We start from the raw sequence: 72,089 nt of genomic DNA on the forward strand, positions 1-72,089 counted from the left end.
TAAGAAACCCAGAAATACGTTTTCACAAGCTGTCGACCCCAAAAAACGAGCGTTTGAGGACATAAAAGTGGATACAGGCTGGAACGAATGGGTAAATTGTGGGATCCTGACACTCAGTATGCACTAAAAATACACCACATGTGCAGTAAGTTAAACATTTGGTCACTGGTGAATCAAATATCCAAATGTCAGTTTTATATATTATATTTCTGTAAGATAAACTATCCTGTGGTGCCGATAACGGTCTCCTCCAGCGGGCGTACGTTAGTTCTCAGAGTAATGAGACACGTTACGCTCTGTCTCAACTGCCTGTATCCACTTTTATGTCCTCAAACGCTCGTTTTTTGGGGTCGACAGCTTATGAAAACTTATTTCTGTTTTTTTTTTAGCTTGTTTGCTGTACACCTTGTAACACAGCAGCTTTTAGGCATTTTTCTGTCTTTTGTTAGAAGCAAGAAATGACAAGGAGGCAGCCTCTCGCAATGCAAAGTCAATGGAGACGTTTTGATTGTTTTCACCCCGGGTGTGGGCGTGGCCTAAATACTCTCTGTCTCTATCTGAATTTCGCGCGTCATCACAATCACTGCAAACGTACTCGGTTACTAATGTAACCTCGGTTCTTTCTAGAAGAGGGAACGAGTATTGCGTAAGTAGCTTACGCATCGGGAAAGTCTTCTTTCTTCGAGATCTGAAGCCAAAAAATTATCCTTAATTTTGTATTCATTGTCAACGCAGTGCAGCAGCCGGCAGACCTAGGCAGGCTGTATAAGCGTGCTCATTGGCTGCTCGGCGACAACTGCTTAAGCCTATCAGTGAGCGCTCTGAAACGCGGCAACCTATGAGGGCGCTTCGCGCCCTCCACACCCTTCTAACCGTCAGAATGGGTGTGGCCAGCGTGTATATATTCAGTGCTCACAGGCTAAAATTCTGGTTTTCGCAGTCTGAAGCGCAAAGCTCGTGGCGCGACACGGCAGGTTACGCAATACTCGTTCCCTCTTCTAGAGAGAACCGAGGTTACATTAGTAACCGAGTACGTTCTCTTACGAGAGGTTCTCTCGTATTGCGTAAGTAGCTTATGCATCGGGAACCCCTTGTCAACGCCGTGTGCGCCGAGCATCCAGCCCATGAATCCCAAGGAAACCGGGGAAAACATTCTGCTGGGATATGTGGCCGGTCGGAGAGACGGGCCAGCACAGTACAAGCACTTCATGCAGCATATGAAATAGAGCGGCGCGGCTGGTCTATAAGCATATAACAGTACAAAACAGTAGGGCCGGCAGAGCGAGCCCATACAGTACATAAGCACTCATAAGGGTAGGAGAAGAACGACATAGTCGGTCTCACATGAAGAGAAAAATCCCCGCGCCACAGAGAGGAATACAGGCGGCCAGCAGCGCGGGCCAGCACCGATAACAGCGCGTAACGGGAAATAGGAAACAGAGCGGATCAGCCGGTCTGAGTCAAACACTTCACCCTTAGTATAGTACCAGAATAGTGCCAGCATATGAACGTAGTCTGCACACAAGAGCTGGGCAGAGCATACATGTCACTTATACTGACAATATTCTTGCCTGTAGGGCAGGAACTTCCAGGTTATAAAACCTCACGACTGTTGACGGGGAGGCCCAGCCTGCTGCCATACAAATATCGTGGATAGAAATTCCGCTGGACCAGGCCCACGACGAGGCCATGCCTCTAGTGGAGTGGGCTCTGATGCCCAGAGGGCACTGCAGGTGTTTGGAGGCATAAGCTGCTGCGATCGCGTCCACTATCCACCTGGACAAGCTCTGCTTCGAGGCGGCAAGACCCTTGGTGCGTCCGCCGAAGGAAACAAAGAGCTGCTCTGAACGCCTGAAAGCGGCGGAGCGCGTGATGTAAACTCTCAGCGCCCGGACAGGGCATAGGAGGTTATCACTGTCCCCATTATCGGATGCTGGCAGAGCCGAAAGGGAAATAACTTGTGCCCTAAACGGGGTTCCAATCGTAATGTAACCGTGTCTCGGTCTGAGAATGACTTTCGAGTCATTCGGCCCGAACTCAAGACATGCAGGGCTAACAGATAGCGCGTGCAAATCCCCCACTCGTTTGACTGAAGACAGAGCTATCAGAAAAACGGTTTTAAGCGACAGGTACTTTAGATCCACGGATTCGAGCGGTTCAAAGGGAAAAGCCTTCAGGGCCGCCAGGACCAAGGACAGATCCCAAGAAGGAACCGAGGGGGGCCGCGGGGGATTCATCCGTCTAGCTCCTCTGAGGAAGCGGATAATGAGCTCATTCCTTCCCATTGCCCGGCCGCGCGTCGTCTCAGCGAACGCTGCAATAGCGGCCACATATACTTTGAGCGTGGAAGGGGATCTGCCCTTTTCCAACAGCTCTTGTAAGAAGGAGAGCACCCGCGGGACCCCGCATGTGCGCGGATCCAAGCTTTTAGTAGCGCACCATTTAGAAAACACCGACCATTTAGACGCGTAGAGCCGTCTCATGGAGGGGGCTCTAGACTGTGTGATCGTGTTCACGACCCCTTCTGACAGGTCAACGGGCATCCGTTGATCACCCATGCATGCAGCGACCAACGCTCTGGATGGGGATGCCAGATCGATCCACCGGCTTGGGAGAGGAGATCCTTTCTCACCGGGATCGGCCACGGGGGTGAGTGCGACAGCCTCACTAGCTCTGGGTACCAAGTTTGGTTTTCCCATCGCGGGGCTATAAGAAGCACTGAGTGGTGCGTTTCTCTGATCCTCGAAATGACCTGTGGCAACAGGGAGATCGGAGGAAAAGCATACAGCGGGAGGCTGGGCCATGTCTGGGACAGCGCGTCCTCGCTCTTCGAGTAAAACTTCGGGCATTGAGCATTGTCTTTCGACGCAAGAGGTCGATCTCCGCTCTGCCGAATAGGCGCCAGAGAAACTGGACTGTCTGGGGGTGCAGGGACCATTCTCCCGGGGGAATGTTGTCCCTGGACAGTCTGTCTGGACCGACATTCAGGTGGCCCGGCACGTGCGCGGCTCTCAGCGAGCGCAGCGAGCGGTAAGCCCACACGAGAAGGCGTTCTGTCAGCCTGCACAGATTCCTGGATCTGACACCGGCCTGTCGGTTCACATAGGATACCACGGACATGTTGTCCAAGCGGACTAGCACATGGTGATCCCGTAAGAATGGGAGGAAGCGCTTGAGCGCGTTCTCGACCGCTATCATCTCCAAACAGTTTATGTGGAGGCATTTTTCCTGGTCTGACCATAGGCCAAAAACCAGTTTGCCCTCAAACGGAGCGCCCCAGCCTGAGGTGGGAGCGTCTGTCGAGATAACTTTGCGGTGTGAGATAGCTCCCATTGTCACTCCCCGCTGGTACCAGTCGGCTGCTAACCAGGGCTTCAGTGCTGAAACGCAGCTCTGAGTCACTCTGATGCAGATACCGCCGGAAGCCCATGCTCTGTGAGGCACTCGGGCATTCAGCCAGCGTTGTAGCGGGCGCATTCGTAAAGGGCCCAGCCGAAGCACTGCTGCGGCTGAGGCCATACAACCCAGTAACCTCTGAAATGTTTTGAGAGGTACGGTGCTGCCTGGCCGGAAGGACGCGGCCAGGCGTCGAATGCAGCGCGCGCTGTGTAGACAGGCGGGCCGTCATCGCTACAGTGTCCAGATCCAAACCCAGAAAAGAGGTTGATTGACTGGGCACCAGCGAGCTCTTGGTCCAAAGACAGGCCGAACGGCAGGACAGTGTACTGATATACCTGACCGTCGAAGGCGAATCTCAAGAATGGCCTGTGACGGGGTATTATCTGGATCTGAAAGTACGCGAACCAGTCCCTCGGGCGAATTTGTGCGAGAATTTGTCTGGTTGTGAGCATTTTGAACGGTCTTCTCATAAGAGCCTTGTTCAAACGTCTCAGATCCAAAATTGGTCTGAGAGCTCCGTCCTTCTTGGGAACGAGGAAATAACGGCTGTAAAAGCCCAACTCGCTCATGGAAGGGGAAACCGGTTCTATAGCCCTTTTGCACAGAAGTGTAGCTATTTCTGCTCGAAGTAGATGTGCTACTTCCCCATTCACTCTGGTCTCGATACGCGCTTGAAAGCGCGGAGGGCGGCGAGCGAACTGCAGAGTATAGCCCTGTTTTACTGTGCTTAGCACAAGTTCTTATGCGCCTGGAATAGCTTCCCACGCTTTTGCGTGTGCAGCCAGGGGCAGAATGGCCTCCGGGCTCCGATCGCCGCGAATCGCGGGCTCGAGAGCTAGAACGAATAAACGAATAAAGGCGCGCGCTCTTGGTGCTTAGATACGGCGGATCGCACGCAGCAATAGCTGGCCGTTTTACACACAGTGTCCCGGTGGCTTTGGACGGGGAACATATAGTGTGAGGCGCGACGCGCGATGGCGGCGTCGGGGCGAAAATGTTCGTTAGTATGTGTGAGCGCTCGAGGGCGGGCACAGGACTTACATTCAAAACATGACCGGTCGTGCGAGGCCGTGTGACAGAGCGGGCAGTGAGTAGGTGTGGGCACGGAGAAGTGGACACGTGACCTACTTTTAACACTAAAGCGGCTTTTGCCTGCTTCATGAGAGTGGGCTCTGTGAGAGACACGGGATGTATAGTGCTTGTGTACAGGGGTGAGCACAGAAACATGGGCACATTCACTGTACTAGAAACACATACGGCGTCAGCCGTGCAACCAGACATTATGCTCTTTTGAAATTTCTCTGGGTTGCCGTGAGAACGGCGGATGCGCGCAGGGGAGCGGGTAGATATACCGGCTCGTTGACTGCGAGGTAAACAGCTGCAGTAGCCGTGGCAACGGGGACTGACAGCGCGTTAAGCTTCGACGGTGGTCCAGCCGCAGCGCTGCGGGACTTAACCGTCTTTTCTTCTCTCGTGTTTAGACGCTCATAAATACTCGAGCACACAGAAACAGTAATAATGTAAAGGATATGTCGCCGGATAGCGTAGCAGGCACGGATGGCTGAAGGCGGCGAAGACGGCCGGCTTCCTCAGGCGCTGTCCTAAGCTTGCTGGTCGCTGGTTTCAACGGCGGCGGCTCTCAAGATCCAGCGATGCGAAGAGCGTCCCTGAAGACAAGAAAATCAGAATTTTAGCCTGTGAGCACTGAATATACACGCTGGCCACACCCATTCTGACAGTTAGAAGGGTGTGGAGGGTGCAAAGCGCCCTCATAGGTTGCCGCGTTTCAGAGCGCTCACTGATAGGCTTAAGCAGTTGCCGCCGAGCAGCCAATGAGCACGCTTATACAGCCTGCCTAGGTCTGCCGGCTGCTGCACTGCGTTGACAATGAATACAATATTAAGGATAATTTTTTGGCTTCAGATCTCGAAGAAAGAAGACTTTCCCGATGCGTAAGCTACTTACGCAATACGAGAGAACCTCTCGTAAGAGAACCACCTATACAGGCTTAGGCCTTAGTTCAATTAGGATATTTAAGTAGCTTTTATTAACGCCTTGAAGGAAAAAAAAAAACATTACTGGGGTGCATCTTGAGCCAAAACTATGGCAACTATGGCTGACATATTTTAAGATATGTCAGTGCAAGTTACTTTCAGTTAAAACAGCTCAAACATGCATTTTAGGCATTTTAGGCTTAAGCCTTGTCTGTGAAACCAGGGATAGTTGCATAAACAGCCACTAATTTAAGACTGTGTCTTAAGAACTCGTCGGACGAACTAGCCATTAGTTAGAGTCTTATACGTTTCAGATTCAAATTAGACCAATCTACCTTTTCATGTAACTGACTTAAAAAAAGTTATTACCAGCCTTAAAGAAAAAAAGATGACTAGTCTAATCTGTTTATGCAGCTGTATGTGCAACTTTAAATGTGTAACTTTAATATATGACTAACTAATGCACAATTATGTCAATAGGATATGGCAAATTTTACTTCACATATTAGTTTTTTTTCCTCTCATTTTTGTTGACAGGAGTAATTTTTGTTTGGATACCTCAAAATTAATTAGTTTTCCTCACCTTACCAAATGTAGATGTTTTAATGTCTTGATGCAGTCACTGAGTGAAAATGCAAACAGTTACAACTTGATGTCAATAGGATATAGCAAATTATGGCAATTCATGCAGGCTTTTATTATTTTTATTTTTTTATTATTATATGTCCTCATCACCTTACCAAATTTAGATGTTTTAATGTCTTGATACAATCACTGAGTGAAAACGCAAACAAGCTACATTACATTTTTGTGACCCAAAGCAGAAATGAACCCTGTCTCCCAAAATGTAGCCTACTGTGATGAACTAGTATATCACCCTCACGTCCTCGCCCTCTTTCCTGTCAAAATATTGCTTGTAATCAACAATGTCAGGATGATGATGATGCTTATGCAGTCTCACATATTTATTTATATTTATTTGTTGTTTTTGATCAGTTAAATGTTCTCAGTAAAATCGTCTTTTTCATGCATTTCTTTAAACGCAAGGGGTCTCCGTAACTCTATCAAAAGAAAAGCTTTCTTTCTTTTTTGCAAAAGCAAAAACTCACACTTAAATTACCAACCATGATGACGTTAAGTTCTGGACCAGTAAATGGGGGGACAAAATCATCTTCAGCCATGCTTCTACACATTCTGCAGGAGCAGGAGTGGCAATACTGTTCAACAACCTACAAGGCAAAATCATAAAGGTAAAAGACAGATTCAAATTGCCACTGGATTTCAGTTGTTATAAACATTAACAATGTTTTGGTTATTTTATTTAATGTTACAATAATGTTCCCCTAAACAACAAATTACTCTCTGAAATTTCTGATTCTCTGTTTGAATTTAAACTTGTGTATCCTACTAATATTATTATAGGAGGAGATTTCAACATGGTTATGGATGGCTTTCCGTGCAAGATTCGGGAATTTTCTATACAATTTAGTAAAAATGTAGCTATTAACAAGAGAATTAAACTATGTAATAAAAGTGAAATGGACAATGAAACTAAATTACAAATTCTATCCTTGCAATCCAAAATTGACGATTTATATACTCAAAAAACTAAAGGAGCATATGTAAGGTCCAGAGCAAGATGGATAGAAAAGGGGGAAAAAAGTAATAATTATTTTTGTAGACTTGAAAAAAGGCGACAGGAGAAAAATGACATAAATTCTCTTTATGTGAATGGAGTTATAAATACCTGCCCTAAAATGATTTCCTCAAAGATTTTTCAATTCTATAGTTCCTTGTATAGCTCATCCTTCTCTGCATCTGACTGTAAGACTCTCTTTGATAATATACACTGGCATACCGCAGCTAGACCAGTCAGCTAGACCTCTATATAAGACCATAGAGACTTAAGCGAGGCTGACATTAAAATAGAGGAATTAGATAAAGCAATTGATAAATTATCTTCAGGGAAATCTCCAGGCCCCAATTGCCTTAATTCTGAATTTTATAAATTCTTTAGGAAGGATTTGATTTTGAGAGAACTATTGTTTCAAGCCTTTCTCGAATGTATCTAAAATAATTCACTATCTTTGACTATGAAACAAGGTTTAATTACTCTCATCCTCAAAGGTAAAGGCGCACGACATATAGATAACCTTTGCCTATCACTCTATTCAACTGTGATTATAAAATTATAGCTCATATATTTTCCAATAGACTCAAGAAAAACTCAAATCAAACAATTAGTGAATCACAGTCTGGATTCATAAAAGGCAGATCAATACATAATAACATCAGATTAATCCTAGACATTTTAGATTACCAAGAATGGATTGAGGATGACGGTTATATTATTTTTTTTAAATGCTAGAAAAGCATTTGACATGATCGAACACAATTTCATTTTTAACTCCCTCGAAAAATTTGGTTTTGGCAGTAAATTTATTTCTTTTATAAAAATGTTATATAAAGACATCAATAGCTCTATCTCACTTTCATTTGGAACATCCCAAAGACTCAACATTTCACGAGGAATATGACAAGGATGTACCATTTCCCCATTTCTATTTATCTTAGCGGTAGAAATGCTTGCTATCTTGATAGATAAAAACAGCTACTACTGATAAACTGAATGTATTTGTAAAACAGATTGGTATTAGTCAATTAGCTGATGATACGGTGATCTTTTTAAAGGACCAATATCAAATTGATAAAGCCATCCAACTAATTAATCTCTTCTCCAAAGAATCAGGCTTATACTTAAACATAAATAAATGTGAGTTCTTTGCAATTCATGTCAGCGAAATAATTATAGGTGTAACAACTGAGACAAGTCAGACACGAATATTTGTTATAGTTTAACAACTGATATTTAGAACTCACTCGGGGAATCTGTGTCCCAGCCCCCAAAACAGGGCAAGAAGATCTCAGTTACCCTGGTTGCCATGGCTGCGATCAGATAGGATGGTTTTTATGGCTCTTAGGAATGCTAACAAGTAACTAACTCAGCCACAGATATCAGAACAGAGTCTCCTGCGTTCATTTAATCGTAGACAAACTGATCTATAAATGAACATGCATCCCAGAAACTGTGTGAATGATTTACTGACCTATGTACCATTATGTATATACTTTGATATATATTTGATTATACAACCAAAACGGGACTCTCACTTAATTCTCGCTGAGAAGGAGAGATAAACCCTATCATATGTCTAATCATAATCATACGTATTCTATGTATAACCTCTTGAGAAATGTGTAGACATGTATCCAATCTTTCCACCTCATGACTTTCAGACCTTGTTGCATACTATGGTTTACCAAAATCAGATGTGTGGCGTGTTTGGTCTCTGCAAACTCCAATCTGCATTCCCAATTTGTTCATTTACATTACATTTTGCTAACTTTGTGATGCATTAGAATTATAAGGATCTTGAAGATTATTTTCTTAAACACCCAATGAAAGTACACATTGCAAATGAGCATGCTTGAACAAAGGTCATAAAAAGACATTTTCCCTCCAAAGGAAGACACTTCTTATTGGCTCTTAGAGCTCCAAATGGGTGTGCCATCCTCACGCTTTAAAAGTCACTGACCACAAGATCCGCTCTCTTAGCTCTTGTCCTCGGACCTAAACTGCAGCTCCAAGTGAATCCTGTGGGGGGGAGGGGACCCCCTTTCCCTCCCACTGGGCCCTGCAGGCCGAGTGCAGACTGCCTTTCTTAAATCCAACCAAGAAGGAAACGGACAACTCTTGCCTTAAGGATGCCGTGTGTTCCAGCATGGCCTCAACAGGCCCAGGGCAGGAGGCTTCGAAGCATCCAGGACATGTGCTCACTCCAGCATCAAGGACAACTTCAGAAGTTCAGTGACGTCATTCAACACGGACGGAGTCCCTCGCAACTCTCACCATGTGCTCTTCGTGTCCTGCCGGCCCAGAGCGTGCAGGCCACAATCTGCATTCCAGCCATGAGAGCAGCGACAATACAATCTCCTTCATCCAACGGAGAAGAAATGATTGCAACTCATAAAGTGACATTTGACACTCAAGGACCCAGCGACGAATTCAATCTTCAACCACTTCAAGAATTGACCATGCAAGGTATACATTTAATGAGGTGCTCTGAAATAAGCTGATGGTTCTTCTTCATACTAAAATAGATCTTGCTCCATAGTTCTATTTCCTGTTTCCGGTTCCACATCACTCACCCCTTTACCTATGCATGTATGTATGGATGTATGAATGTATTTATTTTTGTTTAGTGTTATTTATGTTTGTGATTTAGTTAATAAAACTTGTGCACAATTATGAATTTGATTTCTGATCCTCTGTTTGCATACAAAGTCCCTTTTACGATTTTGATTTTGTTACAGTATGCTCTAATTTCTGTACATGCTAAGGAATAATTTTTTTTCAGTGACGATGAAAGATACACTTTTCTTAGAATAAATGAATAATCAAAGAGTTCATTGGAACTGATTAATTGATTGTAATATTAATTATCTTACCTCAAAGTTAATCTAATCAACTGACCCAAATATTAATAATTAATCATAATTGGTAATTATGGATTATTATTAATATTTCCCCTTTGAGTTAATGTCCTTACATAGGAATAATTATTACTTGAGATAATAATCAAAGCGTCCAAGAAAATTTAGCAAAAAATCTTTCAAAAGCAAAAAGTATTCTTAATAACTGGATACAAAGAGATATCTCAATTTTTGGAACAGTTTTGTTAACTAAAATGGAATTACTGTTTATCCAGCCTCCTCTCTAGCTATCCCACCTCACTTACTAAAAGAATGTAACACTGCAATATTTAACTTTATTTGGAAAAATAAGCATCACTATATTAACAAAAATTATTTAGTTCACAATTACGAATAAGGGGGGTTAAATCTTATTGACTAGAAACAATGAATAGTGTTTTAAAAACTCAATGGTTAAGATAATTTCTTTGTTATACAAACAGTGTATGGTTTACGGTCTCTTCTTCAATGTTTGGGAAAGTAGGTGGCCTGGAATTTTTGATTAGATGTGACTTTGAGTTGTCCAAATGACCTTTTAAATGGTCTGCATTCCATTCTCTTATGTTGGAAATTAGCACTTTTTCACAATTTTAATCCACACAAAGCTTGTATTTGGAACAATCCTTTTATTCTTCACCACAACAAATCTTTATTTTATGAAAACTGGGTTCAATATAACATTTTTTTCCCTATTAGACATGATGGACAACTATGGTATTGTTCTCAATTACAATAATTTTTGTTTAAAACATGGATTTGTATGTCATCCTAAAGAGTTTTATAGGTATATTAATAAAAGGGATTCTTTCACACTACTGTGACATTCTCTCTCCCATGTCCTTGTCTGGGTGAATTATCTATTAGAGATCATAAATGCAACAACAAATATATGAGAAGTGTCTTCATTGATAGAATTTATCCAAATATAATTAAAAGTTACTATATTTTCAAAGATTGTAACCCGAAAGAGGTGAAGGAAATGAGAATGAGTTATCTTGCCTTTCCAAGTCTCCCTAAAGCGAAAGAACTTCATTTTAAAATAATAAATGACATATGCCCATCTAAATAATTCCTTAATTCAAAATTTGATATAGAAGATAACTCTTGTCAATTTTGTGAAACTGATATTGAAACCACTGAGCATATTTTCTTTTATTATAATTTTTCAAAGTTGTTTTGGTCTCAATTGTACAGTAAAATGTCAAGTGTGAATCCCCTTGAATACAAACAAATTAAGTTTGGTGTACTGAAGGAAGATTGTTAACAACACTACATGATCAATAACCTTTTTCAATTTGCTAAATACTTAATTCATAAATGCAGATTTTTGAAAACCCCTCCGTCCTTTCCTCATTTTACAAAGCTTTTGCTACTTCTCTTTGTACCCTTTTAAATGAAAAAGCTACTTCAGGAGCCAGCTTCTTCAATGATCTATATGTAGCCTACCCTATAGCTCCTCGCTACCCCTTGCAATAACTTACTTTGAATGTTGTTCTTTCAATAATTTGAACATTATTATTTTATTTATTTTTTTACTTTTTTTATATTAATTAATTTATTTTCTCTTCCTTGCCTTCATGATTGTAAATTTGATTTGAAACTTCATTGCTGTTACTAATTGTAATTTGCAACTACGTTTGCCTTGAGAATTGTAAATTGTTAATATTGTTTGTACAATGCCTATTAGGTATGTAAATTTGTCTATTTCTCCAAAAAAAAAAAAAAAAAAAAAGCTTATGCAGGCCTTCATTCTGGTCCAGTTTTTACTCCGGTAAACCTAGCGCAAATGTGCGATAATTAAATAATTGAAGTAACTTGACTTAATTAATTTCATCCTAAATATTGCATATGTTTACCATATAATATTGAAATATATAGGCTACATTGGATCATGTGCATGATCTAACCAGTATCTCTTGTTTTCTTTACATGTTCACCACTTATGAGATTCATAAATTTCCATATTATATGAACCTCTCTTATTGTCAGCTGATTCTTTTTGCACCAGTCTTGAATACAGGGTCATGCTGCATGCACTGTATATACCAAACCAAACAAAGACTTTATTTACTTAAAGGGACTTTGTACCAAACCCTTTCAGTCACAAATGGAATTCTATATTGTTTTATTTTAAAATATTAGTCTGTTAATTTCTCATGTTACAGTTCAGTAACTCCTGGCATGCAAAACTAAAAAGCCTGTATGCACATCTTGATCATAGATACTAACAGACATCTGAAACAGAAATAAGCTCATTACAATCATAAGTATTGCTAAGGCATTTCAGACCAGTCTATTATTAAACTGAGTATACATTTTGTGCAAGTGAACCGATAACTCTTGTGACCCTGGACCACAAAACCAGCCACATGGGTAAAAAAAATGTTTTTGAAAGCTGGATAAATAAGCTTTCCATTGATGTATGGTTTGTTAGGATAGGACACTATTTGGCCGAGATACAACTATTTGAACATCTGGAACCTGAGGGTGCAAAAAAATCGAAACATTGAGAAAATCGCCTTTAAAGTTGTCCATTTATGTTTGCGATTGTGCTGCATTCACTCACAAAAATGAATGTTTTATATTACGGTACGAAATTTACAAAATATCTTCATGGAACATGATCTTTACTTAATATCCTAATGATTTTTGGCATAAAAGAAAAATCTATCATTTTGACCCATACAATGTATTGTTGGCTTTTGCCACAAATATACCCCTGCTACTTGTGACTGGTTTTGTGATTTAGGGTCACCTTTCTGGATTAAAGTGTGTGTGTGTGTGTGTGTGTGTGTGTGTGTGTGTTTCTATTCAGCATGTTGTGACATCATGAGTCATTGACCCAGTCTGCCGTCTCACAAAGCAAACCTAATACTGCCTTTTTTCCAGCACCTCGTTTATAAATATAAAGAGAATGAAAAATAATCAGATAGTAGTTATGGTTTCCACACCTAAAGGATTTACAAAATAAAGTTAGAGATAATGTAAAAGCAATGAGTGGCACAGAGTAAAAATCTGTTTGTTTGTTTTTTACATAATTTACAAGTTGCTAAAATCCCACACACAGCAAGTATAAAGTGAAATGTAGCTTAGTAATTATTTAATGTGTGACTGAACAAAAAAAAAAAAAAAAAAAAAATAGGTCTACTAGTGAGTGAAAAGGGAGACATGATGAGAAAATGTGTACAATAACATTTTCAGGATTGCATAATATACCCAAAAATGTAGGCCTAGATCAACACTTAATATTACCCATCGCATTTGCGGATTATAGAAAATTATGAGATGACGCATCAGATCATCTCATGATGCATTATCAGGTACATCTGAAATTATTAAATATTTTAGTTTGGAAGAACAAGTGCAAGTTCCTTTTAAGGCCATTAAGAACATAATTCAGCTGATGAACAGACAGGTCTTAAACTATTATGCTAAAGCCTGTAAATAACCTGAAATACTACTTGTTTGGTACATTCATTCACATTGATAGTTTACATTCATCCTCCTGCATTTTGACTCCTTTTTGAAGCACATACAGCTTAATGTCAGAATAAACATCTCAAACTTACATTGCAAACACAGACTAGAGCATTCCCCTCGTCCAAAATGGATTTCTTGTACAACAGGCAGTGTTATCAAGTTCCAGTTCCAGCTCCAATTACCTCTCCTTTATTCTTCTCATTTGTCTCTCCTTACCTTTCCTTCACACGCCATACAACAAAATCCTTACATGTGCACCTACAGAAATCTCTTTCCTCTCATCATATATCACAACTCTGAATGGACAAGCTCTGATGGCCATCAAATGTTTTCTTTTTCATCAATAGCCCTCTCTCATCACATTCCAGTGCAAACTCAGCAAGCATCAATCATCCATATAACGCAATACACTGCGTGAACACCCAGTGCTAAAATATTCACATATTAGTTGGTGCATATCAGTACCCATAATGCCATTCCAGTGAAAACTCCCTTGTGTCGTACTGAGCAGCAAAAATGCCTTTAAATGTGCATGAATATTTCACCAGTATATTTTAGATTTTTGTAACATTAGATAGGTGCACAAAACACCAGCACATTGTAGTTACTGTGCATTCAGAGGCACACGTCATATGAGGTTCAGTGCGACCTCAGGGGGAGCTCTAGGTCCTCTGTTAAGTTTCTAAACAGCTTATGACAGGCTTTTAGGTTTTGATTTCCAGAATAGATGGGTTGTTGTCCAGAATGGATAAAATGATCTTGTCCATGTATTGCCTGAGACGGAAGTTGATCTCCTCTTGTTCTTTTAGGGCTTCCATCAACTGTGGAAATCAAAAGTTATAGAATGATTTTTGACAGGTCATCAAAAACTGTCAATTAATTATAAACTTCAAATTAAATGAAACAGTTCACCAAAATTTTTTAAAGTTTGAAAAAAAAAAAAAAACAAATGTTGAAAAAACTGAGGAGGGCTTGTGTTCATCACACAAAAATAGGGTATGGTTAAAAAAAAAAAAAAAAAAAAAAAAAAAAATTTGTTCCACAAATTCTGCTTTATTTCTCCTTTTCTGTTCCTCGAAGTCATTCAGGTTTGGAATGACATGGGGGTGAGTAAATCACAATGTTCCTTTTAACACTAGAACTGCCATGGCGGTCATTTTGACCGTTTTGAATTTTATATCTGCAATAACTTTGTTGAAAAAATAAATACGATCCTGATGGTACCTGACTTTTCCTAAAAGTGTCTGTATTTTCATTTAAAATGTTTTTCATATAAAATACACATAAGGCAAAAAAACAAATTAACATATTTACCTATTTCGGCCATAGACGGTCATATTGACCGCACTGAATTTCGCGGTATTATATAGGCTATACTAATATACACAACAATAAAATGTGGTAAAAAATACACTAAACATATTCAAGAACAAATCATTAAAATGTAATGATATTCAGAACAGAACAAGAATGAAAAAATAACTATAAACAAGCCAAAATAAAATAGGCTACTTTATAAGCGAAAGTGAAAGTAAGCGGCGTTGGGCTCACGTAACAGGGTTGAGGTCGGGTTCTAGAATCAAAATGTTTCAACATTCGCGATGTATTTGAATGGTAAACTATTCTTTATTATAGGCTTTGTACTTCACTCACGTTCCAATATCGACGGAAAAAATCATCCTCTTCACATGCACAAAATGGTACGAATTGTACTAGGCTACTGACAAACAGAGCAGTGGAATTTTTATATTTTAGGTTGACTATTTTATTATTATATTTTATTATGGCCATAATGAACAGGCTGCAATGTCAAGATTGCAATGCTGGAATATGGTGGGTGTGTGTGTGTGTGTGTGTGTGTGTGTGTGTGTGTGTGTGTGTGTGTGTGTGTGTGTGTGTGTTGTGTCTGTCGGTGGGCGCGGGCGCGATCAAACAGAAACATGAAAACATAGGCTATACTCCGTCATTTTGTTCAGGACATATATGGATATTATTTATTTATAAATGTATAATTAAACTTGTTTAAATGTACAGTTTGGTTTTGTTTTGTTTTTAAAAGACATCCTAATACAATAAATGCATTAATCTCTCAATTGGGTATTTATCATTAAAGATATAGCCTAGTTTGGAATCTAGCGGTCAAAATGACCGCTTGCGGCAGTTCTAGTAGTTATGGAATTCTGGCACTTCTAGTGTTAAAGGGAACTATTCTCACAAAATTAATTTCAATTGTTCGCAGTATATTGGACTAAAGGTAATTTTTAGAGAATGATCCAGAAAACAACAATAACAAAAATGCTTCATATTGTTCTCTTGCTCAGACGTACACATTATCAGCAGATCAAGGTCAAGCACTTCTCTTACCTGGTCACGGGAGGCATGATCAATCTCCATGGCCAGAGACTGCGCTTTTGTCTGAGTGGCAAACAGGTTTTTGGCCTCATAGAGGCTCAGACTGAGAAGCTGACCATTTAGATCTTCATTCTGTTCTCGCAGTTTTTGGTTCTCCTGTGATAGAAAAGTAAAGAGGATGGAGTTACTATTACCCCAAAAAGATGGTCCAAGAGTCATCTTGCTTTTCCTTTTTATTGTGGCCTAGTTGTGACTGAAACAAGAGAAGTTGGTTAGACCAGCTGGCAAACAGAAAGCAGTAATCTGCAGATGAAGAATCTGGATTGAGATGATTATGCAATTAATGTAGATTGGAAGAATTTTCAGATCACATTCTTACAACAGACATACACCAAATGTAATACTACTAAATCTTTATTTTCACAATAACTATATTAGTTAATAGCACAATTAGTTCTAGCCCTCCATTTTGATTGGCCAAGCAGTGTCTAAGAGTGCTCATATTGAGTATAATAGCAGAGGGATGTTTCACTATTTATATCACTCCAGAATACCTATACAGAGATGTGTGATTTTGCATGGGTGATGAGTGTTTTTTTTTTTTTTTAAAGGTTGGAGCATCAATGGGGAGCTGGAAATGGAAAATTAGAGAGGTGTGAAAACAGAAAGCTTTGAGCAACATGCCCAGTGATTCCACTTTAGGCACAAGGTGATTTACTGATATTCAGTACAACAGAACTTTTGTGATATTGTCTAGTTATCCTCTTCTTTTGACAGCAACATGGAGCTACAAAATCTACAACCAAAAAAAAACCTATATTAGGTGTTAGGTGAGAAGAAACGGCAGCCTGGCAGATAATCTGAAAATACACTTCTTATGAATGAACATATTAGTGGTTAATTAGATGATATTAAGTCTGCACAGGAATTACAGTTTACCATCAGACTCGGAAAGAGTCGTGCCCGAGCAGACACAAGCTGCTGGAGGTCAAAGGGCATGTCCTTGGAAACACTCCTCTGCATATACACACAGTAAAAAAAGATGAAATAAGAGACAGAAAAAGACAAAAAGAATTCATTTTGGGATCAATGTTTTTTATGGAAGCTTGTTTCCACTAGCCTGGCAAGCCAGACCTACATCAAGATGTTAGGTCTGGCAACTCACCATAAACACAGCTCAATCTGAGGGGCGGGATAAACGGCTGTCTTTCAAATTCATTCTGCACGCAATAGGACAGCGCTTCAACCAACCAGAGCGTTTTCCCAACAGCGGAGCAAAGTTAGTTGATAGATTCAACTTTTGAATCTGGCCGGCAAAACTACGAACACATCTTCCTTTTTTAAGAATGACTTAAGTGCTGTTCTTTGCTCTTTTCTCAAAGAAAAACTTAACTCCAAGTCCTCCAGAGTCGCGGCCAAAGCCGATTCGAAAGACTGTTCGCCAGCAGCAGCAGCTCTTCTTTGTTTTCAAGTAGCAGGGAACCGTCGCAACTCTGTCGTCATTATGTTAAGCCCGCCCCGTCTACTCTATACACGATGTGATTGGCCTGACCCAATTTAGGTTTTTACAGCTCCGAAAGTCAACGGAGAGTTGCTAGACTACCCTGGCTGCAAAATAAATTTTGCTGCCGCTAGGGTGCGTCTAGATTTCTAGGCTATGTTTCCAACACAAAATGAAAAAAAAAAAAAAAAAAAAAAAAAAAAAAGGATACCTGCAACATTTATCTCACAATTTAGAAAAATTCTCACAATTGTGAGCTTATACTGTATCTCACAATTAGTGGTGCAACGGATCACAAAACTCACGGTTCAGATCATTTACAGTTTGAGTCACGGAGATATAGAGATATATATATATATATATATATATATATATATATATAAGATCACTTTAAGTGCTTCAGTACCCCAGCAAAAACTACCAGACTAACATATAAAGTAAATAAATTAAAGACAAATGACCAGTCAGTATTAAAATAAGAACAATTACAAGCATAGCTGAAAACTATATGCAAAGTCTAACTGTAGTATGCTGGTACAGAAATTTTATAATTAGGCCTAAATGTAAAATAACACTAATGTGTTCACTGTAGAAATAAAATATATATTAATCTTTGTTAAAGCTGCATTTTGTTGTTTTATTAACATTAATGACACAGACAGCAGCAGGAATATTAGGCTGAATGCACAGACCGAATACATACTGACACAAGATCCAGTATCTTTCTCAGCTGTTCATTTACAACATAACCGAGAGAATACAAAAAAATTGTCAAAATATCCGTCTCGGCAAGTATGTATCTGTTCAAGCGCAAGGAAACACGAAAAAGGAATCAATTCCATCTGAAACCTCTCTCTCTCTCTCTCTCTGGTGTGTATAAACTTGCAAATCTGACTTTCTTGCCAATATGAATTTATTACATGAAATTGCGACTATCACACGAATATATATATATATATATATATATATATATATATATTTTTTTTTTTTTTTTAAGTTCTGACTTTATAACACGCAATTGCGAGTTCTCGCAATTTAGAATTTCTCGCAATTCAGACTTTATAACACGCAATTGCAAGATTTCATGTAATTCTGACTTTTTTTCTAGCAATCATGAGTTTATATCTCACAAATTCTGACTTTTTTCCTAGCAATTGCAAGTTTAGCCTATATATTGCAGTTCAGATTTTTTCTCACAATTGCAAAAAGAAGATATAATCTCAAAATTGCGAGAAAAAAAGTCGCAATTCCCCTTTTTATTTTTTATTCTGTGGTGGAAACAAGCTTCCATTAGTTTATTTTTTATTATTATTAATTTTAAAACAAAAAGTGGAGACTGCCTAAAGGGAATGAAGTTCACAGCCTTTAATGGAGGAAACAAATAGTAAATAAAATAGTAAATAAAAGTAAATAATTCCTTAAATGTGTTTTTATAACGGTAGGCATATTTTTATGTGAAAACATTTGTACTCATTACATTTTATCAAAGATCTGACTATGTGGGACTACTGTAGTCAAGGCCATAGGAAATATACATGCTGAGAGATCGAGTTACCAGCTTTCCACCTCTCTCACCTGTTTTAGTCTCTTGACCTCCTGTTCCAACTCACTCTCACGTGTTCGAGTGCTGTATTCTGATAGGCTAATGGAAGATCTGCGAACACACCCCATTCGTTCTGCCTCCAGCTTGTATACTTGGAGGTGCTCCAGCTCTCGCCTAAGGTCTTCAATCAGCTGAACAGAAAATACACTTTTAAAAGCACTTCAAAAGCACTAAGCTACTGAACTGAGAACACTTCTGTTTGATATGTAGTCAAGGACAGGATTGCTATATAGTCTATGGACAGAATAAGACATGGTAATTCTGAACTAAATTAATCTATTAACTTCAATATACTAGCAATTCTCAATATAATATGCTCTGGAGTCTTCATACAGTTTGTGTAAATGTATCTCTGTGTTTGACTTGTATGTGTGCACATTTTTTAGGTAGGCTATGCAGCCTGTTTAAGCCTGAGGGCAACTAAAGCTGGACAAGGCTCTTGCCACTCTTTTTCCATCTGTAAATATATTTGAGCTACTATATATACACATGGCATAAAAGATTAGGAGAGCTTTTGTCAACTTGCTGTATAACGTGCTGAATAAACGATTGTTTAAATCACTGCCATTTTTACAGTGTTTACATTAAATTTACTTTAGTGACCAGTGGGCAGAATCACCAGTATCTCAATCTTTACATAAGTTTCTATGGGATTTTCTATAAATCAAAAGTTGCCAATTTGTACATGAAAAATATTCTTAAAAAATGCTAAATGATTGCACGGTATGGTCATAGTTCTCAAATCATTATAATAAAGACATTTCTGTCACTAATAGGTTATTTAGTATGTCTGTTTTAACTAGTGTCAAAAAATAAGCATATTTTAGAACATGGTCTTACCTCCTGCATGGTATCTTTTTCCTTCTTAAACTCATTTCTATTCTGTTGTAGCTTGTCCATCATCTTCTTGTACAGATCCATCTCATCCTTCAACCGCAGGCTCGTATCCTCCAGCTTATCTGTCATCCGCTGCCTCTCCTTCACAAACACAAACAGGACATTTAAGCAGGTGTACAGTCAATTTGGACAATTAGGCTACTTGTCATTTATTTAAGATCCCCATTATGTCATTTTTTGTGAGCTCTCTGAACAAAACAATTAAAAACAAATCTGATATAATAGTGAAGGGGGTGGATTGGAATCCACTGCTGCTTCAATGTATATGTAATGAGTGATTATAATCAAGGTATTATCAATATTTTTCCTTCAGAATATCACGAGTTGAATGACTTCTATAAGCTTGTGAGATTTTACTTTGTTATAGAAGTTACCAGTGTGATTACTGAAATGTTCTTTTCATGTATTCTCTAATGTCTGTATTTGATATGAATGCAGTAACAGTGCTTGCTTATTTAGCCCGGCATCCAGAAATGAAATATGGAAAGATGTTTTGTTAAGAAAGGTCTTCAACATGTGTCAGTACATACATCTGTTTTTCTAGGGTACTCTGACAACTATGGTCACAGGGGTCACTGAAGTCTATAGTTTAAGGGACCATCTCTTTGTTAAAACCTTACTTTCCAGTTAGACTGAAGTGTAGCTCTCTTTGAGAGAAAGAACGCATTATCTTGATGTTTTGAGAGGACTCTCCTGTTTATAGTTGTAGCATGGCCAAATCCAACCTTGGAAAAGGTGTGTGTCGGTGTGTGCGCTAGTCTTTTTGGTTGCAGGTTAAGGAACCACTGGCATTATTGGAGATTGACTGAGTTGTTGTTCTGGACATATTGGCGCCCAGCAACCCAAATCTGAGAACTGGAAGGTCATGACGTGCCTAACTTCAGGGTCCTAGTGTCAGCTGCATAATCGATGGAGATATGCTTCAGTCTATCTGTATATGAGTGGAAAATTACTATGTTTATCTATTTCATAGCCAATCAGAAACTGCAACTGGTCCTTGGGTCCTAAACTGTTTGCCCCTAACAATAGTAAGTTGGCATTTAGTTGGCAAACCCTTTTTGATCAAATTCTAACCAACATTCAAGAATGTTGTAAGAACTGCCAGATGGCTTTACGAGCCAGAACATGTGTTAGAAACAAATTTTGTTCTAAACATTTAAAGGTACACTATGTAACTTTTGGTCCTCTAGCGCAGGGTTCACCAATCTCGGTCCTGGAGGGCCGCTGTCCCTGCAGAGTTTAGCTCCAACCAGCTCCAACAAACCTGTTTGAAAGTATCTAGTATGCCTAGTGAGACCTTGATTAGCTGGTTCAGGTGTGTTTAATTGGGGTTGGAGCTAAACTCTGCAGGACAGCGGCCCTCCAGGACCGAGATTGGGGAACCCTGCTCTAGCGGATTAAAAATAAAAATAAATGGCTCCTACTTATATCTAAAAATCCTACTGCTCATAAAACGTTCACTACAAGGCTTATGAGTTATAACCAGTTTAGTTGGAAATTATTTTACTGTAGCTATACCCATTAACAGACACGGTACTTCCTTGAAAATAAATTCCAGCACAGTGCTACAACAACCCATAATGAAATGACCCTTAACAATAGATAATGCTTTACAATGAACTCTGTTAGAGCTACATATGGCAATTTATCCGTTCAATAAAATACCTTTCTCACCTGTTGAGTAATAAAAATGTCATCTCCGGGTAGTTTTTTTACAATATTTTAAATTCCTCAGTTCTCGCCATCTCCGAAAAGCCAAGTCAATGTTGATTCTCATTTTATTGTGTGCTCTGTCGCATTCTCTTTTTGCCAGCAGACTCTCCTCTGTTCTGCGTTTTTAAAACTGGTTAGAGATTTAGATGCTTCGTCAACCTTCTTGCTCGTTGTGACATCTAACCATACACGCGTCAAAGTGGCCGGAGCAACTTTTCTTTATTTACGGATATGACGACACACACACGGGCGAGTGACGCATGTACGCAATTTTCTGCGAAACCATTTTAGAAGGATTGATGATGTATTAAATCATTATTTAAATTCTGTTCATTTTGAACACAAAAATAAAAATATAGTGTACCTTTAAATGAAGCAGTACCATTACAAGCATTCATTCATCCTCATTTACATTTCCTTCAACCTAAATAAAAATGGTCAAGAATATGTATAGTAAAACTGTCCCACCTCATCCAGTTTATCTGTCTGGGATTTTAGTCTGTTCATATTCATTGCCATCTCTCCATTTTCCTCCTCTAGATGATGTAGTCTGCCAGTAGAAAAAAGAAAAGAAGCCTTCCATCATACTACTGATGCTATAAGTGTCCACTGCACAATAGCTCTGTGAATCAAGATCTCAGGTTTCTAGATATATTGTAATGGTCCCTTCAGTGGCTTAACAGCGTTGCTTTTCTCTCTAACACCCTTATGAAGGACCATCTGAGACTGCTTCATAAGTGCACTATATACTGGAATATACACCAATACTGGAGAACCTACAAGGAAGAGTATTCAACTCAACTCCCTGCCATTGATGAAAATTTCCAGCATTTGAGACAACGTTTCCTTGCCATTCACGGAAATTTACGGCTTTCCGTGTTTTCACTGTTATACCGTAGGGTGCGCTATGACACCTGAAAGAGTACTGAATCTCCTGATCAAAAGGCATGTAAAAAAGAAGCAGAAATAAGCGATATCATATGTAAGCACATGTCATATATGTGTCATACAAACGGCATATAAATCAAAACTGCCAAATTTTACTGAATGAAATTTCCACCCAGGACGAGTTATAGGACTAGTTATAGTTACGAGTTATAGGGGTGTTGATGGACTCGATCTACTTCATCTACTGTATGTTTTGATCATCGTTCTGAATCCGATCTGGATGTAGTATTTGACAAAAAAACATTTTTCTCAGCTTTTTGCTCAAATTGTTTTTTTAATGAAACTTTCAAAACATTCAAGTGCTGATAAAAAAAGAATGCATTAAGATAGAATAAAATGGGTTTATTTTGTTTAAAAGCAGAGGTTCTGTTCTTTCTTTTGATATATTGCATGTTCACATGTTCATTCAACAAAGTATTCTGGGGACCATGAAAATTTTGTGAAAATTATTAAAAATGCTGGCGGTGACTGGCAACTTTAAAAAAATAAATAAATAAAAAACTGATGGGGAAAGAGTTTAAAAAGCTGAAATAGCAGGCGGACAGTGGAGTGTAAAACCCGCCTAGGCAAATATGTAAACTCAAAATGAGGTACAGTATTAACATTTTTTTTTAAATTAAGCATTATTGTATTTACTGCATGACAAAAAAAGATTAGCATTAAAGGGATAGTTCACTTTGAAATTAAATTTTGGTATGTTTTAGCTTACCTCAAGGGCATCCAAGATGTAGGTGTCTTTTTTTCCGCAGTAGTTTCAATTTTGATATTTTTAGGTCAAACCGTTCTTGTCTGTCAGTCATTTAATGCAGGTCTGTGGTCACTGTCTCAAAGAACATGCACAGAGTCCAAATTAAAACAATTCCCCATCGTAAGTACACATTGATGGCCTAAGACACGAAACGAGCGGTTTGTATTTGTACAGTATTTATATCGTTTTTACCTCTTATACACAGCCACATCCAAGTGATCTGAGGGCGCGCGCGCATCCTGGTGTGTGACGTGTAAGCAGACTGGTGCATAGATACATACACTAGATTTTGCCTTAAAGACATTCGTTCCAATGAACTGCCGTAGACAAGGCGACATCTAGTGTATATATCTATGCACCAGTCTGCTTACACGTCACACACCAGGATGCGTGCGCGCCCTCAGATCACTTGGACGTGGCTGTGTATAAGAGGTAAAAACGATATAAATACTGTTTGTTTTCTCACACAAACCGCTCGTTTCGTGTCTTAGGCCATCAATGTGTACTTACTTAAGAATTGGGAATTGTTTAATTTGGACGATGGGGAATTGTTTTAATTTGGACTCTGTGCATGCTCTTTGAGACAGTGACCACAGACCTGCATTATATGACTGACAGACAAGAACGGTTTGACCTAAAAATATCAAAATTGAAACTACTGCGGAAAAAAAGACACCTACATCTTGGATGCCCTTGAGGTAAGCTAAAACATACCAAAATTTCATTTCAAAGTGAACTATCCCTTTAATCTGTATTCTTTATACATTTACTTTAGAAGCAAATTTCAACAAAATTTGTTTTTAAAACAGAATTACATTTATTTTTGTTACCCTATAGTACAGGCAAATAGTTTTTTATTGTTCTTATTTTCTGTCACACAACTGATTAAAAATGTGAAATAATTAAGATTTTTTTTATGTTTTTGAAAACGTCTCTTATGCTCACCAAGGCTGCATTTATTTGATCAAATCAAAAAGTAAAAACAGTAATATTGTTAAATATTATAATTTCTACACATTTATTATGAAATGCATAAAAGAAACCATTTAAAATAACTATTTTATATTTTATATATTTTAAAGTGTAATTTATTCCTGTGATGGCAGTTGTGCTGCTTAATATTTTTGTGAAAACCACGATACACTACAATTAAAAAGTTTGGTGTATATAAGATTTGTTTTTTAAAAATGGATCACGATTTCTACAAAAATATTTTGAAAAGTTTATGCTAAACTATTTTTAGCATTGATAATAAGAACAATTATTAATTGAGTACCAATAATAATAATTGATAACCAAGCACCAAATCAGCCTATTAGAATAATTTCTGAAGGATCATGTGACTGAAGACTGGAGCAATGATGCTGAAAACTCGGATTTGCCATCACAGGATTTTTTTTTTTTTACAAATGTATTAAAATAGAAAACAGTTATTTTAAATTGTAATAATATTTCACAATATTACTGATTTTTTTTTTTTTTTTTTTTTTTTTTTTTTTTACTGTATTTTTAAATCAAATAAATATGCCCTTGGTGGGCATAAGAGACTTAATTATTCCAAACTTAAACCTCACTAAGTTTTTAGTTTGATTTATCTTAATTGAGCTTGTTTTAAAGATATTTGTATATTTTTATCGAAAAAAAAAAAAATTATCCAACAAGACTTGAAATTCTTAAGAACATTTTTTTTACAATTCACATTGTGCTGCATTGTTATTTTGTCTCTCACCGATTTGTAAGCAGCTCTATCTGTGTGTTCTTGTCTTTCTCCAGTCGACTGTAGGCCTCTCTGTGTCTCCTGAGCTCCTCCTCCATTATGTTTTCCTCTCTGGTCTCCTGGTCTTTTAGCTGCTCCTCCAACTCGTGAATCCTGTTGATGCAACAGTCCTCATCATTAACATGAATCTTTGACAGACCTGCTGAGGCACGTTTTGACCTTTTGGCATTTAGAAAAATGCAAAACTTTTGCTAAGACTATTTTCATAGAACACTTTGCTAGAGGAAAGAATCTGCTCTTTAAAGAGACAAGTATGCAAATACATATGCATATAAAATAGTTCCAATGAAATGAACAATGTGTGGGTGGGTGGACCTTGAGTAGCAATTCACCTGTGGACCAACTGTATGTTTTCCTGTTTCAGCTTGGACTTCACATCCCCGTTCATCAGAATCTCATTTTCCAGCTCTGTCACTTTCTTGTCCAAGTAACTCACCTGTGTAAGAAACAATAATGAATGCAAATCTCACTATTAGTGGCAGCTTCTGTACCAGTCTTGTCTGAATGACTATCAGCACGACCATGAAAAAAGTTTTGCAACAACAGTACTGTACATGTTAAAGGTTAATTAAAAGCGTTTGCCTGTATAAACCTGTATTGATCCGGTTTTAAATAAATATAAGAAACAGGTGTTTTTCAACTATGAGCACATTTGGCCCTGTAGACATTTAGAAAATAAACTCTACTCTGAACTCTCTCTTTCTCTTTCTCTCTCTCTCTCTGTCTGTGTGTGTGTGTGTGTGTGTGTGTGTCATCATAATCCACGATTTCCACAACAACTTTACTTGCCTTGTACCTTGAATGATGTACTTGCATGTTATATACTGCATTTAATAGCATTCTGTGGTGAAAATTATCATGGGCAGAGCTAGGGGTGGGCTTTTGTATGTTTTTAGCAGAGCCATAGACGTTTTCCAACAGCTATAGTTTTTAGTAAAGCCCAGAATGTTTTGTTACCTTGTCTTTCTTATAGATCTTAAAAATTAATCTCAAAAATAATTTTGAATATGATTACAGCGTCCGCGTTTACCTAATGCTGACAAGTGCATTTTACAAGATTATATTTAGATTTTCTCCCTTTGTATCAAAGGTACTTGCAACGTGCTTTTGCAGTATTGAGCATTGAAGCCAATCACAGACGTCTGTTGAACGAAACGACCGATCAGAGGTGTTTAAAAGAGTCGTTGCGCTGAAGATCTGTTTTGCGATCTTATCATTATAGCCAATAAACTGTAGATGCAAATAAGAGATATTTCACCGCAATGTATTTGATATTCTTGATGCTGCTCTGTAGCGCTCCATTACGCATCACCAAAATTATTAAAGAAGGTGGGGCTTCATTCTTATTATGAAAGTCGAAAACGCAAAACGTTTCTTGCACCGTCATATTCAGTTAGCATGAATCATGGAAATGATAGCATATTTTCAATTCAAAACAGTTGTCAAATATTAAACGTTTATATACTTACATTTTACCAGGCATTTTTTCACTGTTAAAACTAGCGTCGCGTAGGAACGATCTTCAGTGAACGGTAATGTGTGCATACTTTAAAATAAAACATTTATTTACAAATAGTTTAAATTGATTACTTCACAAATAAAATACATTTATATGCAACGCACATAAACGCAATTGAAAAGCAGAAGAAAAAAAAACAATGTTTTGGCAACAAAAAGAAAAGTCTGAAATGTGTTAATTAAATCAATCCATGGGACATAAAAGTGCACAGAGTTGAAGAAACACCCAGATACAGACAAAATCCAATTTAAGTATCAGTATCATCCCATCACCCATTTGACCCCCTGCATTAAGAAGCTTACACATATACGGATGTGATTTCCTGAGTAGAGATCAGTACTAAGCGTGCGTTTAAAAAGACACTCCAAAGATAGTCTGCATTGGTGATGCGGTTTTCACAGGACCATGATCGGGAAGTAGATGAGTGTGCTGTGAGGGGATTTTACCTTCTCAGTAATGTCTAGTTCACAGGAGTCAATGCTGTCATTGAACAAATCCTCTGTGCTGCCGTGACTACTGCTGAGGTTACTGTTGTGGAGCAGCTGCCTGTTGGACCCACATGCATACACACAAAAACAGGAACAATTTAATCATAAAATACTATCATGCATCGCAATAAGACATAAGGCAATTATATTTTGATTTATCACATAAAACACCAGTTCATTTTGTGTACCCTCAGCATTCAGATCCCATGCTGACAGCTACATTTTGCAAGAGGAACGTCCCACTTACCTCTCTGCTCAGTTCTATGGATGGATTGGACTACACTGCAGCATCAATTACTTGCAAACTACGCTACCCATACTGCATCACTGCACCCATCCATTCTATGAATCTACATTCAATGCCTGTGCATCTTTAGGAGCACTGCGGTTACAAGCGAGAGAAGGCACTGACCAGCAGAGGCATTATGAGAGCTGGAGCAGTGCCCGATCCAGTCCACCCACCCACACAGAACCAAAAAGTACTCGTCTAAAAGACACATGCGCATGCGCGGGCATGAAGACTATTCTCTTGTCCCACTTACATTAGGCTCTGAGAGCCGTTAACTTGTGTGTACACAAATACACATTCACACTTCTGCAGAGTCAGGTCTTGGTTGTCACTTTGTTTTATTTCTGTCATTGTCGTTAACGCAATGACTTCAGTTCACACATGAAAATACATTATACAAATTACACACATTGGTCTCTCCCTCTCTAGCTCTGCTTTCCCTCTCTCTCTTGCACTCAGGTCAGCTGTGGAAGGCCATTTTCATTTTGTCACTGTGATTTAGAGTAGGAGACTGGTTGCCAAAGGGACAAGAAAAACTGCCATTCACCCACACCATTTTTGCCACCCAGCGTTTACACTCCCACACAACATTTGATCAGATTCCTACAATTAAACACAAGAGAACAGTCTAGACTAGACTAGACTAGACTAGTATGCAAATATATATATATAATATATATATATATATAAATCACTGTTTGGGTTTAAATAGGCAAATACTTAAGGATAATTATTGCAGTGATTATTATGTTTCTAGTATGTCATATGTTTGGGAACAGTTCTTCGAACCCTAAATGATGGAGTGTGTAGCTTTTTATTTCTTTAACAACCATGTAGGAATACACATCATGGCCAATAATCAAGGATGACAAAACCAAGATTCATCAGGTTCAAATTGTGAAAGAATGGTTGGGAGGGAGCATGAAGAATTGTTTTCACGCATGAATTGGCACATCTGAGTCCAGACCTTAAATTCTTTTAAAGTCTTTGAGATGTTTGGTGTGACTTTACTGAGGGGTTGTTGGTATACATTATACCAAAATTCTTTGCAGATACTGGTCTGGAGCACATATAAATGCAATGCTCCTCGGCTCTGTTTTTTTATTTCCTCTATTGTGAAATCTTCAGTTTACTTAACTTTGGAGTCTACAATTTCACTAAAATCATTAAACAAAATTTGATTCGAATTGACATGTTCATATTTTCATCTTCCCTTCCCAAATTGTCTTCACCTCGTGATTAAATATTTAGCCTGCCAGATTAATATTGATGATATGACTTCCACAAATTCACATAACACAGACATAGCAGTGAGGGAGATGGAAACACAATAATGATTAACAGCAGCATAGACTACACAAACAAACACTGAGCAGAGTGATATGGAGTGACCTACCTTCCAAATGCAGTGCTGGAGATCTTTCTGTTCGGGCTAAAAAAAAAAAAGAAAAAAAAGAAAAAAAAAAGATAGTAGATAGATTAAACTTTTTTTTCTTCTGTTTTTAACAACTGTTCAGTAAAACAGCATATATGTACATATGAGGATTGGCTTGCATAATTTTTTAATAATAACATAATTGAATGTTTGACCTTGACAAAAGCAGCCAATGCTTCAATTGTGTAAAAATTAAGAAAATCATTGTTAAAGATTTACTTCTTCCCAAATGATGTTACTTTCTATTAAATCAGTTAAACATTACTTTCTTTCTAATGAAAAATTCACAAAAATAGATTTGTACAACAAATAACTGAATAGTAATTAAACACATTGTATATGACTTAAATTATAGTATAGAGTCAAGATGGTCAAGTGCTCTGATGTGGGACAGATCAAAATACAGACATCCTAGTTAATAGATCTCAAAACAAAAACATGGGATTTGTGGACCTTTTAAAAAAAAAAAAATGGGACACCAAATTGTACCTTATCAGTGGAAAGTGTCATAGGCTTTATTCCATTTTTGGACATTGCACTTAACCCAGGCTCACCCACAACATATTTAAATATAGTGTCAGCCTTGACACGAGTTCAGATACCTCCAACCTTACCAATGCTCACAAAAAGTCTTTAAATAGAGTTTTCAAAGAATTAGAAATGTATATGGTAAAGCACATACTACAATTCATTAAACTCTCTCCGGTTCACACACACACACATAGATTTATTGCCGACAGCTTTTTTCCAGCAGTGACAGAATGAGGTGTGAACTAATGCATTTCTTGAAGCAGTCTGCTGACAGAGCATTTAGCTTTCATTCCTCCTCTCTATCCCTCCACCCATCCTGTCTTTTTCTCTTTCTTCCCCTTCTATCTGATGCCCTCTTCCCAAAACAACATGAACAAAATGTTCCATGTTCTAATTGATCTAATTCCATCTGATCTAATTCCTATTTCATCTTTTATTTTGAAAGGCTAAGATATGAGTGGCTAATTAAAGCCCCCTCAAAAGAGAAAAATGTTAAAGTAAACTCACTGACAATCTTTGAAACCAGCAATGATGAAGAAAAGAAGAGAAAAGAAGATCTGGTTGTATCTCCGGATTTCTACAAATCATCAGAATCCAAAGGCTTGCAAGTTTGTTCATGTGTTGTTATTGATGCGAGTGAGAAAGAAGAAGACACACCGAGAGACGGCAAAATAAGAATGCGTAGAGACAGATTAAAGTGTGGATGTGTGCAGGTGCTAATAAAGCTCTAATGGGCACTAAAGTGGTGGGCTGGATGATGTATGGAAAAGAGAGCGAATCATTAGTGGTGCAGAGAGACTGCAGCAAGATATCAGAGCCCTCGTATACTGACATTAACCCTGCTTCTATCACCCTGTCGCTTTAATATTGTCTATTGTGGCCCCGGGAAGAGAATGAAGAACAAATAACTTCTAATCCTCCCAGAGAGCCTCTAATGTGTATTCCAGGCCACTAAAAGCTTATTTCCCAGATGGGAGGGGTCACTCCTTTTACATCACTGAAGAGAAACTAGACAAGTCCATAACCACTAAACTTTAGTTTCAAAGAGCTAACTCTAATCCCAAGTCTTCCTTAGGATGAGTGCACAACCAGTGTATGACAACCCCCCCTGGATGAAAAAGTATTTCATATCTTTCATAACAAATGTAAACTGTAGTCAATGTTGTACCTGTTAGTTTTGAGGTTTTTCAGCCTATTCTCCAGGTCATTGAGCAGACTGACCCTCTTACAGCACTGAGAGCAAAACACGTCCATCTGTTCACCAGCGCGGCGCATCTTCCGAGGAGTCTGACCAGCACTGGATGGGCGAGAGTGAAGGTCAAAATAAGAACATAAATGCAATGTTCTCCCCAATGGAAGCATCATGTCCATCCAAACATCCCTCAATAGTATTTGAGTCAAGTATATTTCTAAAGAACTATTGAGTCTCATTCACTAATAATTGTGTGGATTACTTCGTATTTGTACGCACAGGAGAACTTCTCACGAAAAATCTCGGCCTGATTCACAACACGTTTACACGAACATGAATTTTTTCTTAACATCGTTCTGGGGGCTCATTTATAACCGCTGCGTACCCACAAAACAGGCCCTCAAAGAGGCGTCCGCCACTTCCGACGCATAAGTTGTGATTTATGAAAACAAACTTGACGGGAACACGAACATTTGGGAGACAGAGCAGTTTGGCGACACCGATGGTGAGCTGAGTGACTGACAGTAGATAAAGGAAAACCACTATAAATCTTAATTATGAGTCCTAATCATAAATACAGTGCATGTTCACAATAACAGTTTAAATAAATAAAATAATGATTTAAACATGTTTTACATTTGATATACATATTTAGATTAAATATGCCATTCTCATTAATGGAGTTAAGCACTTAAATTACATTAAATCATTACCGAGAAGTTACAAAAAAGAATTCTATTCTAATATAGAAATATTTGTAGTGGATGTGATGCTTTTGAACACTTTTCCTGTGGCATGTTGTGTTTTAATGTTTTAACTACAGCGAGGATTGCTTAGCGCATGATGATAGCAGAACTTATGGTCTTAGAAAATACTTTCGAGCAAATAATGATCAATAATGCACAATAAGGCCTATCTGTTTCCATTAAAAATATTGAAAAAATTAAAAATACTATTTGGCCAGTGGAAAAGATTGAGAAAAACCTTTTCTGAAATGTATTTTATACTATTTGATTGATTTATTCTAAGCAATATTATTTTAACTGTAATGTGATGACGGCATATCCATATCTAATATTTTCCTAATGTCTTGTACCATTAAAGCAGGGTTCACCAATCTCGGTCCTGGAGGGCCGCTGTCCTGCAGAGTTTAGCTCCAACCCCAGTTAAACACACCTGAACCAGCTAATCAAGGTCTCACTAGGCATACTAGAACTTTCAAACAGGTGTGTTGGAGCTGGTTGGAGCTAAACTCTGCAGGGACAGCGGCCCTCCAGGACCGAGATTGGTGAACCCTGCATTAAAGGGATACTTCACCGATTAGCATTAAAGCGTAACTCTCGCCAAAATGCAACCTAGGGTCTTTTTGTTAATCTAACCGAGGCAATCTTTCGCTTAAAAGCATAATTAGAATGGAAACGCCACTTTTGAATTTGACCGTATTTTCGTTTTCGGTCAAATTGCCTTTTGAATTGGAGTGCTAGGGGCACGACTATGTTAGCATCAAAATCGCTATTTTAAAAACACTAAGAAGGCTCGACACAACATGAAACTTTGCTCGAAGTATAACCAGGGGCTCTACACATGAACTCGAGCATTGAGAACATTGTTTGTGTGCATGCACAGAGTTTACTAAAAAGAAAGATTTTGAACAACTCACTGTAGCTGTTGTTGTTTCCATCCGCCGGCATTTTGTCAGTCAAAAATTGTCGATCTCAGCGATGCCGGCGGACGGAAACAACACCACCTACAGTGGGTTGTTCCAAACTTCCAAAGATAGAAAAATCAACATTTTAATTTTGGGTTATAACTTGATTTGCAATCAGATTAGTGCATATTAGATGACAGAACATGCATCTTAAAAATCCACAGATTCTCTTTCATTTGATATTTACTACATTTCATTTAATATATTCTACAAACAAACATCTACTTCCTAGAAGTAGACTACTTCCTAAAAATAGACAATGGCTGAACAGACAGGAAGGGTAAAATGTTTCCCCTTTTATTATTAAAATAAAAATAAAAGGAAGTCAATTTGGTTAACAAAAGAATATTCTACTCTCTACTCTGTGCTAAAAAATGAATAAAACCATTTTGGACAGTGTCAGGACTAAAAAGCATCATAGTGCTGTTTGAGTGAGGAAGTTTCCCACAGTCTATTGTTTCCCGTTCTATTCACTAATACAGTTACTGAAAGAAATCCTGTGTAATGAAGACTGATATCTGGATTTCTTAACTAATTATTCTTTCATTTTAAAGTAAATCCCTCTGAAAACAGACCTAGGGGCAGTCAGAGAGAGAAACACACACATAGACACACACTTACCTGGAAGAAACAGAAGAGCCCAGATCTGAGCATCCATTAATGCGGATCTCATCATCTGGACAGGGGTTGCTAGCAGTGTATTCTCCATCCTCTCCTTCTCCATAGTCCTCAAACTGCTCCTCATTTAATGAGGCAGATGAATGTGTAGATTGATCAGAATTCTCGGAGCGATTACACATCTGACTAAACCTGCAGCAATGAGAGATTTTTTTGTGCGCTTTAGGCTTTGCCTGTAGATTTTTTTCCCCCACTTAAGAAAGCAATTATTATTCCATTCACGCATTAATTTACAAATCAATAAATTCAGCCTTATATTGAGAAAACGATAATAAAAAGTAAACGAAAATAAAAAGCACTCACTTTTCTCCTGGGAGGCAAAGCCCAGTCCCTTCCTCTTTTTCTCCAGTTCTCCCTCCATCTGATATCACAGATGACGGAGCACTGTCTACTGCACTGTCTCTGTCTGACTCTCTCTTCACCCCTCTGCCTTCCTCACCCTCCTCATCCTCAAGCATTGGGCCATCTAGGCACTCCTGGATGGACATTGATGACTGTAGCCCGGCCTGTCCTGATTGTTCTGTCAAAAGCAAAAGAGATTAAACTGTTAGAATAGTCACAGCACAACACCTAACTAGGGTTACACAAGAACAGAAACCATTCTGAAAATATCACAGAGTCATTGATGTCTGTCAGAGATAAAATTTCCAAAGTCCTCTATAGACATTTTACTAACTAAAAGAAACTTAGAGTAGACTATTAGATTAGGGTTAGTGTTAGTAGAATAAGTTGACTTGCAATGTTACTTATATTCAGTAGGATTTTGGGGGACAGGCAGTGCTAGCAGAATAAGCAGATAATGACTCTAATGACTGGTAGTTGACATGTAGTTGCAAAGTTACTTATGGTCAGTAGAATATTTAAAGGGATAGTTCACTTTAAAATGAAAATTCTGTCATCCTTTACTCACCCTCAAGTTTTTTCAAACCTGTATAAATTTCTTTCTTCTGCTGAACACAAAGCAAGATATTTTGAAGAATGTCAGTAACCAAACAGTTAACTGGAACCATTGACTTCCATAGTAATTTTTTTTTTCCTACTATGGAAATCAATGGTTCCAGTTAACTGTTTGATTACTGACATTCTTCAAAATATCTTCCTTTGTGTTCAGCAGAAGAAAGAAATTCATACAGGTTTGAAACAACTTGAGGGTGAGTAAATGATGACAGAATTTTCATTTTAAAGTGAACTATCCCTTTAAAGTGGACTGTCGAAATATTTCCAAAAAAAGTTTATCCAAAAAATTATGTGAGTGACCCTAACCCAACTGCATTTATCTAACCACAAAAATATTTTGGTGTCTCTGCAGAGATCATGGATACTAACAGTTTATCTGAATGGTGCAGCTATATATTAGTAATATCTGTGACTGGAGGCATACCGTTTGAGTAACAACAGCAAAAATCTTTTTAAAATCGAGTGTTTAATACATGTGCAAAATTCTTTGCAATGTACATGTTAGATGTTAGTCGAACATCTTAGTGTGTTCATGTTAGTTTCACATAGTTTTGAAAAACTTTTATTTACACCATATACATGTAATAAATCTAAAAATGGCACAAGGTCATTTTTTTATTGGATTCAGTGACTTTAATTAGATTTAGTTAAGTTTTTATCAGAAATAATATTAAATGTTCCTATATTAAAAACTTAGAAAGAAATATTTACATAGCCAGCCATGATAGGACCACAAAAAGAAAACACAAAAGTTTCATCACAGCTACTGGCTAAAATTGTGTTGAAACCCATGTTACCTCTTTGCATTCTGCTTGGCATTTACAGAAGAATGGACAAAACTGGGAAAGCATAAAGCATTCTCTTCCCAATTTTTAATCAATCGGACACTGCTTCTGTGGTTTACAAAACTGGCTCTACAACTAACAGTCACTTTTGTAAGTTGATCACACAGCAGGTGGGTGTGAATGTGTGAAAAAGAAAAAAAGTGCTTTTTAGTATTCTGCTGTGCTGAACATGAGGGGGTAGGGATACAAAATGCCAGTGTGTGTGGTCAGGGTGCTTGATCAGCGAGTGGTCCTACAGACACAGACACACACACACAAAGCATTTTTTCTTTCATACTCTATCACATTTCCTTGCAAAGGACAAAATCAAATCAGGTCACAAAACTGAGGTAATTGTGTGCTCTTCTATTTGTGAATAGATCTCCTCCTCCACAATATGATCATTGACTGTCTCAGCAGAGTATGGTTACCCATATTTGAGCACCCGATTATAAATGCACACAACACGCCGCAGTGTGAAACGTGACATTCAAAGCCCTGCAGGAAGCTCTTACATAAAGGATAGCAACATCCATTCGTAAAGCTAGAAAGTGAACTGTCTAAAACTCTGAAAGCATTAATATGCATTTGTGAAAAATGCACAAAAGTTCAGTGCTTGCCTGGCAAAAGCTGTTAAATTCGCATTTCACAGTGCAATGCCCCTTTAGGATAGCATTACATAATGGTCTCTATAAAAGAATATTAAAATTCATAATAAAAAATAAAGTAAGATGGGTGTATTTTTCAGATGTTGAGAAAACTTTTCAGTTTCCAGGTACTGTACTGGACAATATGTAACAGACAATATGCCATACATGAAACTGGAAAGGTCTGAAATGCTGTCTGAAAACATGTTCTTTATGAACTTCTGCAACCTGACATGACTTTACACAATTAACAATTGTGCAGGTTATGATGCAGATTTATGTTAAACTTTCAGCTGTTTTCTTTGTTCAACTGAAACCAGTTGGTAAACAGAGCACGAGGCCACTTCAAATATCCATGACAGGATGAAAACAATAAACATATGAATGATCAGGAGTATCTCTTTTAAAAAAGAAAAGAAAAGAAGTGCCTAAAGGAGTGCTGCCCACGAGGATATTGGCTCTGACATCAGGAGGATCTCTTGATAAAAATCTGTTTATTACAGCACAGGGGTCAATGATGAGTTTTAATTTTTTTTTTCTGTTGAAGTTGATAATAATAATAAAAAGACAAGACACTCTTTGTTAGAGTTGGCGCTCAAATGTCAGGTTGATGCAACTATCCTGATATCCTAAGAAAAAGAAAAACATAAGAAAAAATAAATAAAAAAAATTATATATATATATATATATATATATATATATATATATATATATATATATATATATATATATACACACACACACACATACATACACACACACACACACACACACACACACACACACACACACACACACACACACACACACACACACACACACACACACACACACCTAACACCTAACACCAGGATGACACCTAACCCTAACCCTTAATTGTTTGCCATAATCATTTATTATTATTTATTAGGAAAAAAACAGCTTCACTGCTGAAAAACAAAATAAAACCATAAAACAGACATGACTGTGTGTCAAGGTCATTATCTTGAAATGTCAAATAATTGTACTTTTTTTTGACAAAGTAAGATTATTTCAGGTTATAAATAAATAAACTATAGGCTAATTTAAAAAAAAAATGTTAATGTAAAATATTTTTACTTTGATTGTAAAACCACTTTCAATTTTTTTTAGAGCCAATAAACTTTTAAAATGTATAATAAAAATACAAAACCATAAAAAACCAACATGAATAAATAGGTACATTTCTAGAAATGTGAAACGTGTTTGTAAGTTAAAAAAGATTTTTCTTTTTCTTTATCACGGACACACTAATATGTTGGCCACTTCAACATCTTTTATCATCTTTCCCAGCTGTCACTGAGTACAATATCTAAAGCTATTTTCAACAAAACACAATGTTGTTAAGGACTGAGAAATTTTGAAATAGCAATGACTGACTGTCTAGTTAAGGACTTGTGAGTTTTCCACAGATGCATTATGAAGACAAACTTACCACCCAGCAGCCAAAATATAATACTTTAATGGGTTTCAAGGCCACTGTGGGCAGCTGTTTCATGAGTACAGTGAGCTAAACTAAATGAGGCTTGCTGCACATGTACAGTAAGTATATGGGCTATTTTAGACAGAAAGCAAGCGGTGCCCCATTTATGAAATGACTTACAGCTGAAGTGAACAGAAAAAAAAAAAAACTTGTAACAGTGCGGATTCAAACACAATACTACGATGAAATACGAGTAGGAAGAGTAAGCTTATATGACAAACCTCTCCACCTGCCTCTTACATCATTCTTGGAGAAGTCTCGATCCGTTTTGTGAAACTGATCCCAAAACAACAAACTGGTTTGGTCAGGTAATTACATGAACTACAAAAACAGAATCTAGGAAGGTAAACTCATGCAATATCACCAAGGAGAAATATGCTTGCAAAAAAATATGATCCTTCCCCAGGGCAGAATGGGTGCAACTAAAGGCAACTACAGAATCAATGGCGTACATCAGGGTCTCCTATACCCTTTTTGGAGTGTGACGTCTCATGTTCGCCCTTGAACTGAAGAGCCCTAGGGCCCTGTTCTCATTTCCATCTTATTAACAACTTATAATCATAAGCTCTATTTAACTGCTCACTGTCAAGAGAATTTAGCAATCCTCACGAGGCTGCTTTACTCACTAAAGGCACATCTGTGAATCAAAGCAAGTCAAAAACGCATCAAATGCAACAGCACCATAGTGCATACACTCTTGGCTAAGATCATTAATTTACACCATATCTCAAGAACTTATGAGGTTTTGTGTCAAATATTTAATTACACAAATGCACTGTAAAAATGATTGTTGCAATTAGCTATCATAACTTAAAATTTAGTTTTAGAATAACTTCCTTGGATAACTTCCCTGGATTATAACAGCATTGTAGAATATGTTACAATATTCTAATATGAACATATGTTGCCATATACAGTATTTGCTACTGTAAACTGAAGTAAAAGGCAAGTAAACAAAAAAGGTTCTATGTATTTAGACCAAGCGGCAACATTCTGATCTGTAAAATGAAGCCTACCCGGAAGTGCGAAAAACTGCAATCGAAAATCCGCTAGAGGGAGGTCCCAAAAGGGAGCAAATGTCCATAGACCCCATGTTAAAATGTCCGTTTTCACAGCATAAATTCATGTTTTTACAGGTTGGTCCCATGGACTTTTATTGTATTTTTCGATAGCTTCCGAGTGCCTGACAACTGTGAGGGGGGTGAATTTTTTTCTGACTCGTTAGTTTAGATCGTATTTAGATATAAAATGAATGACAAATAAGGGCGTGGTTAACTTTGATTGACAGCTTAGGCTGCGCCAAGGAGAATGACAACATAAGAAGCACCATTTTTTAACACAGTTGAAATATAATACTACTGTTTCTGTATCATGAAATGTAGTTTTAAGAGTTTTTCAGGCGAGAATGTAGTTGTTTAAAGCTCAAATCTGTGGTTTATTTAAAGATTTATGAAAATTTGATCCAGTTGTGAGATCCAGCGATGACCGGGCGCTCGGCGCATGTACCCTGCCTGGAACAGCTTTTCCTCGGCAGTCGTTCTGGCATTTGCCGCGGACTCTGGCGTCTCTGTAGTGGTTAAACATGAGATATATAATTCGTCTTGTGTATATCTAATGGGCGATTTTTGGTCTTGTGAATCTATAATTTGGTCCCTGGGCAATCGTTTTGGCTGTGGGGAAGTTTCATAACTTTATAAGCTATTTAACTTTACCGTTGTATGGTTAGACTAGAGCGCTGACTTTGTATGTTTGACTGAATTGTTTTCTTTATTTGTATAGCTTCTTGTACCTTTTACTTATACTTTTATAATGGCTAATATTGATAAAAGTGAAATGTAACAAAAAGAGACTGGGTTGAGTTTTGTCATTTTAAATTTTAATACAACGAAGATGATCTGTAAAGGTGTTTACTGTTCACAATCTGTTGTTTAGTACAAATGCACATATTGCCTGGACCATATTAAAATGTTTAATATTTTTATATTATATTTAAAACGAAAAGAGGTAGGTTTGTGTTTTATATTTCGTTTTGTTATAAATAGGCAAACGTTATGTGCAGTGAATATAATCAATACGCGTTGCCTGAACCACATTTGTGTGGCTATAATGTTTAAGATTTCTTTAAATGAAAATGAAAAGAGTTAGCATGGTGTTTTATAACATATTTCGTTGCCTACAATATACACAGAGATAACCGGAGTAGCAGAGCGAGCTGAGTGACGCGCGCTGCGTCAGAAGGTGGGCGGGGTTAGGATTTCCCTAACCATACATGGCTTCAAACCCGTTCTTTAGAAAGTCTATGGGTGACGTCATAGACGCTTTGTCCATATTTTTTACAGTCTATGATTTAGACAAGGATAATGAAGGTACATTTTTAAGACAAATTTATATCTCAAAAATATTAGGTCGGGGGAAGTCACATTTTATTGAAATGGGTTTTAATGGTTATAAACTTACATAACTTAATTGCGACATCAGTTGGCCAACTCAATGGGTTGATATATTTCTGCTGTTTCATTATTTTTTCATAATTGTTTTGGTATAAATAGAAATAAATGAATAGGCTTTATAATGGGTTGTTTAATGGCAGGTTTCTGGTAGCCAAGGAATTAAGTTATGCTCATATTGAGAAAATAAAATCTACTATGACAAATATTCACCAAAGTAAAATTGATTCTAAACTGATTCTAAAAACAAAAACTGTTTTCAAAAACAAACCGAACTAATATTAATCATACTTTTTTAAATAAATAAATAGTAAAAAAAAAAAAAAAAAAACATGACTCTGAACAAAACATGATTGTTCCATTAGATCAAAAACAGGCTCAGGTGTTTTTGTCACATAATGGGAGGAGAGGTTGCTATAGCTGAAGGATTTCGATGGAATGTTCTTATATGTCAGATGTAAGCTCAGAAAATCTTTGGACAATGCTATGTGTGACCTATGCGAGGTATAGCATGATGTCACAGCTAAACTACACTGCATCTCAAAGCTTATTGTATCTTACAAAAGTTGTTATTCATCTTTGATTAAAATATCTAGATCCTAGAGAATTACAGTTGGAATTACACTTGTGATCCTTGTGGTCATTACCACATTGGAAATGAATGGGAGATGAATTTCATCTAGTGGAAACTTTTAGTGCTGCGCCCAAACAAAATCAAAAGTTCAAATTTAGATTCTTGGCTTTATTTTCTTGCAGTTTTAGAGTAAAACGTGTTTTGAAAATATATATTTCATATAAAAAATTTAAATAGTAATTTTGTGCATTTTTTATAATAAATGTAAAAAAAATGTAAAAGTAAAACTTTTAAGTTCACCTTTTAATTGTTCAACTTTTTCACTTCAGCAATCTCAATGAAATTTAGAATCAGAATCCACAAAATCCATCTTACCATTTATCAGATTCTATTTATACTGTAATTACAATTACCTAAATAATGTTATGAGATTTATTAGCTTAATGTTTTAAATATAACACTTTTAATAAAGAAATGAAATAAAAATTAAATGATCCTATATGAAACAAAAACAGCCAGTAGGTGGCGGAAAGTCATAATAAGTGAATCATAGAATCATTAATTCATGATTCAACCAATTCGTTCAAACAGGCTGAATTATTCATGAATTAAGCAAGGCCCTGTCCCAAATGGCACACTTAATATGCACTTTTCGGTCTTGTGGACTTCCAATGGCTGCCGTGTGCGCAAGTCCATGAGACCATAGGGTGTCCCATTTGTCATTTTAGGTTTCAGAAGGGTGCTCACGAGTGTCCCCTTTGAGGTCAATAATATATGCGCCCTCGATGCGCACTTTTGCTGAGCCCGCAGCCCCGCACTGATGCAAGCTCTGCGTCTGCAGCAGACTTCTTCCCGACAGTGAAAGTGGCGTTACGTCACGAAAGTGCGGACTTGTAGGAAGACCGCAAATGCTCAGGGTGCCATTTGGAACAGGGCCCAGGTGTCCCCTGGCTTTATGAATGGGTCATTGAATCATTGACTCACCCAATTAGTTCAAAAACGGTGAATCATTCACGAATGAAAGACGCTGTGTATTGCTGGGAGATGCAACTTTTCTGCTTTGTTTGGAACTATTTTCGATAGCAAAATAGAGCAAAAACAGTCAAAATTGACAAGGTTGTGTATAATAATAGTAAATTCATATAAATCAACTTATTGTTTATTGAACTGTTGTTGCATAAAATTAATTTCACATTTTGCAAGAGTGCTGATATCCGAATTGCTCATATGTGCTCATACGACAAGGGATGTCGTTGTAGAGTGCGGTCTCGTAGAATTATTAAGAAGTTCTCGGACACGCTGAGAATTGATTGAGAATTGAAAATTGATGCCACGGGCCAAGTTTAAACAAAAGCTAAAACATAAAATAATAATAAAAAAATGTTTTGCAAAAAGTCCACTTATCTAGTCAGAGGCCAAAAGGGCAGTTTCTTGAGCACCACGAGTCTAATAATATTGCTGCATGTACATCTTGACTAAATGGCCCATCTCATGGTATTTTACATAGCCTACACTAAAAATATGGAACTAGCACAGTTTCTGAACTGAAGATACAAGTTTTCCATTTCATAATGATTACAGTCAGTGTAATGTATCATACTGATTCACATTTCTCACTCATCTGAGGAGACAGTTTTCCCTCCTACACACACCCAGGAAAAAACAAAAAGATCTGTCAAGGCCGAGCTGATGCACAGGAACCAATGAGTCACTATCCTGAGATGCATTGCAGTTTTTGCAATCCAAAGAAATACACAACATGCCCAAACCAGGGTATTGCCAATAGCAAAAACTCCCTGCCAAGACCAATTCACTTCCCGAAATCTGAATAATGAATAATCATAAACCTACAGTTTCTTTCTGTGTAATGCTATATATTAGGGGTGTAACATACACAAAGGTTAGGATCAGGGGGGAGGGGGGTTAAACAGGTTAAACAGTGGTTTACTGAATAAATTGTGTCTCTATCTTTAAATGAATTCAGTTTATAAGTTTAAGGATAAAAAAATATCTCTGCTAATGCTGTAAACTATGTAGGGAAGCCCTTACTTGCACATTACTATAATATTAAAGGTTAACAACAGAGCCCAAACTATTAGCCTAAATTCAGCTGCTATATATTTTTTAGATATAATCAACACTCAAATAACAAATTCCATGCAAACATGTAAACTGCACATAAGGCAGTTTTTGCATTACCTTCTAAATTTAATTACATATTTTTACTCCAATTTGTTGTTGAAATATAATCATTTACACACTGGGTGTCATTGTCATGACATATATTTTACATACATTAAATAATCAAGATAACACTAACAGGTTAAGTAAAATAGGCTAATGACTAATGAATATAAAGGGCAAAGGCTAATGAATATATAGGCCTAGGCTAATATAGTGCATATATTTAGTGAAAGAGTTAATTTTTCTAGCTGACTATAGTGACTAACAAGCTGCGGACACTGAATGACTTGCCTGAGGTACCCTAATGTAATGCTACGTGGGATAGCTATTGTTTATAAGCTGTTTTACGGATGTCTTTCCGCCATTGAAACACTAATTGAGAGATTACATGAGATATAATACATTTCAGTAAGTTGTACTGTATCTTTCAACATACCTTCAGATGTTCATTCATGTTTATTTGGAAGAGATAATCGCATTCACTGCTGCTTAAAGTGAGGCATCTATAATAATAATAATAATAATAATAATAATATAATATAGGCCAGTGATCTGTCACGCCACATTAAAGAGCGTCAAAACGTTATTTATTGTTTAAATTTCGTGATAAAATTGACATAATTTGAAAAATGGCACTGTTTCTTATCGAAAGTAACAAAACACGGAACTTATTGCGATTATTGGTGGTTAGGCTACAACGCTGTATTCCTCATAAGACACAAAAATTCACAGGACGATCACGTGTACCGTTACACCCCTTACTTTTAAAATTACTTTTTAATCAAATGTCAAGGAAGAAAAATTTTGTGACAAGGTTAAGTGAGGACAACCTCAACAATGGGCTAGGGCTTAACGGGTAGCAGGGCGCATACCATGAGCGGATCACGATACATACCGTGGTGGTGTATCGCGGTTTTTCAGTTCAGTTTGAATATTGTTACACCCCACTTAGTGCTGCACGATTAATCGTATCGCAATCGCGATGTCAAGCCTACGCGATTATATGACGCAAAATGCTGCGATTTTATATTAAATAAAAAAAAATTAGCGCTATTAACGCAGCATCTGTTAATTTTTGGCATCCTTTGGCTAGTGTTACATGATCCCGCTCTTATTCATGCAAATGCTTATAACCATTCATGCGTGATAAGACAAAAAAGAACACGCTGCCTGTGAATGTCCTCCTGACACACACACACACACACACACACACACACACGAGTCGACCCACAGATAGACGGGCGCCAGTATCAAGTTTTCTTTCGCGGTAGAACGAACAACACTGTATGCCATAATGAACGCACTGCCTGTGAAAGTCCTGACTGAAAGACTTGCGCTAATATCGTGCGTGTGCACAAAACAGCATGCCAGAATACAGTTCTCTCTCGAGCTTGAACGAACAATAACACACACAATTATGCCAAAATGTCTTTTTGTCGAGTATCTTCATAACATAAGAGTAGTCTTATGATGAACGTGAAGAGTTGTGACTCGTGAGAGAATGAGGCGCGTGTGAGATCCGCGTCTCTGAAAGCAGCGGCTGGTCTTAAAGGGACAGTACACAGTAGCCACTAATTATATCTGTCGCTAAAGTTAATCAAAGAACAAAGGGAACAGAGAAAAACACTCACTGCTCTTGACTAAAGAACTTTTTTCTTTAGGCAGATTATCACTAATCTGTGTGTGCATTTATTTTCTTTGAGAACCAAGCAAGTTGACTCATGAAACCATTTGTTTATTATATCGCATATTGCAATCGCAATATTGACCTCAATTATCGCAATATGACATTTTCCCCAAATCGTGCAGCCCTAACCCCACTACATATATATATATATATATGGATTGTTATTGTTTTAACCAATATCCAGTTAACAAATATATAGCCTATAGTGTGTTTGTTTAGAGAGAGTTTGCATTACCAGACCAAATCGCTTGTAAAGTGCATCGAAACCTGCACTGTGGTAAAGCAGTAACTCAAGCCGAGGGGTTTTGTGTGAGAGATAAGCCAGAAAAGCTGAAATTTCTTAAGGAAGCTTCTCAGAATGTCATACATATAAAATAAATGTATGTGTTAAATATCATATTCACAATTGAATAATGGTCAATGGGAAAAAATAATATTCTGACAGCTTTCCAGAGGTTTTTTTAAAGGCTGGTGTGTGAGTATTTTTATACAATACATTAAAGGAGAACTTGGTAACTTTTTTAACTTAATAAAACTGTCTAGAAATCATTTGGATGGTTAAACAACCTGTTCTGGTGATATTGGTGACTTTCCCCGCTCCCCCCAGCGTTCCCAGGCGGAAAACCAACCTTGCAACCTGGGGACTACCGTCCCGGCAAAATAGAAATTGGAAGTCTCGTGAGAAGCGAGAACGAGAACGAGAACGAGCGCGAAACACGAATCGCTTTATGGCAATTCAACATAAACACACACGCATGTATGATGTATTACCAGATTACCCACCTCGGTAGACAAAGCTCCACACGATTAAGTTGGCTTGCTCCGATCAAAACAAACGCACATGAACAGCGGTAGAGAGGGGGAGGAGGCCGCCGCAAGTGAGTTTTTTTACGACCGTGTTGTGACATATACTCCCCCCCACAGCTGTAGGGGGAGCTCGTGGGGAAAACATGCGACAACAAAAGGGAAAATCAGCGAAGAAGTGACTAGAGTTCGCTAGAGTTGCCGAGTTCTCCTTTAAGTGTGTGAAACACAAGTAAGCAATTAAATGCAACTATGTACTGGTCCTCTTGTGTCTATATTTAGCAGACTCAAACTTATTGCGAAGAGAGAGAAAAAGAGAGACTGTTTGTAGGGGGGAAAGACAGGTGACATAAATGTCAGCAAGATGATAGATAGGAACAGCAGTGCAGGAACACTAGCTGAAACACATTTACACACACTTCCATTACCAGTTTATTTTTAAAATCCTTTTTAAACAGTTCAGTATTTAAAAACAATGCAGTATGATCAAGTTATCCAAAATCAGTGTAATGGTGATCTTTCTCGAACAATGTGCCTACTTTCAGTAACAGCTGTCTGCAGGTTTAAACATCCCCTTATTTCAACTAAATAAACCAGACAACAACAATTCTAAGAAAATGCTATGTTTGTAGGTTTCAGTTAAGCAACTAACACCCATATTCAATGACACTTGAATCATACAACACTCAAGCATTAACCCAGAACGCATTTGATGTCTAGCTACATGATGAGGTGCATTCCAACCTATGCGTTCCATGAGCATGATTACTGTCAATTATATGATTAAGAATAAAAAAAAAAAAATTAAGACAAGATTGAGAAATTACAATGAGTATAGTATACAAAACTTTACAGTTGTCTAACTTTTACCAGGTTTTATGGAATATGGAAATTATTTAATATGCTAATGGTATTCTTCTAATAAACACTCTTTCTCCTTTTTTTTTGTATGTATTTGTGGTTTGAAACTAACTCAATTTAACCTACATATTAATTATGTCTGCTAGCCTACTGAAATGACTTTTAGGTTTATGAACACACAAGCTGCCAGCTGCCCTCAATTAACAATTAATCTCATTATCATCTGACTGCAGGGCAATCAGACAGTTTAACAATGAGAGAAAGACAGGTACAACAGAGAACTGTTTGGAGACCAAGAAAAGACAGTCTAGCCATATTAGTGTGAGAAAATGAGGTTAAGGGGAAAACAAGAGAATGTTAGAAGTAACACAGATGAGAAATTAACAGGTAAATGTAATCATTAAGTGAGCAACACAAACCTGAAACCCTTGACATTAATTATTCATGTTCGAAGTCCATTAATTTCCCCTGCCAAACACAATAAAAAGAGCTAATTTTACCCTGTCTCTCACAGTTGAGGAGGGACCATGATCTCTTCAACTCCTCACAGTCGACTGTTGTCATCCAACTCAAATCCAACAGGTGAGGCCTCATCCACTGGTAAGCTTCTGTTTCAAAATCCTTAATCCACTGCCAAGGACAAGAGAGAGAGAATCCTTATGCTGACTATTTTCATCTGCTCACTTCTTGAATTAATCTAATAGTTTCTGAAGCTTGTGAAAACACACCGCACAATTCAGGCTTGCTTGACCACACACCCTCCCTCTGCACACTCACAGAAGCTCTGACAGCAGTTGTGTGTTTCCAGCCACTCCTACTCTCCCCTTCTCAAGCTCTATGGCTGTTGCCAGGCAACCGGGTTTCAGGGGAGGTCTTGTGGGTGGAGCTGAAAAAAGCTGCACACTGGCTCCTGTATAAAGCATTTGCATAATGCAGGTACACTGTGGCAAGTGCATTTGTTTGGAAAGTTTAGAGGCTTAGGGACTTGAAACATAAAAAAAAAAAAAAAAAGGATCGTTTTCAGATCAAGTTTTAAAGTTAAAAATACATAAATAAGTAAACACATGAAAATAAAACTTCTTTTTTTTTTTTTTTACTTTCAAACTATTTGTAACACCACAAAACAAGGGGAAGTTAGAGGAGACTATATTAATTGCAACACACCACACACAAAGGCACCTAACCTCACAATTTCACTTCCTTCTTTGCTAGACCAGTTTGTATTGTGTGAGTGTGTTTGAGCATGATTCATTGTGAAACTGGATTTGTGTGTGTGGTTGGTTTGCACTATTGCAGACTTGAAAAAAAAAAAAACTTTTATATTTGCAACAGTCTCCCAGAGGTGAAACCTACTCTTAAACTACTGTTACATCTGCTTTGAAATCTAATCAAGAAACAAATGATATGTACAAAAGCATTAAATGCTAATATATTTCCTTGAACTGTCCTGTTTCCTCCCACTCTGATCATTCTAACAAATGACCTGTGATTTCTAAAGCCCAACACTTTGTCTTCTGACCCTTTTTATTCTCACAGTTCCTGTATGTCTCCTCATATCTTGTTTTTCACTGTGTGTTTAGCATTAGCTCAGGTAAATTTTCACCATCCACAAACCTGTCTTCAGTTTCCCGCTTCGCGTCACATTAATACAAGTGACCCCAAATCATACAAAAACACGGCCACATCTTTCAGCCAAACCTCTTGAGGGAGTTTCAAAACAAACACACTACTACCTTTTTGGCTCTCATTTAGACAGTTGTAACTTGTTTCTTCTGGTATTTATCAGGGGAACAGAACGGATGGTGTTAATTTTCTTTCACTCTCTGACCTTGGATTTTATCTTGCACATTTTAGCTTTTTTAAAAGAGGAAGATTTAGGGAAGGTGGAGAAATATTGAGAAAAAAGAGAAAGAGAGAGATGGTGACAGGGGGATATGAGAAAAAGGGGGCTCTTGGGGGGTGAAAAGCTAATTATCTGGAAAGGAATCTCTCATGGGCTCTCTCACAGAAAGAATTTGGCCAGAGGTCCACCAATGGCTGCAAGCTATTTGTTTAATGCAATTTGTTAAAGCTTTGTACTCCTTTCCTTGTAAAGGGCATCAGTGATTCTATTCAGACTTTGCAGTCCAGAGTATACTCGCATGGACAGACTGAATAAAAGCCTTCAAAATGGCTTTAGAATACATTTCCTTCCCTCCCTCCTTCTTTTTAATCAAAAAAGTGTTCAGTCCTCAATTATTTAGAATTAATGTGTGGGCATTGTGAGATATTCCATAGACTTGCATTGACATCTTTGAGCCTTAAGATAGAATGTGATCCTTTCAGTTTGATAAATAAAAGTTAAAAGTGAAGAATTTAAAGGCCCCCTGTAATCAAAATGTAAGTTTTTTAGCTCTTAGTATGAATATGTTAGCCTTAATATGTCCTGCCTCGCTGCCTGCTGTGAGTGTGTTTGCTTCGGTACTGTAAGCTCCGTTTAAGCCTCGTATTTTTTTGAACCATCATTTACTACAATTTCTAGTTGTCTATGCTAATAAAATACAGCTTACCCAACATCTCAGATTAACCTGACATCGCTAGCTTCCGTTACTAACACAACACGCTAGTAATTTGCTAGCCTGTTAAGGCGCCACCCGTGCGCTCAGCTATTTTTATTTATTTATTTTTCTCTCACGCGCCCGCGCCCGCGCCTTTGAGTCCATAAAAAGCTCAGGTAAGTAAGAATCAGTCAACAAACACGGTGAGTAATGTCTTGTGCTGTTATTGTCACCTGCACTTAATGTCACATGTTTAGCATAGCCTTCTCTGTCGGCAATATAGGATTTATATGTGATAAATGCAAGGAGACAGTTAGGTTGACGGAGAAGATTTCAGAACTAGAGACACGCATCCAAACTTTAATTGAGGATAGTAAGAGTGCTAGAGATTTAAATACTGCTCTGGATGCGCCTAGCAGAGTGAACTCTTTACATGAGTCGGTTCTGGCTGAAGTAGAACCTATGCAGCCAGGCAAATGGGTGACAGTGAGGGATCGCTCTAGTCGCGGATCAAAAAAGCACTCTTCTGTTCCGATTACCATAACAAATAGATTTGCCCCGCTCAGTGAAACACCCACTGAGAATGATTGTGCCCTAGTTATTGGCGATTCTATTACACGGAACGTGAAAATAGAGACACCAGCCACCATAGTCACATGTTTGCCGGGAGCCAGAGCGCCTGACATCAAAGCAAATTTAAAAGTGCTGGCTAATGCTAATCGTAAATTCTCTAAGATCATTATTCATGTCGGCACTAATGATGTTCGACTCCGCCAGTCGGAGATCACCAAAATTAATATTAAAGAGGTGTGTGAACTCGCAAGTACGATGTCAAGGACTGTAATTTGACTGTAATTCATCCCTCCTGGGATGGTGCTGCTCTTCTCTCTAGTAATATGGCTCATAGTCTTAGAGCTAAAACATGACAATCTGGGACTCAGGTCAGGAAGCAGACAGACTGGCTTAACCGACTGTCTGCTAGCGGCCTCTCGTCACCAAGGTCAGATAAATCCCATCACATAGAGCCTCTTTCACCTAGCTATCATCATATAGAGACTGTGTCTGTTCCCCGAACTTCGAAATCCAAAAAATGTTTAAACCCATCTAAGGTTAAAAATTTAATTGATGTTCAACAAATAAAAAACAGATATAATACAGATGAGCAAATGCTAAAGCTTGGGTTGCTGAATATTCAATCGCTTACTTCAAAAGCACTCGTTGTTTATGATATGATTTCAGATAGCCTAATAACCTAGATGTGCTGTGTTTGACAGAAACCTGGCTAAAACCAAACGATTACATTACTTTAAATGAGTCCACCCCGCAAGATTACTGTTATTAACATGAGCCTCGTCTGAAACGCAAAAGGGGTGGTGTTGCTGTAATTTATAGTAATATTTTCAAAACCACTAAGAAATCAAGTTTTAAATATAATTCTTTTGAAGCATTGGTGCTTAATGTAAAAATATATAGTATAAACGATAAATCACGCTTGAGATTTATGCTGGCTACTGTATACAGGCCACCAGGGCACCATAAAGACTTTATCAAAGAATTTGCGGACTTTCTATCAGAATTAATATTGACTGCAGATAAAGTACTAATTGTTGGTGATTTTAATATACACATCGATAATGAAAAAGATGCATTTGGATTGGCATTTAAAGACATTGTAAACTCAATTGGAGTTAGACAACACGTGTCAGGACCTACTCATCGTCGTAATCATACTCTAGATCTAATATTATCACACGGAATAGATGTTGATGCCGTTGAAATTCTGCAGCAGAGCGATGACATCTCAGATCATTATCTAGTCTCGTGTAAATTACATTTAGCCAAGGCTGCAAAGCCGACTCCGGGTTTCAAATATGTTAGAACTATCACTTCTGCCACTAAAGATTGCTTTATTAATAATGTTCCTGATCAGTTTCATCATCTCAGCATCCCAGATAGCTTAGAAGAACTTGATATTGCAACAGAAACTTTTAACTCTCTCTTTTCCAGCACTTTAGACACAGTTGCTCCGTTGCGCTTAAAGAAGATTAAAGAAAATAGTCCAACGCCGTGGTACAACGAGCACACTCGGGCCCTTAAGAGAGCAGCCAGAAAAATGGAGTGCAACTGAAAGAAAACAAAACTAGAGGTATTTCGCATTTCATGGAAGGAGAGCTCGATTACTTATAGAGAGGCTTTAAAAGCTGCTAGATCTGCTTATTTTTCAACCCTATTAGAAGAAAATAAACATAATCCTAGGTATTTATTTGAAACGGTGGCTAAACTAACGAAAAAGAAAGCTTCAAGCACCGAAGTTTCCAAGCAACACAGCAGTAATGATTTTATGAACTTCTTCACTTATAAGATTGATAATATCAGGGACAAAATTATAACTATGCAACCGTCTACTACAGTATCACATCAGGCAGTGCATTGTAGTCTCCCTGAGGAAAAATTTGATTAATTCGTTGCTATAGGAGAGGAAGAATTTACTAAACTCATTAAATCATCTAAATCGACAACATGTATGTTAGACCCTATACCGACTAAGCTACTGAAAGAGATGCTTCCAGAGGTCATAGATCCTCTTCTTAATATCATTAATTCGTCTTTGTCTCTAGGATACGTACCAAAAAACTTTAAGCTGGCTATGATTAAACCGCTTGTTAAAAAAACGCAACTTGATCCTACAGAATTAGTCAATAACAGGCCGATCTCGAATCTACCTTTTCTGTCAAAGATATTAGAAAAGGCAGTATCTTCACAACTGTGTTCCTTTCTTGAAAGAAATGATATCTGCGAGGATTTCCAGTCCGGATTTAGACCATACCATAGTACCGAGACGGCTCTCGTTAGAGTCACAAATGATTTGCTCTTATCATCCGATCGTGGTTGTATCTCTCTATTAGTGTTAATCGATCTTAGTGCTACATTTGACACCATTGACCACAACATTCTTTTAAATAGACTAGAAAACTATGTTGGCATTAGTGGAATTGCACTAGCATGGTTTAAATCATACTTATCTGACCGTTATCAGTTTGTAGCAGTAAATGAAGAGATGTCTCATCGATCACAAGTTCAGTATGGCGTACCACAAGGCTCAGTACTAGGACCGCTGCTGTTCACTCTGTACATGCTACCATTAGGAGATATCATTAGGAAGCATATAATTAGCTTTCACTGTTATGCTGACGATACTCAGCTGTATATTTCTTCAAAACCTAACGAAACTTATCAATTCACAAAATTAACGGAATGCATAGCTGATATAAAAAATTGGATGACTCGTAATTTCCTACTACTAAATTCTGAAAAAACAGAGATTCTAATTATTGGACAAAAAACTTCCTCACGTAATAACCTAGAATACTGTCTAACACTTGATGGCTGCTCTGTTAAGTCTTCATCGTCGGTTAGGAACCTGGGTGTGCTCTTTGATACCAATCTTTCATTTGAAAGTCACGTGTCTAGTATCTGTAAAACCGCATTTTTCCATCTTAAAAATATATCTAAATTACGCCATATGCTCTCATTGACAAATGCGGAACAATTAGTTCATGCGATCATGACTTCAAGGCTAGATTATTGTAATGCTCTACTGGGTGGTTGCCCTGCACGCTTAATAAACAAACTACAGCTAGTCCAAAACGCAGCAGCTCGAGTTCTTACCAGAACCAGGAAGTATGACCATATTAGCCCGGTTCTGTCAACAATGCATTGGCTGCCTATTAAACATCACATAAATTTTAAGATATTGCTGATTACTTACAAAGCACTAAATGGTTTAGCTCCGCAGTACTTGAGCGAGCTCTTAACGCATTATAGTCCTTCACGTTTACTGCGATCTCAAAATTCTGGCCAGTTAATAATACCTAGAATATCAAAATCGACTGCTGGCGGTAGATCCTTCTCCTATTTAGCACCAAAACTTTGGAACAGTCTTCCTAACTTTGTCCGGGAAGCAGACACACTCTGTCAGTTCAAAGCCAGATTAAAGACACATCTCTTTGACCTAGCATTCACATAATACATTATAGACTTCTATAATTCAATGTTAGGCTGCATAGATTAGGTCAGCCAGAACCGGGAACACTTCCCATAAATCCTGATGTACTCGTTACATCACGAGAAGAATGGCATCTACGCTAATTTTAGTGTCTGTGTTTATCCCGAGGTTTTCCCACAGCCTGCCGGATCCAGGCCATATCCAGATCTGATGAAGGACTTTCGCCTGGACCCCATGACAACGCAGTGCTGAAGTGCCAACTAGTCTCTCCCTATGGAGGATTCCTTTACCTCTCTACAGATAAGGCGTTGAAAATTCGTTTCGCGTACCTACCCCGAAGTGACAAAATAAAATAAAATTCTTTATCAAAATTTATAAGGATTTTGGATTTTTCTAAATGCGCATGTGAACGCCATCAGCGTTTCTCACAGGTTCGCGTTTAAAGTCTGTGTAGAGAGAATGGTGTCGTCTTAGCGGCCCCTAATTTAATAACAAATGATCGTTGCGACGGAAGCAAATCAATCAAAACTAACTTTAGCTGGAAAATAACTTTATTAAAGAACCGCTATAAAGCCAAAACAATTTCTGTTACCTTAAATTATATGCTTATCTCTGTAAAGCTGCTTTGAAACAATCTACATTGTTAAAAGCGCTATATAAATGAAGATGACTTGACTTGACTTAATGTTATAAATAAGCTGGTGTGTTCCAATGCAATGACAAAATTGGATCACGGATTTTTATGACGTCACCACGGACTTCAGCTTCTCATCACATCTTCTGTCCAATCAAATGCTATCTAGAATCTGAAACGTCCCGCCCCCTTTGCTATAAATTACTACCTGGCCAAAGCGACTGTGGCTGTACCTAACTGTACATTCCGTAGTACACGCATGCTTATCAGCTGCTCGTGCTCATCAGTTCCATCAATTTACTGTCGGAGTTACTGGAGTAACATATACTCCGGGATATTGGTTTATTTTGAGTCGGAGTGACTGTCAGGCACGTCTGAAAGCGAGTAACTTTAGAAAACGCTAATTACGCATGTAATTCTGGATGACCGTCAGAGGCAGTGTAAACACTATGGATTATCACAGTGCCAGCTAGATAGATCGAGAGAATATACCTACAAAGTCACGTGGTGTGACGTATGCTGAGCCCTGGAGGTTTATAGGCTACAGTAGCTCAGCACTCTACCTCGGTACGCCTTTCTCGCGCATTCCGAGTGACTGAGAACTCTGGCGGTCATCCAGAATTCACAGAACCACAGTTACATGCGTAACTAGCGTTCTGTTTCATTCTTACTGACCGCCAGAGGCAGTGTAAACACTATGGATGACACATACCAACATAGTCATGAGGAATGCCACCCACCTGATGAAATTAAGGCTGCTCCAGAAGAACCGCAGAACTAACGGCATGATGAGTAGCAACGTTGACCTTATAAAACCGGGCAAACATGCATGGAGAAGCCCAAGTAGCACTAGTGCAGATATCCACCAGGGAAACTCCTCTAAAAACAGCCCATGAAAATGAGATGTCCCTAGTGGAATGGCAAGTTAGTCCCCAGGGCAGTGGTCTCCCTGCTGCCTTGTAAGCCAGCGTAATGGTCTCTACTATCCAGTTCGACAACCTCTGCTTCGACACTGGAGCACCTTTCTTCATACCACCATAGCAGACAAATAACTGGTCTGACTGTCTAAATTGAACAGTAGAGTTCACATAACACTTCAAGGCACGAACAGGACACAAAAGTTGGGCACTTGAATCAGACCCTGAAGAAGTCTGAAAAGAGGCCAGTTCAATGTGCTGATTTATGAACTGAGGAAGAAGGACCTTCGGAAGAAAAGAAGGATTGGGTTATAGAACCACCCCGGAGTCATCCGGTAACCAGCGCAAGCACAGTTCGCTAACAGACAGCACGTGCAACTCACTGATTCGTTTCGCAGTAGCAATAGCTAACAAAAAAGAAGCCTTTAAGGACAACCACTTAATGTCAATGCTTTGCAAGGGCTCAAACTGGGGTGAGCACAGGAATGCAAGCACGAGTGACAAATCCCATAAATCTGACAGAAGCATAAATCTGTCGTGTGGAAGAAGCCCTAGGATTAGAGATGGTGTGAATAACAGCAGGGTCACAACGGTCCAGGGAAGGATTTAGCCCAATGGCCAGACCCAAAGCTGCAGATGAGCCGGGTCCGGGTGCCAGACACTGGCCTCCAGCTGGGAGAGGAGGTCCTTCCTGGGGGGAAGCTTCCATGGATTTCCTGTCAGAAGTCTCAGCAACAAAGGAAACCATGGTCTGGCTGGCCACCGTGGTGCCACAAGTAACACTCTGTGCTTGCACAGGGAGATCCTGTGCAACATCTCCCATAACAGAGGGATAGGTGGAAACGCATATAGCACGCAGTTCGGCCATTCGTGAGACAACGCATCCTGGCCCAGGGGGCTGGACACTTCTGTCCTTGCGAACCATAATCGGCAGTGGGTGGTCATCTCTGAAGCAAAAAGATCCACCTCTGCTCTTCCAAATCGTAGCCAGATCTCCTGCACTACATCTGGATGAAGCCTCCATTCCCCTGGATGTACTTGATCCCTGGAAAGAGCATCCGCTGTCTGGTTGCACGCTCCTGGAATATGAGCTGCCCTCAGTGAAGCGAGTCGTGGCTGACACCATGTCAGGATCTCGTGAGTCAGCCGTAGAGACCTGCGGGATCTCGTGCCGCCCTGGTGGTTCAGATGGAACACTGTTGAGGTATTGTCGGACCGAACGAGAACATGGCGGCCTGCCAGATCCGGCATGAAGTACTTTAGAGCCAAGAAAACTGCCCTTAATTCCAGCAGGTTGATATGTTCTGTGGCCTGGATCGGTGTCCAGTGCCCGCAAATACCCCTCCGAATCCACGTTGCCCCCCATCCTGTGAGGTCTGAGGTGGAGTAAACCCAGGGGGATCACCACTGTAGCCGCTGTTAACATCCCTATCAGTCGTAGGACCACCTCGTACTGCAAAGACACCCCCGGGGGAAAGCGAGCCAAAAGTTGCAGAATGTTCGTCACATGTTCCTGAGACAGGGAGGCAGACATTAGACAGGAATTCAGGGTCATTCCTATGAACATAGTGGTCTGTGATGGAATCAGACGGCTCTTTTTCTCGTTCACAGAAAACCTCAGCTTCTGCACATGTCTCAAAAGCAGTCTGGAGTCTTGTACAGCCTGCTGCTCTGTTGGGGCACAGAGAAGCCAGTCGTCCAAATAAGGAAGAATACGCATACCTCTCATCCAAAGAGGAGACAGAGCTGCGCTCACACACCTTGTGAAGACGCGAGGAGCAAGGGAAAGGACGAAGGGTAGCACTTTGAACTGGTAAGCTTGATTCAGGAAACTGAAACACAGAAACTTTCTGTGATGTACAGCAATTGGGATGTGAAAGTATGCATCTTTCAGGTCGACACTTACAAACCAATCGTCTGCAGCCACAGACCGAAGAACATCGGCTGTGCGCAGCATTCGAAAAGGAAGGACCTTCAGGAACAAATTCAGAAGCCTCAAATCGAGAATTGGGCGGAAACCAACGTCCTTCTTCGGAACAAGAAAATATGTCGAATAGAACCCGTCTCCCTGAACGAGGGGATGAACTTTTTCTATGGCTCCCTTCTCTAACAGTGAACAAATTTCCAGAGAGAGAGCCACTGCGCGAACCGCATCTCTGACAATCGTAGGAACAATTCTTGAAAATCTGGGAGGCCGGCGTCGAAACTGTAGAGTATATCCCCTGCTCAAAGTTGCCAACACCCAGGGGTCTGCTGTGTTGGATCTCCAGTACTCCAGTTGATCTATTGAAAAACGATCGACCACCGGCCTGACTGTCTCAGGCTTTATGTGTGCGATTTTTAGTGTTCGTGGGGGGATGCTGACGGGGTCCTCCTGGAAACTGACGATGAGGTGGGCGAAAAACTCTTGCATCTTCAGGAACCCGAGGTCTTTGAGGGGGCTGTGACTGAGGTGTAGCGTGCCGGTGGAAACGTTGCTCCGATGTGGCATAGTGATGTCGGGTCTGAACCGCTGGCATCCTAAAGGTAGGGTTGCGCTGCACCTGTGTCAGTTGACGAGTGGCTTCAGACAGCTTTACCCTCTTTTCCAATAGTTCCGGAACATTTGGACCAAAAAGATGCCCGGGAACAAATGGAAGATCTCTCAAGGTTTTCTTACAGTCCTCCGGCAGTCGTGCTTGGGCAAGCCACACTTGGCGGCGGGCTGCCAGAAGCGTGGCTGTAAGACTACTCAGCTCGCGGGTCACATGGCCTGTTGCCAACAGAGCAGTTTGCAGAAATTGTGAAATAGAGGGATCCGCATTTGCAGGTTCCAGTGTACTGGTGACAGCAACAAGTAACTGGCAGATTGTGTTTTCTGCTCGAGTAATGTAGGCAACAGACTCATATGCCTTTTTTAGCAAGGAATCTGTACGACCACATTGCGCACTGGGACATCGCACATTCCCTCGTAGAGCCTCATCAGGAGACACTACCAAAGCTGCCACAGGCTGCTCTATTTCCGGAGCATGACCCACCCCGATAGAATCTGCTTCAGCCATAGATGCTAGCGTTCGAGCAATCTTTGAGCGCCGCTTAGGCGGACCAGAACCAGTGAGAGCATTTGAGAATTCAGCCACAAAATCCTTACATGGTGGCATGGCAAAAGAAGTTGCAGCTGTGGTCTGTCTGAAAAACACATTTGTTTGGGCAGATTGGACAGGTGACTCATCAAGTCCTAGATGAGCAACTGCCATTCGAAGCACAGCCAAAGTATCATCGGAGGAGGACTGGGCTTGTCCAGACGACTAAACTGACCCCCCACTAGACCCCTCCGCTGCTGGGTAACCAGTGAAAACAGCCTGAGGTGATGGTTGTGCAGCAACATCCATAGTAACCCCATTATCGTGAAAAAAGGAATCTGAAGCACTTGTAGAAAGCACATCAAACTCTGAATGATGAGAAAAACAAGGGGAATCAAGAGACTCTTCCCCAGCTCCCTGATTCTGAACATTCTCATCCTCCTGTGTCATCTTCACAGGTGTAGCAGATGTGACAGGCTGAAGCAAGTGAAGCAGGCGTTGCAAGCTCTGCCATCTCTGAATAAAGCGTTGACACCGTCATAGAAAGTGAACTTTTCTCAACATGTGACTGTTCATCACCTCGCGATTTGGCCTTCTTAGATGGGAGGGGAGCACCAGCTGCCACCGAAGCCCTGCGCTTCCGAGTGCGCGAAGGGGCTACATCTAACTGCCCAAGTTTCACTGTTGATTTAGGGTCTAACTCGGCAAGACGGAGCCGTCGTTCCGACATAGGCAAAAGGCTGCAGTGCATGCACGGGTCCGTGAGAGCCTCTCGCAGATGTTGAACACCCAAACACGACGGGCAGATGTCATGACCGTCATCAGGGAGAAGATTATTAGGGCACAGCTTACAAGTCAGTGGAAAACCAGTGGCGATCGAGCTGTGAGCCATAGATAACGTTACTCGCTAATAACACCCTCGGATAGCACCATAAGGTTTAGTTAATCGGGATGAAAAATTAATAAAAATAAAATCAAATAAAACAATTACCTCGGGTGAACCGACAGGTAATACTAACAAATATCTCACGAAAAAGAGAAAATGTCTAAAATGGCCGGCGGATTGAACCGAGGAACAAAAAAAATGTGAGTAGATATGTCAATGGGAGACCGTTAACTCATAGGCGCGGAAAAACATAAGCCACCGGATTGCACCGAGAGGCACAGAGTGTTACTGACGAAGCAATATAACTCAAATAGAAAAACAAAACTCACCAAGCGCTGTTAATTTATTCCAAATCCTTTGAAATGACGTAGACGCGCGCTGTCACAGCTTTTGAGGGCGAATCTCACTGCTCTTGTAAACTGCACTTGACAGCGCGAATAATCACTCAACCAAATACAACCTATCTCAACCAGGCAAGAAAGCGAAAGAGGTAGAGTGCTGAGCTGAGTGTTTACACTGCCTCTGGCGGTCAGTAGGAATGAAACAGAACTGTGGATCAGCTCTGTCTCAAGACGCGAACTGTTTTGAATGATTCAGTTCAATTTGGTGAACTGGTTCGTTCACAAACCGGACAGCACTACCGTTGACAGACATGTCACGGAGCAATATGGGTTTGAGATGTGTGTTCTGATTATTTCAAAAATAATAATTTAGTTTATCTCGCATCTGCACCCACATTACCCATCAGCCTACTTCTTTGGCACACCACTGGTATAAAAATATGTGTGACAAAGATGTGTGACCAACTGGACAGCGCGGAGATTCATTTACAAACCAGTAGACCAGTATTGAATTACATGTAAATATGCAGCAGTCATAACTTTTATTTTAGACAGCACGCTGAAATCAAATTAATTAATGCTATTGCAAAATAAAGCCACAGAACCATTGCACTGCTGATCCCACGGTGGAGGGGACGTTCTCGCGACCTTGCACAACATCCCCTAAAAGTTCTCTAAAGGTGCAATGAAAATCTTGACCTTTACAGAACATAAGGGACATTCCTAAAATGACGTTTGTTAACAGAACGTTCCCACATGGTCCTCTGTTGGTCATATAATAACGTTCCCAATATGACTGTAGAGTGACGTTCCATATTAGTTATTATATGATCACACAGCAATGTTACAAAGAGGACATTTTGGACGTTTACATAACGAAATATTCAGATGGTGGACGTCTCATTAGGGACTATGCAACAACATTTGGAAACGTCGGTTAAAGGTGGGGTTAGCGATATTTAAAAAACGTTGTTTGGAAGCTAATCGGACCGACACACGAACAAACAACAACAGTGTGTAGCCAATCAGCATTAGGGGGCGTATGACGGTGGAGGAGAGAGAACGAGCAAGAGAGAGATTTGAAGTAAGACTCGAAATAGAGATGAGACACAATACAAAAGAGAAAAGCTCAGAAGAAATCGCTGGAAAATGAAGGGTTATGATTGGGCAAGAGCTTTAGAACCCGGGTTAATATTAGAAAAGCTATAAAAGAAAAAGTGGGAAGGCCTGAAAACAGACACGGATGTTGCTTTGATTTCGCTCCACATGTGAGTAACACTGGGTTTGAGTGTCATTGTTTGTCTGGGGCTGCTATGCTGTTGGCAACTAACAACAAACTCTTGTTTGTAATTACTATTGTGTACTGTACATTAATTTTTTTGTGCTTCCTTGTCATTCGTTCATCATCTGCGATAATTTTTTTTGTGAAGCATTATTTTGTTGTGCTTCTGCTATGATAAACAGAAATCCACTCTTGGATACGTAATGGAGGCCAGCTAGTGAGAGTCACGCTGACGATTGCTAGAAAATGCGGTGTTTATCGTCATTGTTAGTGCACTCGCCTCGCGTGACGGGAAATTGGTGTTCGAGACCGACTCGGAGCAGGGTGGTTAGGATTGGAGGGTGAGTTTTGGAGGCAGAGTAATGAAGAGAGGGGTGTGTTTGTTTGGGCTGAATTCAAATATCAATAATGTCCAACAGTGTTTTTGAAATAATGCTTTTACCCCACCTTTAAGAAGCATAAAAAACAACACCATTTCTATTACAAAGAAATTTACTTTTATTAATAAAACACTTTTTTTCTTTACACATTTTAGCTTTTACATATACAATATCTTAACTTTATTTCCTGTAATAGGTATTTATAATAATTTATAATAATAAAAACAATGTTACTATTAGGGATGTCACAATACCAAAATTGCAGTAGTCCGTACCAATACCATTCAAATCTTGGAATTCTTGGAATCATGATCTGTTGGACATATTTTACTTTTTTTATTGAACTATTTGAAAAAATGTTTTTAAATAAATTAAATTCAATGAGTTTATTATTTATGATGGTAATCATTATAAGTAAATAATACATGAACATTTAAAGGCTACATGTTTAAAAGTAAACACTGTTTATAAAAAAGTAAAAAATAAGCAACCCTCTATGCACATCTAATAATAATAATAGTAATAATAATAATAATAATTATTATTATTATTATTATTATTATTATTATATGGAGAACTGCTGATCAAATTTATATATTTTCATATCTATCGTATGTCAATAATCAAATTTTTCATATCTATCGTATGTCAATAATCAAATTTATATATTTTCATATCTATAATATTTCAACTTCATCCCTAGTCCAAAACTCAGCATTGTCTTAAAAAATAAAAGTTATGACTGCTGCATATTTACACTTAAAATCGATATGGTCTGTGCTTCGCTACAGAGTAAAAGCATCTCTGCGCTGTCCAGTGGGTCACACAGCTTTGTCGCATATATTTTGATAGTTGGACAACTAAATAAAACCAGTGGTGTACCAAAGAAGTAGGCTGATGGGTAAAGTGGGTGCAGATGCGAGATAACCTAAATGAATATTTCTGAAATAATCAGCTAATATTCCTCTGGCACGTAGGTTGTCGAACCGATGCTTAGAGAAGGAAACCCTGCCCAGTGCGATTTGCGTCAAAGCATTCCTTAGTCCGGTTGTTGGATGAGAGAGAGATTATTTGTAATAAACACTTTAAGAATCTGTCTTAGCAGCAGAAGACTATTATGGTGCTTTTCCACTGCATGGTATGGCTCAGCTCGGTTAGCTTTTCCACTGCAGTTGGTGGGTGGGATTATAGACTGATTGCTATAGTTGTACCGCCTCCACTGCCATGACATCATTGTAAATGTGACACAAACAAATGCGCGAAACAAACAAACGCTGGAGCAATGGACCATATCGATGGAATGGTGTTCTTGATTCTTGGCATTTGAATGTTTTTCACTACCCTGGTAATCCAGAGTTCTCGAGAGAGCACAAGTTGAATTTGCTCATCAAGTTACTCTGGTGTTGAGTAATGATGCTCATTAAATATGCCCCTCGATCTGAGCTGCACCAATCAAGTCAAGTCAAGTCAGTCAAGTCATCTTCATTTATACAGCGCTTTTAACAATGTAGATTGTTTCAAAGCAGCTTTACAGAGATAAACGTATAATTTATGGTAACAGAGATTATTTTGGCTTTGTAGCGGTTCTATAATAAAGTTATTTTCCAAAAGTTTTTCTAAAGTTAGTTTTGATTGATTCGCTTCCGTCGCAACGATCATTTGTTATTAAATTAGGGGCCGCTAAGATGACAACATTCTCTCTACACAGACTTTAAACGCGAACCTGTGATAAACGCTGATGGCGTTCACATGCGCATTAAGAATTCGTTCTATAGTTATGTGCGTTTGAATATATGTGCGCAGGTTTGTAATTCCCTACAAACCAAGCCTAAACAAAGTACTGGGCTTTCCTTATAAATTTTGATACAGAATTTTATTTTATTTTATTTTTATTTCATTTTATTTTATTTTATCACTTCGGGGTAGGTACGCGAAACGAATTTCCCGAAAACACTTTATCTGGAGTGGTAAAGGGATCCTCCATAGGGAGAGACTAGTTGGCACTTCAGCACTGCGTTGTCATCGGGTCCAGGCGAAGGTCCTTCGTCAGATCTAGATACGGCCTGGATCCGGCAGGCTGCGGGAAAACCTCGGGATAAACAAAGACACTAAAATTAGCGTAGATGCCATTTTTCTTATGATGTAACGAGTACATCAGGATTTATGGGAAGTGTTCCCGGTTCCGGCTGACCTAATCTATGCAGCCTAACATTGAATTATAGAAGTCTATAATGTATTATGTGAATGCTAGGTCAAAGAGATGTGTCTTTAATCTTGCTTTGAACTGACAGAGTGTGTCTGCTTCCCGGACAATGTTAGGAAGACTGTTCCAAAGTTTTGGTGCTAAATAGGAAAAGGATCAACTGCCAGCAGTCGATTTTGATATTCTAGGTATTATCAACTGGCCAGAATTTTGAGATCGCAATAGATGTGAAGAACTATAATGCGTTAAGAGCTTGCTCAAGTACTGCGGAGCTAAACCATTTAGTGCTTTGTAAGTAATCAGCAATATTTTAAAATTAATGCGATGTTTAATAGGGAGCCAATGCAGTGTTGACAGAACAGGGCTAATATGGTCATACTTCCTGGTTCTGGTAAGAACTCGAGCTGCTGCGTTTTGAACTAGCTGTAGTTTTTTTATTAAGTGTGCAGGGCAACCACCCAGTAGAGCATTACAATAATCTAGCCTTGAGGTCATGAACGCATGAACTAATTGTTCCGCATTTGTCAATGAGAGCATATGGCGTAATTTAGATATATTTTTAAGATGGGAAAATGCGGTTTTACAGATGCTAGACACGTGACTTTCAAATGAAAGATCAAAAGAGCACACCCAGGTTTCTAACCGACGACGAAGACTTAACAGAGCAACCATCAAGTGTTAGACAGTATTCTAGATTATTACGTGAGGAAGTTTTTTGTCCAATAATTAGAATCTCTGTTTTTTCAGAATTTAGTAGTAGGAAATTACTAGTCATCCAATTTTTTATATCAGCTATGCATTCCGTTAATTTTGTGAATTGGTAAGTTTCGTTAGGTTTTGAAGAAATACAGCTGAGTATCGTCGGCATAACAGTGAAAGCTAATTCCATGTTTCCTAATGATATCTCCTAATGGTAGCATGTACAGAGTGAACAGCAGCGGTCCTAGTACTGAGCCTTGTGGTACACCATACTGAACTTGTGATCGATGAGACATCTCTTGATTTACTGCTACAAACTGATAACGGTCAGATAAGTATGATTTAAACCATGCTAGTGCAATTCCACTAATGCCAACATAGTTTTTGAGTCTATTTAAAAGAATGTTGTGGTCAATGGTGTCAAATGCAGCACTAAGATCAAGTAACACTAATAGAGAGATACAATCACATCGGGTTATCTGATATAGGTGGGCCAGAGGCGAGCTAAACAGATGACGACAGCGCTGTGACGTCGAAGTCATTAGTAAACATTGCAAGATGGCTATGGATGAATACCAGTTGTTTGAAACGGCTTTGGCCGCTACAATGAACGAGTTAGACCTGGCTTTTTATCTAAAACAGGAACAGAAGACGCCGCTCGAATCATTCCTTTGCAAGAAGGACGTTTTTGCTGTTTTGCCGACCGGATACGGTAAGAGTATAATCTACCAGTTAGCTCCCCAGGTAGCTAAGCGTATGGGGTTTATTGTTGTGATTGGTCATAGTGTTATCCAATTGCGTGCAGTGAGATTTTCAAATGCATGCTTGGTGCCGCCCCTCGAGCTGGCCGATTTTCATTAGTCGACCCCAGACCATTAATCTTTTAGATTTAGGTCTGGATTTCCAGGCTAGTTTTTCCACTGCAAAACGAAGAAGTTTGTTTGTTCGGGTTTGGGGTCTCGTGTCGCAAATCCAATGACGCTGGAAGAGACGACTCTCTCTGACCAATCAGTGATCTGCAGTGTTAAACGTCACATTTTAGTATCGTGCGGCTCGCTTGGAACCTCAACCTAACCTCAACCTCAATGGTACTATTTAAGTTAACCGTAACAATCCGTACCATGCAGTGTAAAAGCGCCAAAAAGTGAGCCGTACCAAACTGTACCATGCAGTAGCAAAGTGCCATTATTCTGCAAGGAACTGTGAAAGAACTGAAAGCAGCACAGGTTGATCTTTGGTTGAACAATCAGTGGAAAGGGGTGTGTCATGCACGCCCATATGTGGAAATCGAATATTCAAGCCGTTTATCCATTTTCTACACCTGAACCTATATAAAATCAAGACGAATTCTTGTTTTTTTTGTTTTTTTGTTGTTGTTTTTTTTAAACTAATAAATGAGCCATCATTTTTGTTTGGCCCGTGAAATTTCACTAATGTCACCACACCTTAACAAACCTAATCAACACAGAAATGTGGATACAAGATTATCTTCTTGCAAAGTTCAAAATATGAAATACTTCCTCTGGAACAGACAGACTTTAATAAACTAAGAGATAAAAAGATAACTCATCGAGTTCATCGATGAGGCAGAAGATGTGAAGCAATAACCTGCTAAACAAAATCTTTTGACAGAGTGGCAGTAGTTGTTTAATACAGACCTGTAGGTGTTTGGCCAGTGGATTTGCATGCATACTAATGAACAGAACAGGAGACAGAATACACAAAAAGTCCTTCACCCATCAAGGTAATGATTTTCAGAATAGGTTACTCATATACATAGTTAATACGCCAAAAAAGATGTGCAAACATGCACACAGAGAAACTGAGAATACAAACAATCATTTAAATAAGACCAAGCATGTTCACACAGACCTTGGTAAAATGGAAGGCAAACGTAAGGAACTATAAGTCTGATAACCAAAGGTGTAGATTTATCACCCAATCCATTTGACATACTTGAGGAATTCTAGTGATGAAGTAACATCTATCACCATATAAAATGCTTTGCAGGCCTGTGCCAATAATGCAGCTTCACTCCAGTATATTCCAGCCAGAAAACTGTCAGAACTGGCAAACTGCTGAGGTCATCAGATTGGTCAATGTCTTTTGATTTTAAGAGTCCCTCCTGCCTGCACACACAGAACCCCTGCAGTTTGCAAGCTCTAACTCAATTCAAATTCCAGCGGATTTACCCCCATGAACAAATATTCTTCACATGAGGTCTACACAAAAGAATTTGATAAAGCCTCAGCTGTTCCTAGCACCTCTGCATAGCATTCAACCAAAACTAAGCAATATTAAAATCAAACACACTTAAAGAGATCTATAACTGTAGTTCAATAAAAACGGCTTTGTTCAAAAAACTTCCAATGGAAATTAGTTTATTTTTTATCCAGCTTCTTGACGTCTTGGTCTTGCTGTCCACTCCACTCCATTTTTTAGAACATGGAAACCTAACAATGTGGCTAGAAGTTAAGCTTGCAGAACTGAGCTGCTTGTAGAAAAATCCCCTCAGCACAAAAGCAGCTACATGCTGACTTTGTAGTCACAGGAAGGATAAAGGAATCGGTCAAAAGCAGAAAGACATGCCAGGCAAAAAGTGGAAAATGCTGATGTGTGAAACTCTTCCAAAAAATGTTTCTTACTGTAAAAAGTCTCTGTCGCTCTCTGTCTCTGATGGCTGTGAATTTGTAAAAAACTCAATATGTTAAGGCTACTGTTGTACAGTTGTAATGCCTTGTTTATTTATTTATTTTCAAGGGGAAAAAGTCTCTCTCTCTCTCTCTCTCTCTCTCTCTCTCTCTCTCTCTCTCTCTCTCTCTCTCTCTCTCTCTCTCTCTCCAGATGGCTGTGAATTTGTAAATAACATTAATGACAGCAGATCAGTTTTGCATGTGTTAAAGTAGGCCACCAGGTTTGTATACTTACTGAGCAACATGGTACGCATTTTTAGTCCTTCACGTCTATTGCAATCTCAAAATTCTGGCCAGTTGATAATACCTTGATTATCAAAATCGACTGCTGGCGGTAGATCCTTCCTATTTAGCACCTGAACAGGCTTAAAGCACCACTGAGCCAAATAATGAGAAAGAACCAAATTGCTTACCACAGCTATGCAGACGACACTCAGATTTACTTACAGATTATACACCCTATCGCCTAAAGATTACAGCCCCATTGACTCCCTGTGCCAATGCATTGATGAAGTCAACAGTTGGATGTGTCAAAACTTTCTTCAGTTAAACAAAGACAAAACTGAAGTCATTGCGTTTGGAAACAAAGATGAATTTCTCAAGGTGAACGCATACCTTCACTCTAGGGGTCAAACAACTAAAAATCAAGTCAGGAATCTTGGTGTGACACTAGAGTCAGATCTTAGTTTCTGTAGTCATGTCAAAGAAATAACTAAATCAGCACACTATCATCTGAAAAATATTGCAAGAATTAGATGCTTTGTTTCCAGACAAGACTTAGAGAAACTTGTTCATGCTTTCATCACCAGCAGGGTGGATTATTGTATTGGACTCCTCACTGGCCTTCCCAAAAATACCATAAGACAGTTGCAGCTCATACAGAACACTGCCGCCAGGATTCTGAGCAGAACCAGTAAATATGAACATATCACACCAGTCCTCAGGTCTTTACACTGGCTCCCAGTTAGATTTAGGATTGATTTTAAAGTATTATTACTGGTATATAAATCATTCAATGGCCTAGGACCTCAATATATTGCAGATATGCTCACTGAATATAAACCCAACAGATCACTCAGATCATTAGGATCATATCAGCTAGAAATACCAAGGGTTCACTCTAAGCATGGCAAGTCTGCTTTTAGCTATTATGCCAGCCGTAACTGGAACCAGCTTCCAGAAGAGATCAGATGTGCTCCAGACTCAAAACACATCTGTTTAGCTATGCATTTACTGAATGAGCACTGTGCCACTGTTTGTCCAACTGTTTGTACTGTACTGTATTTTATTTTATTTTATTTTTCTAAACTGTTTTAATTATTCTTATTTCTTTTTATTATTTTAATTTCTTCTATGTAAAGCACTTTGAATTGCCATTGTGTATGAAATGTGCTATATAAATAAACTTGCCTTGCCTTGCCTTGCTTTAAATCTAGACTAAAACGCATCTCTTTAACCTGGCATACACATAGAAAATTATACATTCCTATTATTCAAATCAGTTAAATGATTATTAGGCTGCATAAATTAGGTCAGCCGGAACCGGGAAAGCTTCCTATAACACTCATATAAGAAGAATGGCATCTACGCTAATGTTAGTCTTTCTGTTTATTCCGAGATTTACTGTAATCAGCCGGATCCGGGCCGTATCCAGATCAGATAGAGGACCTGCGCCTAGACACTACCACAAAGCATGATGTAGTCAGCCGGATCCAGGCCGTATCCAGATCAGATGGTGGACCTGCTCCTAGACACGACCACAACGCATTCCTGAAGTGTCAGCAGAGGTTGTGTCAACTAGACTCTCCTGTGAAGGCCTCATCGACACAACAGCCATCAGCACTGATCCTCAACAAATCCGTCTCCATACCGGCGTGATGACTCCAATCTTCAACCAGATGGAACTGGATAATATTCTGATTGTTCCAATCCAATATGACTTCTGACCTATAATGCTGCCTGAATCATAATCATACACTGTTCGTTCATTGGCCAGAGGAGAACTGGCCCCCGACTGAGCCTGGTTTCTCCCAAGGTTTTTTTCCTCCATTCCGCCACCTGATGGAGTTTTGGTTCCTTTTTTCCACCTTTGTTGCCATTGGCTTTTGGCTTGCTTAGTTAACATTTAATTTAATATTCAACAATAATATTGATCTGCCTGCATAGACACCATTATATGAGAACTGAACTGAGCTAGACGATGACATCACGGTTTTCTACAGAGCGGCTATATATATATATAAATTAACTAAATTAATAGCTTTTTACAACAAAATTGAAACCACTGAACTTACTTAAGCTGGACTGTGACGCTATTTTCATCTGGAAACAAACTCCTGTTATCTCTGTAAAGCTGCTTTGAAACAATCTGTTCTGTAAAAAGCGCTATATAAATAAATGTGACTTGACATGGTAGGCTTATTGTTTATAGTAGGCTACAATATGGATTTCTAATACAGATCAGGATGTCAAGATAGTAAAGAATCAGAATCAGAAATAGCTTTATTGCCAAGTGTGTTTGCACACATAACAAAATTTTTCTTGGTACTGAAGCTTCCAGTACACTTACAAATACAACAAGAAACATAGTAAAAAAATAAATAAGTATAAAGGCACAGTTAAGTTTAGTCATAATAAACATTTACAGATTCTGAACATATTTACTATATTATGAATAATATGAATAAATATCAACTGAGTTTACAAAGATATTGCACTAAGCAGTGGAGAATTGCACTTACGGGTATATGGGGAGGCGATGGGGTCTGGCCGGGCTCAGCCCGAAGGAGCGACGTGGGGCCACCCTCCCGTGGACCTACCACCTGCAGGAGGGACCGTAAGGGGCCGGTGCTAAGTGGATCGGGCGGCAGTCGAAGGCGGGGGCCTAGACAACCAGATCCCTGGACGCGGAATCTAGCTCTGGGGACATGGAACGTCACCTCTCTGGCGGGGAAGGAGCCTGAGATTGTGCGTGAGGTTCAGAGATTCCACCTAGAGATAGTTGGGATCACCTCTACGCACGGCTTGGGCTCTGGAACCACACTCCTCGAGAGAGGATGGACTCTTCACCACTCTGGAGTTGCCCATGGTGAGAGGCGGCGGGCTGGTGTGGGTTTGCTTATAGCCCCCCAGCTCAGCCGCCATGTGTTGGAGTTCACCCCGGTGAACGAGAGGGTCGCTTCTCTGCGTCTTCGGGTCGGGGACAGGTCTCTCACTGTCGTTTGTGCCTACGGGCCAAACGGCAGTGCAGAGTACCCGGCCTTCTTGGAGTCTCTGGGAGGGGTGCTGGAAAGTGCTCCGACTGGGGACTCCGTCGTTCTACTGGGGGACTTCAACGCCCACGTGGGCAGCGACAGTGACACCTGGAGGGGCGTGATTGGGAGGAAAAAGCTCAATCACTCGGGAGGAGCTCAGAGTAGAGCCGCTGCTCCTCCACATCGAGAGGGGCCAGCTGAGGTGGCTCGGGCATCTTTTCCGGATACCTCCTGGACGCCTTCTTGGGAAGGTGTTCCGGGCATGTCCCACCGGGAGGAGACCCCGGGGAAGACCTAGGACACGCTGGAGGGACTATGTCTCCCGGCTGGCCTGGGAACGTCTCGGTGTCCCCCCGGAAGAGCTGGAGGAAGTGTCTAGGGAGAGGGAAGTCTGGGCATCCCTGCTTAGACTGCTGCACCCGCGACCCGGCCCCGGATAAGCCGAAGATGGATGGATGGTATATGGGGAAATGGCCTGTGGGAAGAAGCTGTTCTTGTGCCTAGATGTTCTAGTGCCCAGTGACCTGAATCGCCGTCCAGATGGCATCAGTTCAAACAGGTGGTGACCAGGTTTAGTGGAGTCTGTGATGATTGTACCTGCCCTCTTTCTCACTCTGGTCCTGGAGGGTGGGCAAGTGAGCACCAATAAGCAGTCTCTCAGCAGTCCGGACTGTTCGTTGTAGTCTTCCTATGTCAGATATGGTCGCTGAACCAAACCAGACAGTTATAAATGAACACAAAGCAGACTCAAGGATGGCTGAGTAGAACTGTGTTAGCAGCTCCTGCGGCAGGTTGAACTTCCTCAGCTGCTTCCTCTTTTTTCACAATGGTGTCAATGTGAGTGTCCCACTTCAGGTCCTGAGAGATGGTAGAGCCCAGGAACCTGAATGACTTCACTGCTGCCACAGTGCTGCTCATGATGGTGAGTGGGGGAGTCCTGGGGGTGTTCCTCCTTAAGTCCACTATCATCTCCACTGTTTTGAGCGAGTTCAGCTCTAGCTTTAGCCTGGCAAGCCAGACCTACATCAAGATGTTAGGTCTGGCAACTCACCATTGGCACGGCTCAATCCGAGGGGCGGGATAAAGGGTTGTCTCTCAAAATCCCCCTGCACACAATAGGATAGCGCTACAGCCAATCAGAGCAACGAAGAAGGCTAGTTGGTATATTAAACTTTTGCCGTATCCAGTCGGCAAAAATCCGAACACATCTTCCTTTTTTTTTTTAAATGACTTAAGTGCCGTTCTTTGCTCTTTTCTTAAAGAAAAGCTTAACTCCAAGTCCTCCAGAGTCGCGGCCAAAGCCGATTCGAAAGACCGCTGTTCGCCAGCAGCAGCAGCCATTCTTTGTTTTCAAGTAGCAGGGAACCGTCGCAACTCTGTCCTGATTATGTTAAGCCCGCCCCGCCTACTCTATACATGATGTGAGTGGCCTGACCTGAGTTTGGTTTTTCCAGCTCGAAAGTCAACGGAGAGTTGCTAGACCACACTGGCTGCAAATAAATGTTGCTGCCGCTAGGGTGCATCTAGATTTCTAGGCTACTCTAGCTTGTGACTGCACCAGAAAGCCAGTTGTTCAACTTCCTGTCTGTATGCAGACTCGTCACCATTGTGGATGAGGCTGATGACACTGGTGTCGTCTGCAAATTTCAGGCGCTTAACAGAGGGTTCTTTTGAAGTGCAGTCATTTGTTTATAGGGAGAAGAGCAGTGTACATCATTTTATTATACATACCAATTATACTAAGACCTATTCAGGCCCAGTGCAGGGCTAGTTGCGGGTCATTAATTGGCTGGAACTCAGGCCAATTATAGCCCATTTGTGGTCCTAGTCTTTAATCCAGATCTGGGGGGAGGAGGGGGATGGGTGGAGGAGATGTTGGAGTATTTATGAAGTGCAGATCAGAGTGTGGGAGGGATGTGAGACTGGGCTTTTCAAACCTACAGTAAAACATATACAGATCCTCAGCCAATTGTTGATTCTCCACAGATCAGAGAGGCATATCTTTACCCAGTGAAGTGGCTGGCAGAAAATAAAACCACTTGGTAAAGATATTAAGAAAACAATAGCTCTGTTCAAAAGTTCTCTGTTTTCTAACATAATCTTTTGAAACAAATACGAAATCTTTTGAGGTAAATGCATAGCACACTTAAATTTTGCATAAATATTGCATTTTTAATTACATATTTTAATAGGACTCGTGTTCTTGTCTGTTCTGTCTAGTCTGCACCTGTTCTCATTAGTCCCTGATTAGTTTACCTTTCTCCACCTGTGTCTAGTTAGTTTCCTCATTTCTTCCTGTATATTTATACTCCCTGTTCAGTTCAGTTCCTGGTCAGTTCTCGTTTGAACGTGGTTGTGTCTGTCCTGCCTGAGTTAGTTTCAATAAAGACTGTTGTTACCCTCATCTTCCACATGTAGTGGAGCCTAAAATTTGATCATAGCAAGATTTCTTACAAGGCAGAATAAGTAGTTGCCTACCTTTTGGAACAGCATTTGTATGGCTGTGGTTCCTTAAATGCTTCCAAGCTCACTAGGTTTTTGGAACAGAGATAGTTCTTAGGCCACATTTACACATAGCTGGGTATTTAGAGAAACGAATATTTCAATAATAACATTGTGCACACAACATCGTTTTCAAAAAAGTTGTCATTTACATCAACCCGCATAAATACGCCGTTGAGTGCCATCATAACTATGCCAAACCTATGGGCGGCAGTGTAGGGAGAAGGATAAAGCCATGCAAGCCAATCAGAATCCTCAGAATCCTCAACAACGAATAACACGAGCAACTTCCTAGGGCGCTCACATGACGTTAAGCATTTTCTGGCACATAATGTGACGTTTGAGAACCTAAAACCTCCACCTTTATTTATAAAGCACTTTATACAATACATATTGTTTTAAAGAGGCTTTAAAGTGATAACAGGAGAATGATTCAATGATACTGTAACATAGTGGTATTTAGACCTCTGGACCAGGCTGGGAAGCGGATCCACATGCAGTAGATAAAGACAATAGTCCACAAGTTCAGAGAACACAAGGTAGCTGGGGTAAACAAAGGTAAAACACAAGATCCTCCAGGAAACGTACATACAACAACTGACAACCAAACTAATGTCAAGCAGGGTTATGAATGCTGAGCAGAACCAATTAACTAATGGAGATGTGTGGTCAAATGAGAGTCCATGGCAACAAACAAGGGAACAGAGCAGCAGGGGAAACATGAGGTGAACAAAGCAACAATGAAAACAGAATATAATAAGAGATTTAAAAAAATAAAGAGTCTATGACAACAGACACAGGAGACACAGGCAGGGATTGTAACATACTGCAGCTGCAGCTTTAAAAGATAGTGTCATTGTTCATCTGAAATTTGTTCAGTGTTGATTCAGTTCTGTTGTGAAGGTCATTAATTATTAAATTAGTTCATTTCATCTATAAAGCAGTTCTACAGAAAACAGTGATGTCATAGTCCAGTTCCGTTCAGTTCTCACCCAATTGTCAGTTCCGGATCAAAATCTTAACATTCAATTTTGTGTACATTTTTTATATTATGGACTGTGATGGTTAAAATTCATAGGGGTTTTTTTTTTTTTTTTTTGGGAGTCAAAAGTAGTTGCAGAAACACCCTGTAACATGTATGCTCTGTGTCATGTTTCCCTGTGACCTAGTTTTCCCCAATCTGTTTGATTAGTCATTTCACTCACCTGTGTACTGTTAATTATCTGATTAAGCTCCCTTCTTTGCTACATGTATTAATGGTGCGTTCTATTATTTATCCGTGTCGGAGATCTGACTAGAAAGACAGACGTTGCCTAGCAACACCCCTTTCCTCGGATTTCACAGCTCGGAAGTCGGACAACCGTGTGGACACCGAGCAAGAATTCCGATAAGGAATCCAAAATGGCTGCGCCCTGTGTGACT

General features: G+C 39.3%; 1 protein-coding gene across 2 annotated transcripts; it reads right to left on the reverse strand.

The window, feature by feature from the left end:
* Positions 1 to 12,035: 12,035 nt before the first annotated feature.
* Positions 12,036 to 46,107, reverse strand: rab11fip4b (RAB11 family interacting protein 4 (class II) b). Of its 2 annotated transcripts, none has more exons than XM_081381839.1 (14): positions 46,049 to 46,107; positions 45,772 to 45,901; positions 33,089 to 33,305; positions 32,729 to 32,917; positions 30,376 to 30,504; positions 28,638 to 28,673; positions 26,911 to 27,010; positions 25,278 to 25,381; positions 24,898 to 25,038; positions 21,941 to 22,022; positions 19,703 to 19,840; positions 18,835 to 18,993; positions 15,771 to 15,914; positions 12,036 to 14,227 (listed from the first exon to the last, which is right to left on the reverse strand). In XM_081381839.1, exons 2-14 carry the CDS (start codon positions 45,863 to 45,865, stop codon positions 14,111 to 14,113), a joined length of 1,650 nt encoding a protein of 549 aa, XP_081237965.1. In that variant the 5' UTR covers positions 45,866 to 45,901; positions 46,049 to 46,107; the 3' UTR covers positions 12,036 to 14,110. The 2 variants fall into 2 exon arrangements, with proteins under 2 accessions (XP_081237965.1, XP_081237966.1); XM_081381840.1 differs by having other exon boundaries at positions 46,000 to 46,107.
* Between the last annotated feature and the right edge of the window lie 25,982 nt (positions 46,108 to 72,089).

Source organism: Scardinius erythrophthalmus, assembly GCF_964197995.2.
Source record: "Scardinius erythrophthalmus genome assembly, chromosome: 12".
Classification (NCBI taxonomy): Eukaryota; Metazoa; Chordata; class Actinopteri; order Cypriniformes; family Leuciscidae; genus Scardinius; species Scardinius erythrophthalmus.

Coding starts and splice junctions, on each gene's coding strand:
- rab11fip4b (XM_081381839.1), bottom strand. CDS start 45,865: ATGAGGCCTCACCTGTTGGATTTGAGTTGGATGACAACAGTCGACTGT. Junction 33,306..45,771: donor CCTCAACTGTGAGAGACAGG/GTAAAATTAGCT, acceptor TGCTTTTGACAG/AACAATCAGGACAGGCCGGG. Junction 30,505..32,728: donor GGCTCTTCTGTTTCTTCCAG/GTAAGTGTGTGT, acceptor TCGCCCATCCAG/TGCTGGTCAGACTCCTCGGA.